General features: G+C 38.0%; 1 protein-coding gene across 4 annotated transcripts; it reads left to right on the top strand.

Moving 5' to 3' along the window:
• Positions 1-3,239: 3,239 nt before the first annotated feature.
• rab11fip4a (RAB11 family interacting protein 4 (class II) a) lies at positions 3,240-40,983 on the top strand. Of its 4 annotated transcripts, none has more exons than XM_027171647.2 (15): positions 3,240-3,553; positions 7,190-7,277; positions 12,529-12,611; positions 28,571-28,716; positions 28,808-28,975; positions 31,443-31,577; positions 31,712-31,747; positions 32,125-32,224; positions 32,667-32,770; positions 33,253-33,393; positions 34,461-34,542; positions 34,691-34,828; positions 37,115-37,264; positions 37,374-37,517; positions 37,894-40,983. In XM_027171647.2, exons 1-15 carry the CDS (start codon positions 3,398-3,400, stop codon positions 38,008-38,010), a joined length of 1,788 nt encoding a protein of 595 aa, XP_027027448.1. In that variant the 5' UTR covers positions 3,240-3,397; the 3' UTR covers positions 38,011-40,983. The 4 variants fall into 4 exon arrangements, with proteins under 4 accessions (XP_027027448.1, XP_047657192.1, XP_027027452.1 ...); XM_047801236.1 differs by lacking the exons at positions 3,240-3,553; positions 7,190-7,277; positions 12,529-12,611 and adding exons at positions 17,217-17,546; positions 19,292-19,403; positions 19,825-19,921; XM_027171651.2 differs by lacking the exons at positions 3,240-3,553; positions 7,190-7,277; positions 12,529-12,611 and adding exons at positions 17,217-17,546; positions 19,292-19,403.
• The last annotated feature ends 22,975 nt before the right edge of the window (positions 40,984-63,958 follow it).

Below are 63,958 nucleotides of genomic sequence, written 5' to 3'. Positions count from 1 at the left end.
GTTTGAATATTATGCAAAGATCAATATTATACAAAAGTTCAAGATTAACATTAGACATGTTAAATGTGTTTGTATTTATCCCTAATGATTGAGACTGAGGAAAGGAAAAACAGAATGGAAGAGGAAGAAACGTTGACTCAGACTCCAAAGGGAACCTCATCCTTATATGGGTGACACTGGAGGGTGTGATTATAAACATTCAGTACGACGATTGTGTATTGATTAGGAGGTTGTTGTCCTCAAAGACCACATGTAGTTGGCGTCTTCTCTTTGACTGTCAGATATCCTCATGAAGCAGAATCCAACTGGAGCTGGTATATCTCTAGATGCCTCAAGATCCTCACGGAGTTGGTCTGTTGTTGATTCCAGATGGGCTGACTTACTGGAGATATTGATCTCTTGAGATTTTCTTACAGTGGCTAGTATTTATACAACAAAACACATGCAGTGAGGAGCTGATGTTCGGCTGGAAACGTTGAGAGATCAGACAAGAACTCAACTTCAGCAGTCATCAACCATAGTGAGCAGAAAAGCATCTCAGAATAAATAAAACAGGGATCTGAGACTACGTTGGTCAAAACACACCAACAAAATATACAGTTTTGGAAGTTATAGAAATAGACCAGGTAACATTTTTCTACCAGGGAACTTTAACAAATTGCTTATAGATAGAAATGTCCTTTCTATTTAGTACAGCCAGGTTCATAATAATATTAAAATCAATAAATAAACTCTGCTACTTGTATAAAATGCTTTAATGTGTAAATATAACTATATAATCAGTTTTTATTTATTTATTTATTTAAAGGAAGGTAATTGCCTGTAATTCTGACCAGAGATAAGATAATAAAGATATTTCTAAATCCAAAATAACAAATGGAGATTGTTATTGTTTTTTTAACATTTATTTTATTACTTTTTCTATTTGACTTAATGCTACTTTTGGTTGAGATGCTAAAGGAAACACCATATCAGTCAGGAAATATGGAAAAGTGAAGATTAATACAATCATTAATAAAACATTTAATTAATAGCTGTTTAGCCATTTAGCTTCTCCTCCTCAGTAAGAAGGTGATCAAGGTGTTACATTGAACATTATAAAATGTGAAATCCTTGCTTTACACAATCATCCAACTCATTTAATTGAGAATATACAGGTTAAAACAGAAGTCAGATATTTGAGCATCATGGTCACCAGACATAAATAAATAAGGGAAAAAGAAAACCTTCTTAGAAATATTGATAAATGTAAAGCAATATTGAATTCCTGGCTACAAAGGGATATAACAAATTTCGGTAGGGTTTTATTATCCAAGATGGAGAGTATATCCAGAGCTATTTACCCCACCTTCTCTTTAGAAATATCAGATAATATGATCAATTTATTCAACAAGATAAATTCCCAATTTCTTTGGAAGGGTTAAATGCCATTATATTAGAAAAGCTGACATGATTAAAAGTATTGAAGTGGGTGGCATGAATGTCATAGATTTTTCTGTGATGAATGGTGTACTAAAATTGAAATGGTTGAAGTCCTTTGTTTGTCACAAAGATGCTTTTTGGTTTACTATCACAAATGCTATTTTTCAAAAAATGGGTGGAATTGATTTTCTATTGACTATGATGTATACAAATTACCTGTAAAATTATCTGATTTTCACCAACAAGTTCTTCTGTACTGGAAACTAATGTTTAAACACAACTTTACATCACACAATACACCTTTGTGGAACAACAGATACATTCTGAGTAATAGGAAATCATTGTTTTTCGGTAAGAGGGGGCATGGTGGCTTAGTGGCTTAGTGGTTGGCACGTTCGCCTCACACCTCCAAGGTCGGGGTTCGATTCCCACCTCTGCCTTGTGTGTGTGGAGTTTGCATGTTCTCCCCGTGCCTCGGGGGTTTCCTCAGGGTACTCCGATTTCCTCCCCTGGTCCAAAGACAGTAGGTTGATTGGCATCTCTGGAAAATTGTCCGTAGTGTGTGAGTGAATGAGAGTGTGTGTGTGCCCTGTGATGGGTTGGCACTCCGTCCAGGGTGTATCCTGCTTAGATGCCCGATGAAGCCTGAGATATGCACAGGCTCCCCGTGACCCGAGAAGTTCGGATAAAGCGGTAGAAAACAAGTGAGTGAGAGTGTTTTTCGGTACTTGGATGGAAAATGGTATATGGGCAGTAAGTCATTTGATGGATAATTCTGGTAATTTGCTATATTACAGTGACTTTTGTGATCAATTTAGTTTCCAATTAGTGCCCAATTAGAGAATACAATAAGGTGATAAAGACCATCCCAGCACCCCTGAAAACAATGATTCAGCAGTTTGTAATATATTCTAACTTTCAATCAGAAATGAGATCACTTTGCATTGAGGGTATTAATTTAAATAGCAGACAGTTTACAAATAAGTTTATTATAAATATCTTATCTAAACAGTATTATCCTAATCAACTGAAAAGAAAATGTTCTGCAAGACTTTAGTGTGGAAAAGGCGAAAAAAAAAAAGAGAAAACGATATTTATCATACCCAATTCTTCCCAAGGCTAAAGAAGTGACATTCAAAATCTTAAATGACATTTATCCAATCCAACTCCTTTTTACATGAGAGATTTAACTGGGAAAACAATTCATGTGGATTTTGTGAGAAAGACACTGAAACGGTAGAGCATATTTCCTTTCAGTGTGAATCGGTAAATGAATTTTGGCTTTCATTTCAAAACTGGATACAAGCTAAAGATTTATTGATACATCCTTTGAATATAACCTCAATTAAAGTTGGAGTGTTTATAAATGATAAAAATATAGAATTTTTGATAAATAACCTGATTGTCTTAGGAAAACACTTTATCCACAGATGCAAGTATTTAAGGGTTAAACCCCATTTCACGGGATGGAAAAATTATTTGAAGTTATTTGCAAAATCCCTTCAATGGATGATGGACAGAAATGCCCTGAAACTTCTTTCGGCTTTGGACTCCTACATGTTATTAGATTAAGACCCCCCTTTTTTCTTTTTGTCATTTTTTTCCTTCTTTTTCTCTGTTTGTTCTGTCTTTCTTTGGATGCTGTATCAACACCAAACACTGATTTATTATTGTTAAATATGCCTTAAATGTTTGTAGTTGAATAAAGTCTATTAAAAAAAAGAAAAAAAGGAGGAGGCGACCAGGAAGTGGGCGGAGTCTCTGTTTGACGTCACCACCATCACCCTCCCTCTGATCATATGGTACTGATGATGCTGATGTTGATGACGAGGACGCTGCTGCTGTTGCTGCTGCTGATGATGACGACGATGATGAAGCCAACAGTAAAGCAGAGAGAGCTTTGATGATGGCAGTGACACTCCAGCTCTCCGTGCTGTTCATGTAATCGTGTTGTGAACGACATTAATGATAAACGATGGAGGGCATTTCTTCTTCCCAGCCAGAGCATCTCGTGCTGTTAGTGAATAAGCTGAAAGAAGTGTTCGACATGTGTGATGAAGATGAAGATGGATTTATTCGAGTTGAACACTTCGTGCATCTCGGGAGGCAGTTCGGCCAAACGGATGAAGAGGTAAAAAATGCCTTCATATTATATTTAATATGTTTTACTATAATAGTTATAGTCTTCATATTATATTCAAGCTTTTAAAGGCTCTGTTAATCTTTTGTGATCTGTGTTAGTATTTGTTAAGTGACACTTAACAGTTTAGCATTATTTGCTATCATCATTACAGTTCTGTGTAGTCTGCTGTCTCTGTCAATCTCTGGCTGTGTGTGTGTGTGTGTGTGTGTGTGTGTGTGTGTGTGTGTGTGTGTGTGTGTGTGTGTGTGGGGTCTTCGTCAAACAGGTTGGCATTACTAATTTTTGACATGCATTTTTCCCCCCACCTAGACAGTTGAATTTGACATGAGGCTGGATGTGTGTGACACAAATCGGCTTGTCCTGAATATATTTATTTTCATACTGAATGATTGCTTCCTGTTGTTCTGACTGTTGTTGCACTTGTTATGGCACACAGCTTTCTGCTATGCTGATTATTCATGAGTCTGATCAGTGATGACACTGGGGTGATTAATAGTATGTGTAGGTGTTATAATAGATTCTCACTAATAAATGATTATTATTATTATTATTATTATTATTATTATTATTATTATTATTATTATTATTATGGTTGTTATTATTAATAAATAACAACAACAACAACAACAATAATAATAATAATAACAATAATAATAATAATACTTTATTATTATTGTTATTGTTGTTATTGTTCTTCTTCTTATTATTATTATTATTATTGCATTTGTAAATTTATATATAAACATATATAACATGTATAAATATAAATAATTACATATACATCAGCATTATCTGATAGTGACAGTGCATTCAATATCAATGAGCCATGATTATTAGAACACAAACAGACCTGTAGTTAAACATTCAAGATGTAAGCAGTTTTGCCCTGCAGAGTTTGGATCAACACAATTTTTTTCCTCCAATTAGTGCCCGATTGTCATACGGTATAATGAATTACTCGCTTTCTGAACTAAAACAGTGCATCATTATATCCACCGTGAATGAGGGAATCTTTAATGATGCCTGTGACATGAAAGCATGGTTTGTTTTTTTCTTGTTTGTGTGAAGAGAATAGTTCATGAACATGGCTGGTTATGTAGGTTACTTAACTAAAGCCCTGTTGCCATGGACTGACATATTACAAGAGTTTCATTTCATTTTGTTATTTAATGCAGTTTGACAAACAGTCTAAAAGAAAGGTATACAGGCAGACAGTTAGAGAGCCTGAATGACAGACAGACAAGTCTAAAAGACAGATAGGGATACATGTAGACAAACAGGGAGACATGCTGACAGACAGACTGAAAGACAGACTGAAAGACAGACAGACAAATAGACAGACTGACCAGGAGATATGCTGACAGACAGACTAAAAGACAGACAGACAGGTAGGGAGATATGCTGACTGAAAGACAGCCAGACAGACAGGCTGGCAGACAAACAGTCTGACAGACAGACAGACAAACAGACAGACAGACTGACAGACAGACAGACAGATAGACAGACAGACAGACAGACAGACAGACAGACAGACAGACAGACAGACTGACAGACAGACAGATAGACTGACTGACTGACTGACTAACAGACAGACAGAAAGGCAAAGAGACATACTGTCAGACAGACAGACAGACACAATGACAGAAATGCTGACAGACTGACTGAATGACAGACAGGCTGACAGACAGACAGACAGACAGACAAATATGCTGATAGACATGCTGACACACAGACATGCTGACAGACAGTCGCACTGAGAGACAGACAAACAGACAGACATAGAGGCAGACAGGCTATCAGCACTTTATTGGTGTTGAAGGAGAAATTGCAATGTTCCAGAACAAGGCCTAATGACACAGTTGGGAAATAAGTGATAAGACAATCGATATACCCTGCAGGTAAATAAAAAAAGCACAGGGCTGTTCCTCAGGATCCTGATATCCATTGTACTCATGGTATAATTTGTGTAGAAGTTTAACACCACCATCATAGAGCACTAACTGTCCTGTAGATCATCTTGTGATTAAGATGCAGATTGTTTGACCAGTAAAGCAAATAGTGTGATTTCTTTACACATTTAGTGACATGATGAATGGCAGAGCCTGCAGGCTCTCAGAATCACTGTGCTGAAGAGAAAAGAAGTCGAATTTCCCAAAGTTACACCTTCACAACTACTGCACAGCAAACATTGAGAGACGTTATACAAATTTTGTGCAGGTTGAAGATGATTTACAAATTCACCTCCTAGTAGGCACAGGGACCATTAATTGGCCTCATTTAACATTCACCTAACATTCATAATTCATTCACAGGAACATTTACACAATTCATTTTTATGCTATTTATAAAAATCTTGTTATTTCAGAAATAAAACATTGGTATTCCTACTCTTGCTCCTGAGTGTGTAGAAATTCTGCATGCAAGACAAACTAATGAATACCTTGATCGATTTACTTTATATAATTCACACAGATTTCATCCCTTTTATATATGGATTATTTTGTCAACTGCTTATTTAACATTCAGCAGATGCCCTTATCTAGACTTTAAAGTCTTGATCAAAAATACCTCCTCATGCTCGCTCTATGAATAACATATATTTTATGAAACCAAGTCCTTTTATGTTGCTGGCATTAAAGCCAACACAAACCCATAAAATGAAGACAAATAAAACTAGTCATTTAATTATGAATAAACAAATGCTGTTCAAGGCTTGTTTGTCTACGTACAGCCATAAACCCTAAACAGTTGTCTCAGCTGATTGCGGATTTAACCCTCAGGATGAAAGCTGGCTTATAAATCGGCACTCTTTGCCCTTAGCATCTTTTTCTCATGCTGTGCAACACTTTATTAGAGCCAGCACTATACGTGATAAGTGCTAACATCCTACGAAACCTATATACTTTAATGACACAATGCTTTTCCAGATGGTGCATTAGTGTGAAAGAGACGTTTGGTAGGAACACTAAAATGTAACGTTTTTTTTCTCTCAGTTTTCTTCGTCTCACTTTTATTTTTTTTTCTCTAAATGTCTCATCGTTTACGGTTGATTTTAGTTCTGCTGGCTTACCAAAAACATTTACTCTCGACTTTAATAAAAGGTTCATAAATTAGATCCACTGTTGTCACTTTATTGTCACCAAGTGAATATTTTCAAAAGAGAAAAACGTGGTCTTGGCGGCTCGGAAGTGAAAGTAATACAGTAACATTTATTCATTCATCAGACACTATTATTTATTAACATTTAAAACCATAGCTTATTTTCTGGTGTCTTAGTCTTGAATGGGGTGTATTTAATTATTTTATCCCTGTATCTTAATGAAAATCTATATTTTTGATTAATATTTAATAACATTTAAGCAAGTATAAATACATGATTATTCAGCTATAACCTCGTAAAAAATGTTGTTATTCTCAAGAACAAAAAAAATTGTTGGTGTGAGTCAAATAAAAAACTGCTGTAAAAAAGAATCCATTTCCTCATTGTCTTTGATTCATTTCCTACAACAGCGAACCATTCACTGCTTCATTGCTTATGTAAGTTATATATTATTTATTATGTGCTCTTAGGATTATTTATTTACTGTACTCATTTGTTTATTCATCCTCGTCGTCGTTTTCCAGATGAAGAAGTTTGCCGAGTGTCTGGACCCAAATGCTAACGGCAAGATCAACTTTAAAGACTTCTGCCATGGGGTGTTCGCCATTAAAGGTAATAGTGTGAGATTTCCCCTAGTTTACATCCATACACATTGCAATTTTTGTGTGTGTGTTTGTGTGTGTGTGTGTGTGTGTGTGTGTGTGTGTGTGTGTGTGTGTGTGTGTGTGTGTGTGTGTGTGTGATCTTATTATCATGGTATTTGTCCTAAGAGGCCATACATTATTGTTTTTTTCTTTTTGGTTAATAGTTTAAACGACTTAATTTCTCGTGATCTCTGCATATCTTTATCTTTGAAGACAATATAGCGACCCTACTGTGGTTAATCCAGCCGCTGTTTCTGAAAGCATGGTTAAACTAACTGCAGGTATATTATAGGGGTGAAAAAAGAGAAGGGAAAAAATAAAATAAAACAAACAAACAAACAAATAAATTTTAAATTTATGATACTATATATCTATCCCTATCCCTAATGAGCAACCCGGAGGCGGCAGCGGGAAGGAAAAACTCCCTGAAAGGATATGAGGAAGAAACCTTGAGAGGAACCAGACTCAGAAGGGAACCCATCCTCATTTGTGTGACACTGGACAGTAAATAATGTAAATGTAAATAATGTCCTTTCTACAACAGTTTATAATAGTGCAACCAAGAGCTCCTGAGGAAATGGGTTAGCAAAGACCTAACACTAATTTCTTCCTGTCAAAGTCTTCAAATGATTGCTGATAAAGACCAGACCATACAGCTGACTGAAACAACATTGTTTCAAAGAAGGCATGACAGTCTCCGTTTGGCTCTGTAAACGCAGCAATCCCATGAGACACTGGCTGACCATGCAGGTCAATCCCTGGCAGAGTGCACACCGGGCGACGAGACTCCAACCAGGGGTAGAACATCAGGATTGAGGAAGTAGATCCATAAGAAGAGATCTAGGAACTCGGTACACTGAGAGAGTGAGAGAGTGTGTTTGTGTGTGTGTGAGAGAGAGAGAAAGAGAGAGAGAGAGAGAGAGAGAGAGAGGGAGGGGAGAAAATTGTTAGGTATGATTATAATCAGGTGATGGACAATGTAAATTACTGTATGTGCAAAGTGCAGACAGGGAATCTGGCATGACAGCATAACTAAAAGGCTAAGGCCAGAAGGTGACATGGACATGAGGGCTTCCTGGGATGCAAAGCGTAACACCTCTCCACAGTCTGCAAACCTAAGCTTCTTTACCTAATAAAAGCCATTCATAAAAAGCTAAACTAAACTAATGTGTTTTTAGCCTGGACTTAAACACTGAGACTTTGTCTGAGTCCCGAACACTAATTGGAAGGCTTTAAGTGTGGGGTTCTTAGAAAAATCTCTGCCCTCTGCTGTAGCTTTTCTTACTTGAGGTACTAACAAATATCCTGCGTCGGCATGACGGATCATAAAAAACAAAAAGATCTCTAAAGTGCTTTAAAGGTTAATAATAGTATTTTATAATCAATTCGAAACTTGACTGGGAGCCAGTGCAATGAGGATATGGTAGGGGTGATATGTTAGCATCTCTGCCTGAGTCACCTCAGACTTGCTCATAGGGGGATAAATACATACAGATTGTGAAATATATAATCTTGAATTTTTTATTCTGTTAATTCTTTTTCTTTTATATTTCGTAATTTCTTTTCTTATTCGTAATTTCTTTTATTACTCCTTATGTTTACCTTCTGCTCTATGTTTATGTTCTGTAAAGCTGCTTTGAGACAATGTCTATTGTAAAAAGCGCTATACAAAATAAACTTGAATTGAATATGTTCATATCTTCTGGTTCTAGTTAGGACACTTGCTGCTGCATTCTGGACTAACTGGAGCTTGTTTATGCTCCTACTGGAACATCCAGACAGTAAAGCATTACAGTAATCCAACCTAGTGGTAACAAATGCATGAGGTAATGTTTCTGCATCATGTAGTGACATCATATTTTTTATCTTAGCAATGTTTCTGAGAGTAAAGAAGGCTACCCTTATGATATTATTTATGTGAGCTTCAAATGAGAGACCGGTATCAATGATCACACCAAGGTCTTTTACTGCTGCACATGATGTAATAAAAAGACCATCCAGAGTTACTCTGTAATCAGAAAGCTTATGTCTAGCTGCCTGTGGACCTAATAAAAGCACTTCTGTCTTATCAGAATTAAGCAGGAGGAATTTAGTAAGCATCCTCTATCTTCAATCTTTTTAAGCTGGTGATTCACGTCTGACTTAGCTGAAACATATAGCTAGGTGTCATCAGCATAATAGTGCAAGACGATACCATGTACTGTATACGTATAATTGCACCAAGGGGTAGCATATAGAGAGATAAAGCAATGGGCCTAAAACAGAACCTCAGACCATTACCTTAGGTTGTTTAGAGTAGACACTATTTAGATCTATGAACTGATAGTGATCCGTCAAATAAGACCTGAGCCAGGAGAGGGCTGTCCCTTTAACACCAACAACATGTTCTAGCCTCTCAAGTAGTATAGCATGGTCAATGGTATCAAAAGCTGCACTAAGATAAAGCAACACCATCAACAGGTCATTTATAACTTTAACCAGCGCTGTCTCTGTGCTATGATGAGGCCTAAATCCTGACTGATACATTTCCTGAGTATTATTCCTATGTAGGTATGAGCATAACTGCTGAGCTACAACCTTTTCTAGGATCTTGGTGATAAAGGAGGTGTTTGATATTGGCCTATAATTGGACAGCTGGCTTGGGTCGAGGTCAGGTTCTTTAATAAAAGGTAAAAAGATTTCGGCACATAGCCAGTGTAAAGGGAAGAATTTATTATCTTTAGAATGGGTTGGATAGCTACTGGTGGTATCTGTTTAAAGAAACACGTGGGTAGGGGATCCATTAATAAGGTTGATAATTTTGAAGAAGAAATCAGTGAAATTAAATCAGTCGGTGAAATTAATGCTTGCACTTCACCCTTGATGCTGGTGATTGAGTTCCTACCTCATGCTCTCCCTGTGCCTCACGATTTCCTCAGGATACTCCAGTTTTCTCAGTCATTGCAAAAACATGTATTGTAGGCTGATTAGCATCTCTACATTGCCTACGTTGTGTGAATGGTGCGTGAACTTTCAAGGAAATTGCACCTTATCCACCCTGCATCCCAAGTCCTCTGGGATAGAAGCCAGGTGCCCTGCGACACAGAGTAGGATCATTGCTACAGAATCATTGCTGGATTTTATTACAAAACATTTATATATTTCTATGAGTATCTATAGAAGCAGTATGTGTTATTTTACCATGTATACATGCAAACATACAAATCCAGCATTTTTAAGTCGATCATTTCAGTCTACAGTGTTCAGTGGTGTTTACTAGTTTCTTAAGGATTATAACGTGATGCTTTGATGTACACACTGGTGTATACACCAGAGTAACTGGCTCAGAGGAGTCACACTGTATGTTTGGTTGTGTGTTTTTGGAGCTTGTCTCCTGGTGTCCTGAGCTGCTAATGAGGCCCCAGGACACACACACACACACACACACACACACACACACACACACACACACACACACACACACACACACACACACACACACACATTAGTGCTCTTACTAATTCATGGTGTACTTAGGCTTGATGCTGTATCTTCATAAATGGGTCTGAGTGGCTTTTTTTGTATTAGGCATCGTTCCATATCACAATATGTGTCATATATTGAACAGATTTATGGGAGTAAATTTATTGAAAAGGACACATGCACGGCTTATTTAGTTGAACAGACGTTTATCTCTACATCCAGAAATGCTGGTTATCTTCTAAGCTCTTTTAACCCTGAAAGCTTTAAAGCAGCTATTAGGAAAATGTTCCTGTAAATGAATAGTGTTTATTCCCAGGCTGATTTGATTTAGCAGTATGTTCAGTACTAACAGCGATGTGTCCTGTTGCCCCTGGTGTCTTTTTCATGCTTTTGCTTTTATGTGTTTTCTGCACGTCTTTGCGTCCACCCGAGCCAATTTATCAAATATGACTTGTTGAATCTTTGTAGGATTTCAATGCCAAATCTTTGGAGTATTTCAGTTTATGACACATATTGTGATATGGAATGTTGCCTAATACAAAGAAAGTCTACATGACGGTGTGTCACCTCATGAAATAAATTCAGAGGAGATGAGTGGAATCAAAGATATCAAATTCATGTCTTACATGACATGACCACATTGTTAAAGCTGCATTTAGAATTTAGTATCGTAATAGAGAAAGCTTCAGCACGCTATCAGGAAAAAAGCATTTTTATACCATGTTGCATTTTATTCTGTTGCATTGGAATAAGCTCACATTAACTGAGAACTCATGATGTTCTGACATACTATTTAGTACTATAGTGTGCACTGTTGGATTTGGCCGAATTATTCACAATACTAATGATATAAACAATTATGCTATCATTATTGCCATTATTATTAGAAGAGAATAAAAATGTATTAGGTAAAGGAGCACAAACTCTAGCTTTTAACCAGGGCTTGTTTTTTTATGTGCTGTCAGTAATCATCAGTGAGTTTCTCCACTCGCAAGCTAAAATTATGTCTTTAGCCAAAACAAATGTAAATATCCAGAACAATTACACAATGGATTAATTATATGACTTCTCCCTCTGTCTTTCTCCCTCTGTCTTTCTCCCTCTGTCTTTCTCCCTCTCTCTCTCTCTCTCTCTCTCTCTCTCTCTCTCTCTCTCTCTCTCTCTCTCTCTCTCTCTCTCTCTCTCAGACACACACACACTCTGTTTCTCCCTCTGATTGTCTTCTGGCTCTTGTCTCCTGTACTACGTCTCCTGTAGTCAGTCACCTTCTGTTCCTGAGGTTGGGATGTGATGACATTTGACATATCCGGTCTGGTGTACTGTACGCTGTACAAGTGGAAATTTACTTCCACTTGTTTTGACCTGACAGCCTTGACACTATTTACAAAACTAAAATACTTTTATAAAATTACTTTACTTTCATGTTTTTCCATCAGGGTTGGGAGCATGGTGGTTTTCTCCTCATGCTTCAGATGTTTATTTTGGGGGTACTTCAGTTTCCTTCATCTGTCCAAAAAAATGATTCTAAATATTGGTATTTCTAAACTGTTCGTAGTGTGTGAGTGTTTGTGAGAGTGTCTCCGGTGATGGTCCCCTGCTTAGTGTCCGGGGTCCTCTGGGACTCCAGACTCCGTTTGTCCCCTTGTAGGATACGCAGCACAGAAAATGGATGGAGGTTTCCATCTTCTGTACTATACATTTAAAAATAGTTAGCCAATATACTCATGATAATTATTGCCTCATTTGTCTTCTTTCAGGTTGTGATGAGATCCTGAAGAACATTCTGGATTCAACCACCATGGACACAAACTCATATCAGACAGACAACTTCTATTATCAGGTAGGAGGATGATTCTGAGCATGTATTTTTTTTAAATTTAAAATTAGATAAATGTTGCATTGCTTGGTCACATTTAAGTGACTTTGAATAGTTACTTCTTCTTGTTTGTCTTGTTTTGATTCAATGGGTGGTGTTTTGGAGTGTAACCAGTGTAGGAGAGAGTGAATTGGAGGGTGCTAGTGATGAATTTTAAGTCATTAAAAAAGTGAGAACTTATATAGATAGAGAGAAAAATATGCTACATCACAGTGAATTTCTTGGAAAGAAGGGTTAAAGGCCATGCTCAAAGGCCCCAGTATTTCTAAGAAGTAGATATTAAGACCTGCCTGAAAAAGATGTGATTGTACACACACACACACACACACACACACACACACACACACACACACACACACACACACAGTGTAATTGTGTGTTCCGACACACTCAGTGTAATTGTGTGTCCCAACACACACAGTGTAATTGTGTGTCCCAACACACACAGTGTAATTGTGTGTCCCAACACACACAGTGTAATTGTGTGTCCCAACACACACAGTGTAATTGTGTGTCCCAACACACACAGTGTAATTGTGTGTCCCAACACACACAGTGTAATTGTGTGTCCCAACACACACAGTGTAATTGTGTGTCCCAACACACACAGTGTAATTGTGTGTCCCAACACTAGATGTCAGTGTTCAAATAATAAGTTGAAGTTTTTTTTACTAAACACTGCCATCTTTTGGTAATAGAGAGAAATGACAGCGAGAGCTAAATTTAGGTTGGAAAAAAGATAATAATTCAATAATTAATACATGATTTCGGTATTTTCCAAAGATTGAAAGTTTACAACGCAAAGAAGGGAAGAATTGTCTGGGAGAGAATGAATCGAAGAAAGAAATATTGTGTGATATAATTCATTCACACTTTGTCTCTTTACAAACTTGTCTAGCTGCAATACCACATGACTTCAAGCTCAGAGCTAACAGATAAACAGGTGCTATAAACCTACAAAATAGACTGATAAATAATATAAGTCTTATCAAGTTGTCACAATGAGAAGGCTGTTTAAAAGCAACATCAATGCTGAACTGTCTCTAATTTGAAACTCTGCTTTTCCTGAGCAACAAATTTATTAGTGTATAAATAAGGAACACTTCTTATTAGCAGTTCAGTGCACTGAAAAAAATTCTTATACATTGTTCTTAGTTTATTCATTCAAATAACAAATTAAAAGCATGATAAAATAATATATTTCTATTATATATATATATATATATATATAGTGGTAGAACATGGTTAAAAAAAATATGTGTAAAATAAATAAAAAGTGCTATTTTGTACTTCTTATTTGTTTATCATTGTTTTAGGCTTTTTTTAGTTTTAATTTTTAAATGATCTTGTCCCTTTGTGTTACTTTTTTCATATTACATTTGATAAAACAGAAAAAACGAGTTATTTCCTTCTTTGGTTTGTGTTTCTCTGATCTCTGATCTTTCTGAAGGTCTTTAAAGGTACATGCTCATGTTTGAAGGCTAGTGTTGTAGAGAGGCTACTGCAAATCCCTGTTTTAGATGCTTTTATTCAAGAAAATCTGGCAACCTTACGGGCGTCAACTGCATGCAGGCCATTTGCATCTAAATGTGGAGCATAGGAAATTGATTTAATCGGCTGTGTAATGCAACACTGAATACAGATAACTTTCATTGAATAAATACCGGCCTCCAGTCCCCATTTATTTTAGTCTGTCATTTATTAGACTACACACTGTATATGTAAGATTTTAAATGTTAAAAATATCTTGGAACTGTAATAGTGTTCAAAAGATTGTTCAGCTTTTAGTGCAGGTTTGTTTTATCTTTAGTGTGTATAACTTAGCTGTAGAGACTCAGATGAAGCTGTGAAGATACAGATGAATGGATCCTGACCTTGAGAGCGACATTGAGAATACAAAGAGAGCCAACTGCACAGTTCTGTGTGTGTGTGTGTGTGTGTGTGTGTGTGTGTGTGTGTGTGTGTGTGTGTGTGTGTGTGTGTGTGTGTGTCTTTTTATGGCAAGATTAAAGCCCTGAGGATCAGTCACTCTTGAACCATCATACACTTATAGTCGCACACTTATATTGAGTCAAAGTGACAACAATTATACACTGAGAGTAAAGCTAATATTGCACTTTATGTGTGTGTGTCATATCTCATGTGCGTGTCGGTGTGTGTGTGTGTATGTGTGTGTGGCTGTGGTACATGAGGTTTATTTTTGATGTGTGAACAGGAAGTGGTATTGATGTGCCATGCCTGCACTGAAATAACACCCACCCTTGTGTTTGTTCCATCCAACACTCCCAGTTTTACCTCTATCTATCTATCTATCTATCTATCTATCTATCTATCTATCTATCTATCTATCTATCTATCTATCTGTCTGTCTGTCTGTCTGTCTGTCTGTCTGTCTGTCTGTCTGTCTGTCTGTCTGTCTGTCTGTCTGTCTGTCTAACTTCATTCTCTGTGTTCTTCCTCTTCTTCGTTCTTGCTGTCTGTGTTCCTCCTACCTCTCTGTGCTTCACCTTCTCTTTCCTACTATATACAATCATAAGAACCATCTACTGTATGTACAGTGTGTGTGTGTGTGTGTGTGTGTGTGTGTGTGTGTGTGTGTGTGTGTGTGTGTGTGTGTGTGTGTATGGGTGAGTGCGTTTGTATTGAGCTCCTGGGAATTATGGAAAATTGGAAACTGGGGCAGAACTGATGCAGTGTGGGAAGCAGAATGAAAAATGGCTCCTCTTTCACTCACTACTGTTCCAACTGATAACAAGCTTAAAGCATGTGCTTCCTGGATATAAAACTCCAGGGAGTAAGGTGCACCACTGAATTCTTTGCAGTATTTTTTACAGAAAGAATGCATTCGTGTCTCTTATCAATTCTACATCAGTAGCTACCTAATGCTATGTTCACACGTACAGCGAGTCACAGAGACATTAGTGACTGGAAAGCATTTATTTTCAATGAAACACTAACCACTAGATGAAAGTGGGAGTGTCCAGCCATGCGGAAAAGTTGAGAAATGTGAACTTTATGCAAATATTGAGTGACTTGGTGGAAGCGACTACCAATAGGAGTGAAGACAATAGAGCGCACGTGATCATTAGCAAAGTGCACACACCGCCTCTTCTTTATCACATATGATATGATGCCTGAAAAAACACTGCTGTATTTTATACACAAACCAAATCTCCCTCCAGAAGGTTTCATATTAGCGGAAAAAGAAACTGATTGGTTGTTAAGAGGAATGATGTTTGCTCCCCCCACTGATAAACGGGATTATTATAGCAACCCGTAGTTGCTAATATGAGGAAAGGTGACTGGAGACATGCAGTGAAAAACACTGGAGTGTAAAGATGTATAATGTATAAAGTAGCAGTGGTGTATGATGTATATGAATGTATGATGTAAATGTGACCCAACTGCTTTGACTGTGAAGACTACTTCAGGCTTGCCAGAGTCACCCACATCAGTTCAGGAGCACCATCTTTTAGAAAACATTTCCCTTTCCTGACTCAGCAAGAATATACTTTTTTAAATTTTTACCATAATAGTTACACACTGCACCTTTGATTGGTGTATAACTATCAGTGGTTTTGAGTAACTAGTGACTAGTGATTTGAGTAGACATGAGGCAAAATATAAATTCTAGATATCACGATTATCCACAATGCTGTTTGACTACCTGCTCATAGTGGAGCCAGTTAGATAGAAAGATTTAACCAGCGCTTCATTTTTGCCTGAAGAGAGTGATGCGGCAGAGCTTTAGTCCTTTAAAGCTAGTCACCTCTGTATGAATAGATCAGCTTTCCTAATTTCACTCTAACATCATCCTCTGCGCCGTCCTGCTCTCCTGCTTTCATAACTCAGCACGATGGCATTGTATAGCTGCATCGGATTCTGGAATCTCGAGTGTGTGCTGTCTCCAGTAGCTTGAGAACTGGATAAATTAATAATAGTTTGCATGTTCTCCCCATGCTTTAGTGAGTTTCTTCAGGGATCTCTGACAAAAAAAAAATTCTCCCTCAGACAAAAAAAATAAAAATGTGTTGTAGGCATCTCTAAAGCCCACTGAGATAGACTCCAGGTTCTCTGTGACTCTGTGTAGGATAAGAATTAAAGAAATTGGATGAAAAAATTGAGTGAGTAAAGGAATTCTTTCTGTTTTCAGCTCCAAACCAAATCCTTAGCTTTCAGGCCTTTGATACTTTATTCCTTTTGCAGCTGCAGTGTGAAAGGCAATGTACCTTTGTGTCATCAGAGCAGCAAACAAGCACAAACACAAACACAAGATCACTACTATATATACAGAGTTTTCCTTAAAAATGTTCTCATAGAAGCCTGTGTATATGAACTAAATGGAACAAATTCGAAAAAATACAGGTATTAACAATTTACAGGTTTTTTTTTACAAGGTTTACTGGAGAACCGTGTGTGTACGTGTGTGCAGTGGTACTCTCACACGCTCTAGTTGATGTCAGGGGATGGCCCAGCTGAATAGTTGCCTGGCAACAGCAGAGAGGGGGAGAGAGAGAGAGAGAGAGAGAGAGAGAGAGAGAGAGAGAGAGAGAGAGAGAGAGAGAGAGAGGAAGGAGTGGCCAGAGCTCAACAACTGTTGGCAGTGAGCGTGTGAGTGTGTGTGTTCTCGTGTTTGAACGTGCCTGGTAACGGAGTATGAGCTTAGGGGCAGCGTGGATGCATGTGATTTCGTGCATGTGTGGGTGTGTAAGCTGTGAGACGCTCTGAGGTCTGAGGAGGTGAGCTGCAGAGTGTGCATGTGTGTGCGGGTGTGTGTTTGGCGGATTTTGATCTTTTTGGTCTCACCTGTTGGAGCGAGAGACAGAAGAGCACTGGATGTCCACGGACGATGGAAGGATGAGAGAGGGAGGGAGAGAACACTCCATCCTGACACCTAGGGTAAGAGAGAGAGAGAGTAGGGAAGAGAATGGGAGAGATAACGGGTGCGGCATACAAGCAGGCTCAGTTTTTTTAGTCCTCTATGTGTGTGTGTAGGTGTGTGTATAGTGCTGTCTCTTTTATTTGAAAAGTAATGTCTGTGTCCATCTAAATATTAAAGGGTATTTGTCTATAGCTAACACTAGGGTTTTAACAGGGTCTTGGTAGCAGGCCACTCCCACAAAGCAGTCTTGGTGTGAAGTGCATGTGAGTGTTTTATTGATGCTCGTGTCGCATGGCACTGAACACAGTCAGTAACTTTTCACGTCACTTGTCACCAATTCTGCTTACAAACGTTCATGGTGAGAGAGTGAGAAATCTCATAAATATAACTGAGACAATATGAGCTGTCACACATCAGACCCATGTAGACCCAACCACACCCTACCTGCAACATTCTCTCAGCATCCGATGCAGGACAAGAAGTTGTCCAGCCAATACAACCCTCAGCCTATAGACCTCCACATATTGCAATCCATAATGTAGTACAACCACATCAGGGGAGGGTTTGGTGAAGACTAGAGGAGATGAAATGGTATCGTCTGCTTTGAGGAGTTAACACATCCAAAAATTCAGTCCCATCTTTCTTGTCTCCATAGCAACATTTACATTTCTGGCATATTGCAGACACCCTAATTCAGAGCAAATTACATTTTTATCTCATTTTATACAAAGGAGAGTTAAGGACCTTGTTCAAGGGCAGAGCAGTGTCAGCTTGGTGGACTTCGGATTTAAAACTCAGGGTCTTCTGAGCAGTAGTCCAACACCAAACTACACAGAGGTGTTAAAGACAGGAATCAAACCCGTAACTCTAAAGGTGTGAGGTGAACTTGTGAAACAAGCCTCAGCCATGCTCCCTGTGGCAAAAAGTGTAAAGAGATACCCCATCACATCACATTACATCATATCACATCTTACACACAAGAATCACTAGAAAACATGTATCATACCTTGTAGAGACCAACTTGCTAGCTTCTAGTCAAATTACGCAAGATTATGAGATTAGCCAGGTCTAAGCTGAAGCCACAGGACACGAGGAGATAAAGTAGTATGACCTTATGCATAATGTCGCGTGTAATATAGCTTATGTCTCATTTTGTCAGTGTTAAATATGCTGTATGCTTACAAGCACTACTTTGTTGGCAACATTGGCTGAACACAGGAACATAAACTAGCTATAATTAGCTATAAAAGTTGTCTTAAATACCCAGTTGGCTTGGTGGTGCTAAATGAATAGGACTGAACTGGGTGGTAATCTGTGACAGGGGAATGAGGTCAAGCTATTGGCATGCTAATTAGCTTTGTATGTATGTGTGTGTGTGTGTGTGTGTGTGTGTGTGTGTGTGTGTGTGTGTGTGTGAGAGAGAGAGAGAGAGAGAGAGAGAGAGAGAGAGAGATTATTGTCTACTCTCTATTCTTGAACTGCCGTTGGTGACCCCATTGTTTCTTGTTGTGTCTCATTACAAAGTTGAACCCTGAAAGATATTTTTTTCGCCAAGAAATCTCTGTCAGTTCCCCTTTAACCTCGTAGCAGCTTGCTTGCTTATTTATTTATTTATTTATTTATTTATTTATTTATTTATTTATTTATTGGTTTTAGCCACTCAGTTAAATTGGTCATTTGCCAAATCCTACTGTATCACACAGGATGCAGAAATGCAGGAAAACACTCTGCCCTCTTCCACATTCTGTATATGATCTCACAGAAGCTGAGGATTGCCTAGTGTTGCTCTGATTGACAGCTGAACGTGTAATGACCTCCTGATGGCTGTGAAGTCTCGTCCTCCGGATTGGAGCTTGTGATCTCTTGAGCACAGGGTGAATATGTTTCTGTTGTTGTACCAAATTTAATAAACCTTAAGCTACATCATTATGGTTCCAAAGTGCTGAGTGAAAACTCCTTAAATAACACGGAACGACTCATGAACAGTTATGAATATAGAAACAGTTTCTTAGACCAGCAGAGAAGGTTACACTATAACCAATGTAATGTAAATGTAATATTTCAGGTATCTATGTGAGAGTCACGTTTCATTTATTTCATGTTCACTGTTGATGCTAGTTTCGTTTTGTATTGTTAATGCAGTGCCTGGTTTGTATGTGCGGCTCCTGACCATTAAAGAGCTCCCGTTATAGAGAATTATACTACAGAGTATTGTATACTACAATTTTCAAATCAGAAGCGGATTGAATAATTGATTCTGCATAATTTTAACCGACACTGCTGATTGGGCAACAGCTTTAAGGCCCACTATATGATGTCATCAAAAAGACACTGCAGCAAGCACCTGGAATCCGTCTGTATTGCGTCTGTGGGAGTCAGCATTTGAAATAAGGTATGAATAAGTAATAATAACTGAGTGTGTGCATAAGTCATGATCCACCATGACCCAGATCCAGATAAAGTGAATAATGTACATCAATAAAATAAAAATGATTATATCTCTACTGAAGATTACACACAAGTCTGAACTCAATCAGCATATGCACTTACATGCATGCAAACACATAGACATCTCACACACACACACACACACACACACACACACACACACACACGCACACACACAGAACGCAGAACTCACATAGCATATGTGTTCATCTGAATTCTGCAAGCTGAAAAGGTTTGAATTAGGTTTGTGTTTTTAATGTAGATTATTGAAACAACTGATTAATAATTAATAAGAGCGAGTGTCTATGTTTATATATGTGAATGTCTCTGCTGATTGAGTCGAGGCTTGTGTTTGTGTGTCTATTTGTTTATGTATGTGAGTATTTATTTATTTATGTGTGTGTGTGTGTGTGTGTGTGTGTGTGTGTATCAGAGTGTGTGAGTGAGTGTCTGTATTTGTCTATACGTGATATACGGACTGAGTGTCTATGCGGACTGAGTGGAGACACGTGTGTGTGTGTGTGTGTGTGTGTGTGTGTGTGTGTGTGTGTGTGTGTGTAAAGGTCAGGGAACAATAGCATGACTTCCACTGAAATTCCTCCTTGTTACTCCTGCTGGGATTTTTCTCTCATCTGACAGCAGCAGCTATTAGTCGCGCTTTAACCCTGAGAGAACAAAACATTACAACATTGCAGCATGATTACATGCTGATACTAGAATAGAAAAAAATGAAGAATAAGAAGAAAATGAAAAAAAAAATAGAGAAAGAATAAAGAAAGAAAAGGATGCTAAACACACACACACACACACACCTTCCTTGCAGTAATAAACTGCTGAAAGTTTTATTCTAATTGCCTTCTCAATTCAATAAAGCAGCGAGTAACACAAGAGAATAATCCACAGCGGGGTGTGGGGATGCATCTCAGATAGAAAACAGGTTCTGTTATAATACTGCGTCTTTTCTCATCTTCTTTGTGTCACAGTATTTCTCCTCTTATAGTTAGATTTCTTGTTGTGGGAACTCTGCAAAGTATCTTCTCTCACCAACAATGTTGTGAAACTTGAACATTACGACAGTCCCAGAACAGTGATGACAAAAATTCCTTAAAAAAATGTTCTCCTTACATCAATAATCATTCATTGATATAGGTGTGTGTTTGTTCTATGTAGCTGAAATGGACAGCTTCTATCTATGAATGATAGAAGGGTAGTTTCATCTCAAATGGAATGTGTAAGGATCCCAAAAAAGAAAAGAAAAAAAAGGCGTAATTTCCTCCGTAATGCATTAGGAAATTCCTGTTAGCTTTTTGTAGAGGGAATCAGAGTGATGCTAACTTCTGGGTTAGATCATCATCCCCGCAGAAGTGGGTGGTGTTATTAGACAGTGCACATTGTCATCTCCATTACATTCAGTCAGCACAGTAATGCAGCTGCAGCAGAACCTGCAATTTACTATTAGACTCTCGACATGAAGGTTGTTGCTGATTGAATATTGCACTGTCTAAAAAAGCAGGAAGAATCATCAGCTCTTTCCTTTGCACTCTTTAAACCACAGAAATGACAACGTTTGCCTCCTTTCGCTTGATCTGTTTAACAGAACATCTGTTTAATACGTTAATCAGCTTGTCTGGATTTGGTGAACTGAGCACTGCATGATGGATCTTTAGTCAGTAGGCATTCTGGCAGTTTTAATGCAGCTTTCTGTTCAAAATGGAGGATGAAGCTGGTTTGAAATTTGTAACAAGATCACAATATTAAAAATCTCTTGTGACAAAAAACATTTGTGTGTGTGTGTGTGTGTGTGTGTGTGTGTGTGTGTGTGCGGCAGAGTGGTGGTTAGATCATGGAGCTGTGTTAGCTAGCATTCTATTAGCTTGATAGCTAGCAAGCGTGCTGCCGTGACTGTACTTTGTGACCAGTTTTAGGAAGACGGTGTTGTGCAGTGTCCAATAAATATGGTCTTCAAACCTGGTCATCTGATAGAAGCACGATACTTTAGCTAATGTTGGAGAAACAAGATAGCTATAAAATTCAAACACTCAAAACTGTTCTGCCTGTAGGACAACACTCCCAGAAATGTAGAAATACAGACACACATACACACACACACACACACACAGAGAGAGAGAGAGAGAGAGAGAGAGAGAGAGAGAGAGAGAGAGAGAGAGAGGGGGGATTTAATGTTGTTTTGTATTGTGACTTATATCTCCAGTCTCTAGTCTGCCCACACAATGTGTGTGTCTGTGTGTCTCTGTGTGTGTGTGTGTGTGTATTATATTTGCGATAAGTAACTGTAAAATTCAGCAATGATTGAAGTGGGTGTAAGAAAGTATGTCTCTCGGTGTGTTTATATGTGGTGTAGCTGCAGTAATCGGCAGTAATTGGAGTTGTGTGTGTGTTTACATGTAGGCGCTACTACATAGCTGCAATGGTCGACAGTGATTGTAATGTGTGTGTTTGGGGGTGAGTGTGTGTGAGTGTGTGTGTGTGAGAGAGAGAGAGAGAGAGAGAGAGAGAGAGAGAGAGAGAGAGAGAGAGAGAGAGAGATATGTAGCAGCCTGCCATGATTGATGTGTGTGTGTTTAGATGTGCTACAGTGGTAGGCAGTGATTGAAGTGTGTGTGTTTTCATGTGCTTTGCAGCTTAATGGTCGACAGTGATTGAAGTGTGTGTGTTTACATGTGCTATGCAGCTCAATGGTCGACAGTGATTGAAGTGTATATGTGTGTGTTGGGGAGGTGTTAATGCACTGTATTTATGTGCCATGTGTTTAGGGGCATTTACAAGAATGCTATAATGCTTAATGTATTTTTTGCAATTTTATGCAATATTTTTTAAAAAACACGCACGTTTGTGCATCTCTTCCAGACCTTAACGTTAAACTCTCATTAGAACGCTTGTTAGGATTTAGTATCCACACAGTTTCCACAGAAGAGAACAGTGTAACTTTGTGCTAGCATAGAACGATAAGTAGCTAGTTATTCAGCAAATTAGCAGCTAGCATATTAATTAGTACACACATTTGTAAACTTACTGGAGGACCAAAATCCTGAGGTAACAAAGAACAATCACGTTTCCCCCAACTTTCTATTAACTTAATTTATACACTTAATTTCTCTGTAATCCTACTGAATATTTGGAAAGCAATGAGGTTAATTTTTAGATAATCAAAACACATGTAAACTATTAGCCATCAGTGTAATTTACCTGTTACAGCACTTTGTGTTTATCAAGGCAGTTTGTTTTATGGCTGCTAGCTATTAGCCTAGAGCTATCGGTTTACCATTGTTAGCAAATGCTAGCTAAAATTTGAGGAATTAGAAATGGAGCTTAATTAGCCTTAGCTAATGTCAGGTTTCCTTGATGATATGCAAGTAAAATCCTGTGTGATTTGAGGTAGCAGTCTTCTCTTTTCTATTTTAGTGTGACTGAAGAATTTAATGCAGTGCATTATGGGTTATATGGGATTTAGACAGAAGACCATATCAACACTGAATAACAATAACAATCTCTCTCTCTCTCTCTCTCTCTCTCTCTCTCTCTCTCTCTCACACACACACACACACACACACACACACACACACACACACACACACACAGAGAGAGAGAGAGAGAGAGAGAGAGAGAGAGAGAGAGAGAGAGAGAGAGAGAGGCGTGTCCTAGAATTATTTGAGTAAGTACACAAAGTTAATTTTGGGAATGAAAAGTTTCCTCTGCTCTGTCACCTCCAAATTCATTGTGTAGATAAAAGATTAAAAAATGAATTATAGTTCTTTCTTCACACACACACACACACACACACACACACACACACACACACACACACACACACACACACACACATTCTCTATTGCCTTTCATTAGACTCCACAGATAAAAATGTCAGTTATTGAATTCTCTCTCTCTCTCTCTCTCTCTCTCTCTCTCTCTCTCTCTCTTTGCTTAATGGTCCATAATCTCTCCTTTCCCCGCCTTTTCTTTCTGTTTTCTGCTGTCCATTCTGTTTATAGCTCCTTCTATCTTTCTTTCAATCCGAGTGCCTGCTCAGTGTTAAAGCCCTCAATGAAGTGTGTGTTCAGATTGAAGAGATTTATCATTGTGTGTTCAGTGGCTTTTATTAGATTTTAGATTGCCTTTATTTAAGGAGCCAACTGTGTGTGTGTGTGTGTGTGTGTGTGTGTGTGTGTGTGTGTGTGTGTGTGTGTGTGTGTGTGTGTGTGGCTGGCCTGGTGTAACACTGTACAAAAGATTCAGAAACACTGATACAGACACCAACATTCACTGGATCTCAATTCATTGGAAAGTCTATAGGAGATTTTGGAGTGAAGTGTTAAATGTTGCTCTGCTCCAACATCATCAAAACTCCAGCTGAGGTAATATCTTTTGGAAGAAAAGTTTGTGTTGCTTCAGTCCAGTTCCAGAGATGTGCGAAATCAATGGCAGTAGAGGCCCAATGGCCCGATACTTTAGCAGTACTGTGTTAAAATCCTACTCAGTTTAACAAAAAGGGGGCACGGTGGCTTAGTGGTTAGCACGTTTGCCTCACACCTCCAGGGTCAGGGTTTGATTCCCACCTCCGCCTTGTGTGTGTGGAGTTTGCATGTCCTCCCCGTGCCTCGGGGGCTTCCTCCGGGTACTCCGGTTTCCTCCCCCGGTCCAAAGACATGCATTGGCATCTCTGGTAAATTGTCTGTAGTGTGTGATTGCGTGAGTGAATGAGAGAGTGTGTGTGTGTGTGCCCTGCGATGGGTTGGCACTCCGTTCAGGGTGTATCCTGCCTTGATGCCCAAAGACGCCTGAGATAGGCACAGGCTCCTTGTGACCCGAGGTAGTTCGGATAAGCGGTAGAAAATGAGTAAGAGTGAGTGAGTGAGTTTAACAAAAAAAAGAGAAACTCCGCAACCTTGATGAAATGAATATCATGGAGTTAGTCCTAGTATTCTTGTTTAGTTATTCTTGTTAATTAGTCATTAATTTACTTTAGTATTTAGATAGATAGATAGATAGACAGACAGACAGACAGACATTTGTAGTCTTGCATACTGTGCTGTGTTGCATCATGGTCCGAAACAAACAGTATTTCATTTCAATGTATACAAGCTAAAGTGTATAGAGGGATGACAATAAAAAACCCACTTGACTTGACTGATACTCTGAGAACATCTTATACAGCCATTATCAAGAATTAGTGATTGAAATCTATGTTTCTATCACACAATATGGCTGACATTTTGACATACACACACTTCTAATATACTGTACATCAACTTGTTTACATGCTGCTTACATTCATCAAACTGTTTACATGCTGTTTTGCACACTTTTTTATTTTTTGCTCTTTGCACACACTAACATTTCAGTCATCTTGCTCATACTGTACAATATTTCAGTTGTTGCTGTTTTTGCATAATCTTATACACTATCTCCGGGACCTGCTGCTAAGAAACTGTGTTCATTCGAGTATTACTGTACGCAATATTGTCTGAACTTACAGTATTTACATACAGTATTGACACAGGTCGGTCGGTGCTGTTTTTCGTTTACTGTTTATTTTTTTGTATTTTGTGTATTGTCTTGTAACCTTTTGTCTGCACTGTCTTTTGTCCTGCACTGTCTTGTCTGTCTTGTCCTGCATTGTCTTGTCTGTCTTGTCTTGCACTGTTTGCACCAGGTTGCACAGTTGCACTTTATGTGGCTAAGACTACTTACTAAGTCCAAGCCCTGTCTTTGTTTTATGTAGCACCTTGATCCTGGAGAAACGTTGTCTCGTTTCACTGTGTACTGCAACAGCTATATATGGTTGAAATGACAATAAAAGTGGGGCACGGTGGCTTAGTGGTTAGCACGTTCGCCTCACACCTCCAGGGTTGGGAGTTCGATTCCCGCCTCCGCCTTGAGTGTGTGGAGTTTGCATGTTCTCCCCGTGCCTCAGGGGTTTCCTCCGGGTACTCCGGTTTCCTCCCCCGGTCCAAAGACATGCATGGTAGGTTGATTGGCATCTCTGGAAAATTGTCCATAGTGTGTGATTGCATGAATGAATGAGAGAGTGTGTGTGCCCTGCGATGGGTTGGCACTCTGTCCAGGGTGTATCCTGCCTTTATGCCCGATGACGCCTGAGATTGGCACAGGCTCCCCGTGACCCGAGAAGTTCGGATAAGCGGTAGAAAATGAATGAATGACAACAAAAGCTTCTTGACTTGACTTGATTTTAGTTTGAAACACTTCTTTGACATCAAAGCTAGCTTTAATACAAATAGCAATCTGAAAATGAATGCATACAAAAAAAGAAGCTTTCTGTTTGAATTATTAAGTTCCTGTGAAAGCACTGTTTTTTTTGGCTCCATCTAAAATCACACAGTGCACTAACCCTTGTGTGGAAGAAGGTTGTTTGCTGAAGCTAGTAAGAGCTGCCTGCTGTTTGATCATACACATATATAGCTACATATATAAAGTTGTTAGGTATTAAAAATACTTTGCTGTGAGGTTACACTGAGGAGCTGTGATTAGAAGAGCTAAATAGAATTAGCTTTGTTAGCTTGTTCGTTAGCTTGGTTGTTAATTAATATCAGTTCTATAGCACATGGTGTCAACTTGCAGACTGCAGTCAAAATGCAGGTATAATACTTGTATTTGATTACTTGGATGGAATAAATATAGTGTTACAGCTTATCCGTTCATGTGTATTCATATCAAGTACTTAGCCGAAAGCAGCTCATTAGACCAGACACTAGATACACGGCTAGAGAAATTAGGGAAGGGATGAGTGTCTTTTATAGGTTTTAACAACGAGGCAGAAAAAAATTTCTTAATTGTAAAATTATTTTGGTGCCTGGGATGTTTGCTACCTAAAAAAAATCCCTCAATGCACAGCAAAAACCAGGCAGCATAGTAGACAACTCAGTTTAAGGAAGGCATTTCTGGCAGCTCGATTATACAGTATTAAGTAGCACAATGTAATCCATATAGAATGTACAATGTACACTGGTGAGGTTGATGCTGACCCAAAAACGTTTTTCAAAGCCAAGCGCTGGCTTTGTTCTCTGTCTAGTGAAAGTCTGCATGATTTAAGAGTGAGTGGGTGTGAGTGTGCAGTAGTGGCCTAGATGGGTGTGAACAGCAACAGCCAGCCATAACTCACAGATCTAATGAAGCCTGCTATAAATATCTTGGTTAAAAAGAAAGAGAGAGAGAGAGAGAGAGAGAGAGAGAGAGAGAGAGAGAGAGAGAGAGAGAGAGATAGTGAGAGAGAATAATGGTGTATCTAGGCAGAAGTGAGAGATGCAGTACCTATGCTGATAATGTAAATAATCTACAACCCAAAGCACACACACCACACACACAGACTAACTGCTTTATGCACCTGTTTTTTTATGCCATTAATTAAATTCCAAATTAAATTCCAAACACACACACATACACAAAGAGAGAGAGATATAGCATCAGTTATCATTAGTATTAATACAGAATTAATTTTAGCCACATTTGTGATTTTCTGTGTTTTCTCTGGCCACACTATTGATTTCAACAGCATCCAGTTTGTTTGTGCAATTTTCCATGTAAGATATTTGCAACAAGGAGATTTTAAAACTGAATTAATTTAAAAATTAATTCAGATTTGTTAAATATATGAAAGGAAACATGGTGGTTTAGAGGTTACCGTGTTTGCCTCGAACCCTGCCAGGGTTTGATTCCTGTCTCGTCCCTGTGTGTGGAGTTCTCATTTTCTCCCTTTTCTTTGGGATTTTTCTCAGGGATCTCAGTTTCCTCCTTCCAACGACTTCATTAAGAGAGTACAATTAAACTTTGGCATTAGTTCCGACTGTTTAATATTTGAAGATTTTTAATGTGGGACCCAAAATGTGTTCACTTTAGTCAGCTAAAGTCTACAATTCTTTAGTCTTCAGAATCCGGGCCCGTATTCATAAAGACTATGAAAATGATCTCAGAAAGCTCCTAGTTTACTAGGAATTTTATCTTAAGAGTGATTCAGGACCAATCTCATAGCAACACTCTGCAAGGAAAATACAAACACTTCGAGAGGAGGCTGTTACTAGGTATGACACATTTTTTGACTGTGATTGGTTGTCCAATAAAAAATAAATAGGAATGCTATGTTAAGATATTTGAGGCTATATATATAGTGTAGGGATTACATTCATGACCGATTAAATTAGAGATCCCTACACTATATAGGATACAGGAGTTGAGATTTGCATGATTGAAATCTCTGGCGATAATAAACAGTCCGTCGGATGAGCATTCCGCAGCCCCATCGAGTTCACATAGTGCCTCCTTAGCATTAGCACTAGGTGGAATGTACACTACATGTTCATTGGGAATGTACACTATTTCATGAACACAGGACATTCTGTTTAAAGCTCTGACTAGTTAAAAATGAAAGAAATATGAAGACTAAATCGATCAACTGACCGCCAACATATCAGATATTAAAAACATATTTCAGTTTGATTTCGTTCAAATGATTGTTTAAATCTCTGCAGCTGGCAATGATTATGTGGCTTAGTCAGCAGCGAACAGCCACAAAACCTACATAATAAGTGATGTGTATGTTGTGTGTATTGTGTATATGCAGAGCGGTGATGAGAGTGTCACTGCACAGCCCTGCCTGTTGTACCCCATTGACTCTGAAATGGACAGCAGCGCGGGGTCCGAGTCGTATGACGTTCGCCATGACAATAAAGAAGAAGGCCTCTGCAGACTCTTTTTACCTGGAAACAGGTGACTACAGTATATCAGGAGTCAAGATGGTGATGGTAGGAGTTAAATAATATCTGAGTCCTGCAGTAAAATACAATCACTTTCTCTGCAGTTCGTGTCAGCTCGTCTCGTCGGCGGCGGCATCCGTCATTTCAGCCGAAGAGCAGTTTGAAGACTACGGAGAAGGAGAAGATGTGGAGTTTATTCCTAGTAGCCCTTGTGCTGATGATGATACACGGACTAACAGATTTTCAGACCTGGGCTCCTCACTTCCTTCCAGGTTAGTGAAATTTCACACACCTTTTTAGCACTGCATATATTCAGGGTAAGTGTCGTAATTCATGTAAAGCTGAGAGGACAATGTGAGTAATTACATAACAATAAAGAACAGTATTTTGCAAGGCAGCTTGTTAAACTGTCCTCATGCCTCCATCCTGTACACTTGCTGGTGTTGCTATTATTTCAATCTTAACCACTCTGCTGTCATGAATATTTCAAACTGCAAGTCAATTTCCAGCTTGTGTGTTTTTTTAATAATTTCATATTACACTGTATAAGAATTTAGTCTGAATGTCAGAGCACGTAGAACAGGATACACAGCAGCATCTCTCAGGTTTTTCTGGCATGTTGGATTCCGGTCACAAAGACGGCATTCAAGAGTAAGGTCTCGAGAGAGTGTTTTTATTTACACAAGTAAGTTGTTAAGGGTTACAAGCCTTGTTCAAGGGTACAGCAATGTCAGGTTGGTGATGCTGGGAAAGTGGAGAAAAACTACAAGGAACAGAAATTGGCAAAAAGCAAACAAATAATACACTAAAACAACTGGATCTGGTCAGAAATACATACACAACTGGAGCAATGCTAGGCGTGACAAGAACTCATGTATCAAACACATATTGGTCTAACACAATACAGGTAAACAAAAACTGAACTGGGGAAATGGAACACACCATAGTAAAGTTCTTAAATGTGCAGGGTTGCCCTCTGGTGGTCTAGCAGGCAAATGTCCATGGTATCTGTTACAGTAGGTAGCTAACAGTTCTTAGGCATGCGTTAGTGTCCTAAAGTGCACTAGGTAGGGTCTGGGACACCTACATAACTAAACATGAACATAAGACACTTTATTGTACAATGTGGAAAGTGGTGGAAATGGATGGTCAAAACGTTTGTTGCTCATGTTCAAGCAGAACTTAAAAATGACACTCCTACGCTTCACAGTGACAGCTGCAGGATCCATACCACCAAATCTGTGCATGACTCATTGAACAAGTCACCCAGATTGGCCACATGCACATTGCATTTGTCATCCTGGAACGTGGGAGTGTATTTCGTTGTTATTACAGTACTGTATCTCCTCTAACAGGATTCAGTGATATTTTTAGACTTTGACCTATTTGTACTTGAAGATAGGTTTTTGATGGAGACTATAAAGGATGTTGGGATTAAAGCACCTGCTGTGAGTGGAAATGGAGGGTCAATGTTGTGTTCTCCTTGAAGCACATATGAAGCATGAAAAGAAACCTTTCAATGTGACCAGAAACTTTCCTTTATCATTAATTATGTTTACCTTCTGCTCTATGTTTATGTTCTGTAAAGCTGCTTTGAGACAATGTCTATTGTAAAAAGCGCTATACAAAAAAACTTGAATTGAATTGAATTGAATCATTGGACCTACACAATCCATCCTGATGCCTTTTTATTTGGATTTTTTTGCCACTGGAAAAAAAATACTGAGAAGTTCTTGCTCATTAGGAATAAATATAGATCCAGAAATGAAGATTTGAGACAATTTGCATAGTTAAAATTGCTCTACAAATAAAACGTGAATGTAACACCCTGTTTTTTATCCTAATTTACCTTTGTCCTTGTCAGGGTGGCCGATTCATTCCACTGGTTTCCTTGTGGTTTGCAGTGGAACTCATGCCAAGACTAAACACTAAAATGTTGAAATTTTAATTCAGTTTAACAGAAATTATGCTTCATTTCTGTTCAGAAACGTTTGGTACTGTTGACATTTTTACACATAAAACCTTAGTTCCTACATTGTTGTACTGTTACTACTAATAGCATTTCAGAAGCTGATGTAAGAGTCAGTACAATTCAATTGCGTGGGAAAATAATGTTTGAGGATCCCTGAGGTAACTACAGCTGGCAGATATTGTTTTTTTATAGCCACAATCCATCCTCACTGTGACACGGGGTCGGTAGAGGAGGTAGAATCCATGAGTGATGTTTACAGGCACAGATCAATAAACACAATGCAACCAGTCTGCAAGGCAAACAAATCCAGTAAGGGCAAAAACAAAGAGCAGCAGTCAAAACATGGAGCAAGGGCACACACTAGAGCAACGGTAAAAGAACAACCACCTTGGTATACAACAGAGTAACAATAGTCTGTGTGTGTCTATAACAGCTCCCTCTGGTGGCTCGGGGGGAACTGAGGTTGTGACTGTTACACCTCTTTCACCAATCCAAGGTGTTAATAAATAAGGTTATATTATATGGTATTTCATGCCGTCCTATGAGTGAAGATGAACTGGTTAGACATTGTATTGATCAAGATCTGAGTGCTCAGGTCCATCATGATGGTCAGTTACAGATTTTTTTTTTTTACACACCCTTGAATCACTTCTCTTGACATCCCTTTGGTCTTTCTATAACTTTATTATGAGAGTGTAACAGTCTTTAACAGTTAAATATTTCAGAATTACAAAACACTCTGTTATTTTTCCCCACTTACTCTGCAGTGCCGGTCATACCCCTCAGAAAATCCGACACTTTTACAACAGTGAGCTGCTGGATGTTTACTGCTCACAATGCTGTAAGAAAGTGAACTTGCTCAATGACCTTGAGGCTCGACTCAAAAACCTGAAAGCCAATAGGTGAGTATTTATTTATGTATTATTGATCACTGATCAAAGATCAATCCAGTGTTTCTGTATTATTCTGATGACATATGGTTCATCTGAGTGGTAGCACGTGTAGGCTACAGTCACTAACTGCTTTTGTTTTTCAGTCCAAACAGGAAGATTTCCAGCACAGCTTTTGGAAGGTAAGAAACATTTGCACCAGTTGAACTGATGAAAAAGGCCACTTTTATATCTATCCATCTCTTTACCTCATCCAAGTCAGATCAAAAATGGACATGTTTAGTTTGTTTGTGTTTCATTTAGTTTGGTTTCACTCTTTTTTATGATTCAGATGCTTGTGTAATGTGAGCATTAACTTTTAATTTAAGAGAACTGCATCAATGTACATGTGTTCCTAATAAAGTGGACAGCGAGTGTACCTATAATTATGCCAGATCTCGCACTCTTACGCTGTACTTTAAACTGCACACTACTAAAGCAGGCAGCTGAACTAATTATTAATTATCATTAAATTTAATAAAAGCCCTTATGTCTCTCTCTCTGTCTCTCTCTCACACAGGCAGCTTTTCCATCACAGTAATTTCAGCAGCAGTCATGGCAGCACCGAGGATTTATTCCACGATAGTATCGACTCCTGTGACATTGACATTACTGAGAAGGTACAGAGAACTTCATCTCTGTACACACAAACACTAGACCTCCGAGGCTGAACCATTTTGATAGATGCAACCAATGTGTCCTTTCCAGTCTTCAGTATCACCCAATTTTCTACACTCACGCAATAAAAATTTAAATATTAATGAACACTTTCAGATTTTAAGCACGTATGTGGGAGGGCAGGCTTTTGAATTTAGGCACATGTTCCCACAAGGCCAGGAATATCCGATAGCTTTGTCCTTGTGTGGCATTTAGTTGCTCCTTGAAAAAAATCCTTTTTTTGAAGGTTCTAAACAACAAAATGCAGATTTATTTCCAAATAAACACCTTAAGGTTAATATTGAGTTGTATATTTGTGTCATAGCATTAACTACCTGCATTGATTTGAATGCAAGCAACAATAAAACAAATGTGTGTGTGTGTGTGTGTGTGTGTGTAACTTAGGTGAGTTACCTGGAGAAGAAGGTGTCAGAGCTGGAGAATGACAGCCTGGCAAACGGAGACCTGAAATCCAAACTGAAACAGGACAACACACAGCTGGTTCACAGGTAAATAGCATTACATATTAGAAGCATGGAATTTTTCATCAGTATACTCCTAAATCTACAGTAACAGAAGACACGGTTGTGTGTTCATTTGTCTACTAGGACACCTCAGAGTTCCTGAATTGAACACTGATGCTAACTGTACTTACAGAGTAATTGTAGTTATTGACAATATTTGCTTACTATTTTAATGACAGATCTGAGGGAATTAGTTCTGTCTCAGTTTACACTTTCATTCGGCCATAATATTTTATACATTGTCTGGTTAAATGAGTTGTGAGCCAACATTGTTTACTACCATAAATATATTGGCTAGTACATTATTAGTAGCTAGATTTCCTTGTAGATTGCAACAGTGGTCTCTGAAGTAGTCATAAAAACTAGCACAAAAATAACACAAACCTGATCCAAGAAATCACTGTAAGTCCATAGACACAAGTATCACACACACGTATGTGTGTATGTGTCTGTGCTTGTGCTTGCAGAGTACATGAGCTGGAGGAGCAGATTAAGGACCAAGAGACTCGGGCAGAGCAAAGTTTGGAGGAGGAGCTGAAGAGACACCGAGAGGTTTACAGCAAGATGGAGAAAGACAAGAGCAACCAAATAGAGCTGCTTTCTAACAGGTACAGGTACACACACACAGGGCTCATGCAACATCCTTAAACAAAATCCAGCTGCGAATAACAAGTGTTTGTTATATTATTTTGAACATTAGAGGATGAAGTATTGTGAAACATAATGCTATATACACACCACTCAGCCATAACATCACTGGCAGGTGAAGTGAATGACATTAATGATCTCATCACAGTGCCACAGTGATCAGTCAGGTCTCAATGTTTATATGTTGGATGAAGAAAATAGTGCCTGCCAAAATGTGATGGTTAGATGACTGGATCAGTACATCACCAAAACAGCAGATGGAGAGTTCCCTGTATGCCAGTGGTGTCCAAACTTATCCGGCTGGGCACGGTGTGGGTGAACACTTTTATTCCAACTCAATTCAATTGAGTCAATTGAAAGCCAAGATCAACTGATAAAACAGGTGAAATTCAGTTCAATTGTATTTGTATAGCCCGTTTAACAATAAACATTGTCTCAATGCAGCTTTAAAGAAGTATAGAAACAGAATGAATATCTTAAAGTTACTATTTATCCCTACAGTACAAGGAAAATAAGCGCTAGTTTAAGGAGGTCTTCAACTATCATTTGAAGATAGTCAGTGACTCTGGTGTTCTGACATCTATGGGAAGTTCATTCCACCACCTCGGTGCCAGAATAGAAAAGACTTTAAGAGATGGTGGGACCAGTCAAGCAGTGCTAGTAGATTGGAGGGAGCGTGGTGCAATCTCATAGTCACGGACTGTCCATGCAGATCTATCCCCAGCAGAGTACACCACCAGGCGACGAATCTCCAACCAGGAGTAAGGCATCCGGTGTGGCTTCTGCTTGATTGGTATGAAACCCTGCACCCACACTGGACCTTTGTGGATAAGATTGGACACCCCTTTTTTATACAGTGGTCAGTACATGCTGAGTGAAGGCTGGGGTGTTGGAGGCGGGAGCTTTGCATAATGGAACCAGAGAACAGATAAAATTTAATTAATCATGTGGTTTATTGGAATATAATCAGTTATATTAGATTGATGCAAACTAAGCTTTATGTAATTTGAAAAAAAAAAATTCCCAGAGTACAGCAGCTAGAGGAGGAGAACTCTGAGATGAAGGTGAACGTTTGCAGATTAAAGTCTCAGACTGAGAAACTGGACCAGGTAATCAATATCACAGTTAACATAAGTACCAGTTTCTTCACTACCATCACCACAATTCTAATAGAAAACATTTTAAAATTATCAGAATTTTCAGTATAAATCACTGTGATCATTAGTTGCCTCTTCATCATGTCTGCCCATGTTGCAGGAGAAACAGCGCATGACTGATAAACTGGAAGACACGAGCCTGCGTCTAAAGGACGAGATGGATCTGTATAAGAAGATGATGGACAAACTGTGGCAGAACAGACACGAATTTCAGAAAGAAAGAGAGGCCATGCAGGAAGTGAGACGATGACATTTAATGATCAAATTCTTATCCTCATATGAATCTCCATTGTCCAGCAGTCTATTCATTTCTAGAACGAAAGACGGGGAGGGTAAGATGCAAGTACAGGACGTGTAAATATATGTAAAAAACAAAAAACAAACAAAAAAACCTATTATAACAGGGAAAAACAAGAACAATCCAAAATCAGCAGGCAGTACTTAGGTCAGAACAGACACAGAGCAACAGGACTGAACAGATTTACAATAGCTTAGCATAGTCAAAGTTAAGAAACAACAGACCAAAAATGTAAAATCAACATCACTTAGAAACAGGCTTAGTAACATCATGGGAAAAAGGAAAAGAGTGTATACCTCACAACAAGGAACTTGGGTTCACTTGGTGGGGTGTACGTTGTTTGAAAGCCAACGTTAACATTTGAAATCACCAAAACAAACACGCCCCTAACCCAAATGGGTCCCATTCCTGTATTGATAGGTCCGCCCATACATACATACGTAACCCAGGCAACTAATGGAAAGAAATGTGTCTATCATAGCTGAAGGGAAGAACAATTCGATTTTAGATAAACAAACAAGCAAAAATAACACTCAAGCATAATCATGCAAAGGATGACATATATTAGTTCTGTGAAACAAAGCAAAACCAACGTTACTCACCTATTGAGAAGGAAAAAATGACCTCAGTGTCCCATCGCAGGCCTTCCTACTCCTTCAGTTCTCTCCAGTGCTGGAAAGCTGATCCTATATTAATACAGGTCCTGCGTCTTCCCTTTTCTCCGCCTTGTCAATGTTTCAATCACTTTCTGCTAATGTTTGACATGCGCACTGAACACTCTCTCCGCCGCATATTGACAAGACACTCCCATTTCTGCTCATTAGCTACACGTTTGTTTTGGTTGTCGGCCCGACTCAGTTTTCTGAAGCATTTCTCGAACATTGTACACCCCACCTTTAATGCAGTGTGCAAACTAAACATAATTCAAATATATAGGTGATTAGATAGATGATTATAATCAAAAGGCTGGCAACTGGGAGTGCTGATGGTTACTGTTTGTTCACCGTGGTGAAAAAGTCTGTAATGTAAAAAGGCGTGACAGAAACATGTAAAGCTTCTATTACACTGTAATAATATAATAAGTAATAGTAGATAAATTTGATTAGATTCATGACATTTTAACCTGAGATGTGGGACGCCAAACTCTAGTGTCCTAATTTTGATTTAGGCTTTTAGCTTGTGTTTAGAACAGCAAAGCTGTGACATAACAGAATGACTGGAGTTTTATTTTCACTGAGAGCTGCGATACTTCAGCACCTTTTTCTTTTGAGACTGTGTGTCAATATTAATAATTATACCACAACATGACGGATGAATATTTATGACTGAAATGTAAATGATAGTTTTATATTAATCCACTCGTACTAATGCTTTATGATTATCATTACAGCTAATTTATAGGGACTTCGTGTTTATTCTGAAAACCTCACAATCAAAAACGAATGAAAATCACAGTGTTGTGTGACAAACTAAAGAATTTATAAATAATCGTTTATATCACTCACATTATACTGTAGTTGCTTTACACAGTTGAACCCTAATACAAATTCCTCTGCCCTGTCTTGCAGATGTTACCTCGACATTTTATTCCAGATTATATTTGTCACATATACAGTTATTGTACACAGCATGCAGTAAAATTAAAACCTGGGAATGTAAATGACATATATATATATATAAAACTAGCTAATCTTAAATCAGGTAGCACTGGGGAAATAAAACACAACCAATAAAAGTGCCGGGCTGCACTTTGGTGGTAGGAAACTGTCCCAGATGTCGATGGCACTTCATTAGTAACTTTAAAGTCACAGTTTAAAAGGAATGCTGTATATATAATCTTTCCTTTCATGTACCGCTTTTCACTCGGCTCCCATCTCTCACACTTTTATCCCTGCCGCAGCTCACTGCAACAGAGAACAGTCATTAGTGACATTCAGTATAGGTGTGTGATCCTTATGATTTGTCGATTCTCAATTAGGTAGCAACAGCATTTATTCTTCTTATTAGACATTCTTACTAGACAGAGAATAAAAAGTGTAAGGCACTAAAAACACAGGCCACATCAGATCTAGCAACTTCCATGCCTCAGTAAACAACATGCATGAGCTGTCACGTGAAAAATCTCTGCAGATTACTTTACATTTACTTTCCTAACAGCTCTTTATGACAGATATTTTCTCCTCAAGTTTTGCGCATGGCTCATTTTTCGTTTGTCTATGTGTGTAGCTGATAGAGGACCTCCGTCGGGAGCTGGAGCATCTGCAGATGTTTAAGTTAGAAACGGAGAAACCCGGCCGTGGTAGAAACTCCCTGTCTGAATTCAGTTCTCGAACACGCGAGATCGAGCTTGAGCATGAAGTCAAACGCCTGCGACAGGTAAAAAAAACATTGTTGTGTCATTTCAGCATTGTAGCAATCGGCGGAAGAACCTGATCAACTCGATCTTGTAGGATGATATTTTACCGTCTGACATTTTTTCTGACAGGAAAACCATAAACTGCGGGACCAGAACGATGACCTGAATGGACAGATTCTCAGCCTGAGTCTGTATGAGGCAAAAAACCTCTTTGCTTGCCACACTAAAGCGCAGAGTCTCGCCACTGAGATTGACAATGCGTCCAGAGATGAGGTAATCAGCCACATGTCAGGTGAAGAATATGGATGTACTCAGAGCAGGTTGACAGCTTGAACATGGTGATGGAAATCTGCTTTTGGTGTTCAGTGGCAACCTGCGATGGGTAAAACTTCACGACCAATTAACTGCCACATCTCAAACGTAGGCCTTGATGAAAAGTTTGTATTAAATTTTCACTTGTGGGATCTTGTATGTTTTAATGGATCTAAATAACACTAATGAGCCATTTTAGCGTTTGGGATGAAGCAGAGCATAAAACAATAGCAAATTCATCTTACCATTGCTTGACTTTCTACAAATGACTGTCTTTATAGTGTTCTTGGTTGTATTTCAGTAAAATACTTTTCAACTTGTGCTTTTGGTCCTGCAGTTGGTCGAGGCTCTGAAAGAGCAAGAGGAAATCAACTTCCGTCTTCGGCAGTACATGGATAAGATCATCCTTGCTATACTGGACCACAATCCCTCCATCCTGGAAATCAAGCATTAGACGCATCCTGATGAAGTGGCGGTTGGAGCCACTTTGTGGCTGGGGGAAGACACTTGACTATTCCACTCCACATCTGGATCAGGAGCTAAAAAAAAAACCTGATACATCTAGAATATAATGTAAAATATATTCTTCAATATACATTCAGTTTTGTGTACACACACTTAACTCTTTCGATTACAGTGTACACACGCTTCACTGTTTTGATTGCAGTGTACAACCACTTCACTGTTTTGATTGTGTCTCTTATCTCACGCAATGTAGTTTTTCACTAAAGTCAGTCCAGGATGGTTTCTTTTTATTGGCTAAAAGCAGCAAGGACTAAAAAACATTAGACTAAAAGCACTTTGGCTAATTTACCTTCCACTTTGCATGAAACTAAACATCTGGTTAGTTCATGTCTCTGATCAGACAGAACGCAACGAACCAATATTACACACCGTTCTCTTAATCGTCCGTCAATCTGCAACGAGTAGCACCTTCTTCTTACTGAAATATGAGTTTTATTACCTCAGCATGCAAAAGTCTCAATAAATAAACTTAATGCACCTCAAGACCACCACTCTGAAATATGTCACGTTAAAAAAGAAATATGATTGAGAATTAAGATCAGTTGTAACATGTATAGAATGAATCTCGCTCCTAATAATAAAAAATATATTAAAATGGTTCAATGAAGCAGCACATCAGTGTGCTAGAGGACCGTCCTGAGCCATAATCAGTTATTAGACCTTACTATTATTACATTAGACAGGGTTCTTTGGCGCCTTAGGTTTTTTACCGCTGATATAACTGCCCATGCCACTGGGTGTGTGTGTGTGTGTAGAATGGACGCTTTGGGGAAATACGATTTCCTTTCTGTGGCAATAAGCAAATGCTTCACCGTTGCCCTTCAGCTGGAATCCCTGAACACATCATGTATACTAGCAAGAATATAAAATAACCACAATACAATACGTTAAAGTGAAATTAAAATAAACTTGAATGAAATGACATTTTGTCTCCAACACAGCAATCTTGGACATTATTATTATTATTGCTTTATATTATTGTTGTTGTTTTAATAATAATGTTAATAACAACAACAATAATTTGCATTGCACATTTCCAATGTGACTAAAAAACAAATTCCTAAAATAAAATATATCATGGAATAAAAGTGATCGAAGCAAACCGAAGCACATGCTAAGCGGCTAGGTGGAAAGAGCCGATTGACAGAGCAATAGCCGTGTATGGATAGTATGTTAAACATGTTATCGCCTCGTTTTTAAACATTGTTGGCAGTATTGTCGGAACGTTAGCTCACTTGGCTGCTGTAGTAGACCCTCACGTCTCACATACGCTACTTGTCTAGTCTTGTTAGTGTTAGCTGAGTGTATGATTTCTGTGACTAACTATGAGTTCACTAACATCCGATTCATCACTTCATGTTGCCTTGGTGTTCAATGCCGTGTTTATCGGAGACTTTTTACCTCTCCTTTCACTTTTTTTGGGCTGTTTTATGTGTGTCATGTTTCTGAAGCATCATAAAATTAGCAACAGGGCACATGCTCCTTTAAGATTCCTTCGATATTGATTAAAAATTATGCGACAGTGGCCTGTCAGGGGAGGTTATAGGAATTTTCTGAATTGTAAAAGTTTTGTCGAGTTATGCATTTGCACAAAGCAGGATTGTTTACAGCATGTTGTGTCTCCAAGCAGAACCTGGATACATTCGTAATTATTTTGAGAGAAAAATATAGAAATAATACGACAAATTATTTTCGTACAGATGTGTAAAAGATGTTCAACCCCTAAAACAGCAACCTTTCGTATTTTTCTAATCTCCTAATCCATTTTTCGAAATAGGTCACGACTAAATAGTCGCTATTTCATTAAGAATAATACTTAGAAATGAAATGTAGCCTTTAAGACAGAGACACTGATGTAAAAGTACATTAGGCTGTTTAATCAGCAGTAATTACACTTCAATTACACTTCATCAATCAGAGGAAGCTGTGTGTCGAAGAGTAAAATAAAGAGTAATCGACCTTCCAGCAATAAAATGCTTCATATTTCATTACATGTGACTAGAAGAGCTGATGGATGGTTACGTCACTCTGCTTGTTTGTGCTTGCTACTTAGTGACTCGCTAGCTGTGTAATTTAAATTTGACTTCCCTTCACATTTCCTGCTCTTTTTCTGTACATTATGATGTGAAAGGTCCACAAGGACGTGTTCTAAAAAGTAGCTTCAAGTGGACTTAATAGGCATAAATAGATGTACTATGAAGTTGCCATGGTATTTGAGGTAAAAATGTGTGGCGTTTCCCACTTGACAACTAATCAGTTTTCTTGTCGCTAAAATGAAACATTCTGTTAAGATAATCGGTTTGTGTATAAACTTAAGCAGTGTATAAACATCTGCATCATATCTACTCTTTTCACTACCATTGGTAGTCAATGCACATTCCAATTCGATCCATATTTGTATAAAGTACAACTTTGATCATCTTGGTCGCATCGCTGGACACGTCCATTTTTTTTAATTTTTTTATCACTACTTGAGAAATTCTCTCAATACAAAAAAACAAGTCAGTTGAATCAACCGGCTGTGTATAGCATTGCTAGAAGAAGTTAGCATTTTAATGTATAAGATATTAACATGTAAGACAATGTTATAGTCAACATTCTAAAACACAAGCGTATTCCTAGTTAAACACACAACTAAAGACACACAACTCACATAAAGAAGTGTTCAGTTCTCACTTGTTTTAGTCAGTTTAGTGAGACCAATGGGATTAAAGATAAGATAAAACAGTGCAGTCGTGTACACCTTACAAATAAAGGGTGTGTCCCTTTGGGTAAGATGAATATACTATACAATCAAAAAGTGTTCTCACTGTAAATGTCATGAATGTATCACCTCTGTTTTTTAAACCACCTTTTGTTTATTTTTTTATTTATATATTAAAAAGTCACGTGAATGACAGCATTGCAGATGACTGTGTAGTTCAGATTACTGCAACCACAGAAACGCACACTATTGCACAAATCGCATGTAATTAGCCTGTTTTATGTTTGTGTTCTATTTCTGTCTTTTAATAACATTTTAATAGGAACTTTTTTTTGGATATATACAAATATCAGTCCCTCCAGGGTTGCGCAGTTGATGCTTGAATTTGCTGCTTTTGTTTTTTCCAAAACATTTCTTTTTATGTGGAAAACGAATGGGTGAACGTGCAAAAGCACAGGATTCTTCTCCTTCCTGTACATTACATATGTAATGACTTCCTGTGACAGCAGTAACTCATTTCGACGCATGTACAGCAGATGAATGTGTCGTGATGACGTCACACGACATGTCTTGGCCCGAATCTGCAGAAAATCTGAGGTCAATTTTTTTAAAAATTAATTTTGCGTGCATTTCTGTACTCAGAATAACTGAAATCCTGGAGGAACTAATATACTCTGTTCATCCATAGATAATTTGCATTGTAGCATTGTTGGAAAACTGTACAGTTTGTATTTATACACACACACACACACACACACACACACACACACACACACACACACACACACACACACAAGCAAATGATTTTTTGTTGTTGTTTTTTTTACAGTTTTAACATAAAATAGACATTTTTATTATTTGTGTGTGTGTTTAGGTTTATTCTTTGTTCTATACAGCAAAGAGAATTTTGTAATTCTAGCTGAATCCTCATATGTTAAGATGAAATTAAAGTGCTGTCATTTAACTTATTTTAAGCACTTAGTAATAACGTCTCATCAGAACGTCATGTTCGATGTTTTGTGCAAATTTTGTGCAAAGGTCCAGTGTTTGCACTAATAACTCAGCGTATAGATTAATACAGGTAATTATGTTATTTTGTTTGTTTATTTTTGGAAATGGCAAAAAACAAAACAAAAAAAAAACACTTTCACTAACTGATCATTTTAGCAGCATTCGTTTTTTTTGTACTGATTTGATAGATGCTTCTTCACCGCCCACAGTCAAGTTTTTTGCTATATAAAAAAGAAAATAAATCCATGTTCATGATCTAGTGACAAACTGCAAATGGAAAACTATAATAAAAGCGTTTGCATTAGCATGATTTGGCGTTATAATTTGGTTGATGCTTTGTTGTTGTTGTTTTTTTTAACAAATGGGCATTGTTGCAACGCAGCTGTACAGGAGTATAGAAATCTAGAATATCCATTTTAAATATGAATTCATCCCTAATGTGGAAGCCAATGGCAAGGGAGGCAATAAAGAAAAAGTCCCTGAGATGAGACGAGGATTAAACCTTCAGAGGAACCAGACTCAAAAAGGAACCCATCGTCATCTGGGAGATAACAGAGAGTGTGATTAGAATTCATCATTCATTATTATTGATAACTGTTTATGACATTGTGCAACTGTAATTTGAATTGATGAATTGATGCTTTATATGAGAATAAACATTTAAGGTTCACCAGAAATGCATCACAGGTTTAAAATGAATTGATTTTTATATCTGTAAGTAAAGATTTTTTTTTTGCATCAGCATCTTCAGCATCATATTTCAGTTAAATAAATCTGAGAAAATTAAAGCCCCTATCCAGTTAGACATCAAGTGACCATTAGTGCTGTAATACTTAAAGCCTACCCTAGGTGGCGCTGCTGGAGTATTATTCGATATCTCTCTCTCTCTCTCTCTCTCTCTCTCTCTCTCTCTCTCTCTCTCTCTCTCTCTCTCTCTCTCACTAACCAGTAGGAACAACACATCTAACAGAAATAATCAGTGTTTTAACTAATAATATACAGATGATAATAATCCTTAATAAACTACAGCGTGCATTCCGAATGGTCAGGAAGTGTCGTCTATAACAGCAGCTCTGACAGTAGTTCAGGCTGCAAGCTTTATATTGAAATGCTCATAAAATACTTAAAAGAAACATTTAAAATAAGAAATATTTAAAAATATATAAAAGAAACTAATATAAATCTTTTTTCTTTGAGCATTCATCAAAATTCAAGTGAGAAACATTTTAGGGGGAAAAAAGGGCTGCATAAATGTGCACAACCTTTAAACAATATTTTGTGAAACCACGTTTTCTTGTAACACAGCATTCAAACTCACAATCAAGTCTTTCCACAGTGTTTTGAGATATAAGATCAGATCTGAGCTCTTTCCAAAAATGCTGATCTCCTCCTTTTGAATTCATTCCTTTGTTGACTTGTGTTTGTGCTTTGAGTCATTATCGTGCTGGAAACTAAACTTCTTCTTTATAGTTAATTGTCTAACAGAGTCATGCAGTTTTTTAAAATTACAATTTTAAAAAACAAACCAGACCTTGAAATTGACAAGGCAGACCCCACAGTATAATGATGCAAAATGCTGCCACCACCGTGCTTCATTCTTAGAACTGTTTAGAATTCTGCCTGAAAAGTTAAACTTTTCTCTCTCAGAATTTGAAATAAAACTATTACAATGAAGTCCTAGAGAAACAGCTGTTTCTTATTGTTAAACGGAATCACTTTACTTCACATACAAGAGGGCATTTATTTTTAATTACTTTTTTGTCTCCAGACAATTTGATTTTCACTTGAATTGTGTTGCTTGCTATCACATAAGATAAAATGTAGAAAAAAATGATCACGCTTATCACAAATTGCATTATTAAAAGGGGTGTGTAAACTTTTTATTCCCATTGTAATGGTTTATTCACAAAAGCTTCCATAGTGGACACTCAACATACTGTAATGACTCCACCTGCGACTCGCCCACCCAGAGGGAGCTGTCTCCAGAATTCTGAGCACTTCCGGTTTACCCAGTTATTTCCTGTTATTGGACATTTAATCGACACTTACTCTACCACACAAAGTATCGCCAGTCCACTGTGTTTCCAAGCCATTTGTTCTACCATTGTCATTGTCTTATTGTGTATGGGCTTTGTATTCTCTTTTGCTTTGTGTTTTTGGATTATCTGCCACTCTGACTGCTTGCTTTCTCGTTCCAATTTTTCCTGTCGCTTTTAATTTTTATCTGTGTGTATTTAATAAACGCCATGAATTGGTTCTACACCTTCCACGCTCACTGGATCATTATACATACACGGCCAAAATAAAGTAATAAAACAATGTTATTGACACAGATTTCAAGTGCACTCTGAGATCTTAAGCTTGTCCAACTGGGGGAACCCTGAATAACTGGACCTTCACACTGCTGCTGCTGCTGCTGCTGCTGGGATAGGAACTAGGATAGTGTTTCTATCTGCCTATAATGTGAACATGTTGTATGTAACATTTGCATGTAACAGAAAAGTTATTAGAAATCCAACAAGCTCTTGTAGAAAAATTCCAGCACCCATTCACACCACCCACTCCATTCCCCACAAAACACCCCCCTTTCCTCATACACCCCCCTCCCCCTCCAAATTTGTGTGTTTTTGTCAAGGATTTAAAGAAAAAAAATTTCTTTTGCTGTTAGCAAGAAAGCAAATGCCAGGATCTGTTTCTGTTTTCAGGTTTGGACTGCAAAACAGATCACGGCCAAATGTCATTCCTTTCCATCCAACCGGAGAAGCAAAACACTCCAAACCCTCCTGTAGTGTGCTCTTGCTCTACAGTACTTTTAGCCAAAAGAAACCCAGACCAAACCTTTTCATTCTTCAAATCATCTTAAATTGACTTGAAGGTGAATAAAAGGAAAGATGTGATGACAGGTATGTGTGTATGTCTGTGTGTGAACAGGTGCACAGATGTAAGCGGAAATGATACTTACCTGGTAATTAACAAAAATATTGACATAAATGCAAACTGTGTGGTGGTGTAAACATGTGCATTCCTCCTAGGATCGAAAGAACATTATTTCTCTCATGTTAATTAAAGTACAGCCTGAGCTAATCAGGTTGGAAAGATTTAACTATTGTAACACTGACAGTAAAAAAAAAAATAGAGGGGAAAATAAATCAGCCTTGCTTAATGTTTTCACATGGGCTAAAATTCCCCAAAACGTTTCTATGAGTCATCATATGGGAAAAGAGAGAGTGCTGGAGCCATGCCTGGTTAGAATGGAGTTCCCCTTCACACACACACACACACACACACACACACACACACACACACACACACACACACACACACACACACACAAACACACACACACAAAGACAAAGGAACTACAGACTGCGCAGAAGGAAATCAACAGAGCAGAGAGAATGTTATTAACTGCAGTCCAGAATCAGATGACGTTTGTCTTTGCCGAGTAAACCCGGAGGCACAGTAACAAAACCGAGCTGACATTTGAGGTGTCACCACTTCGCTGCAGGCTTAAACAAGCGGTGCACTACTTTCACAGTGACTACCGTGCATACAGTATGTGTAAAGCGGTGAAGTCATGCCTCATTGAGGGCTGCCGTTCAAGCCCAAGACTACCTCAAGACAAATAAAGTAGCGTGTTATAGTAGTGAGCTGAATGGCATTGTCTATTTTAAACGTACCAGCATTGATTCTCCTGTCGACTCAAACTCCCGAAGTGTCTCTTGGCCCGGATTGTTTAACAAATTGCCTTCATTTTATCTGTCATACTTGTGCCAGGGTGAAATTAACTTGGAAGAAAACCATTTTAAATCATTAAATTGAGCGGTTTATTTAAAAAACTGCTCACTCAGTGTAACTAGCGTCTGCTATCTAGCTATACAACACAAAAATTAGGCTGGCTAGTGTTACACTGACTGGTCCTCATTAACAGCTTACTAGCTAGCTAGCTTAATAACTAAGCCGTGAGACATTAACAATGTAGCAACAATAGCGTAAAATTAACTCATTAAAATGTCATAGCAAAATTTATATATTGCTTGGTTTGTCATAGCAGGGAATTGTTATTGACATAAAAAAAAGCTAGATTCACGCTAGGTCTGTATGCTGTAAAGTTATAAAGCATTGTGTGTCTAGTTCATAATCAACGCCTGGCATTCATATGTAATCAAAGTCTGATATTCCTGTGCCCCAGCCATAGTTAACATAATGGCCTGTCTGTAAAGTAATCAACTGATCAATACACAGGATGGTCCTTCTGTCCTGTCCATTGTAAGTTCTCCAGTAGGAGGTCCTAACTGTATCTGTCTATTGATTGAAGGCCATTTTGTTTCTTGAAGGTCAGGTATAAAGTCTGGTCACACAGTCAGTACCCTTGGGTTAAGTTCCAGAAGACTGCTATGCTACATGAACTTCTTCAATAAACACCTTTCTCCGGAACTTGGTCCAGCTTACATTTCTTTTATGTATTGGAAGCATTCTAGTACGCTGACGAGCCACCCGATGACCGTGCAGCCAAATTCAAGGAAAAATCTAACAGTTACTGTCAATCTGTAAATAATGAAGTAAAATAAAGTATTAATTTAAGTATTTAAAAAAGTATTTAATTTAATTCACACATCCTGCACAGGGATGCTGGTGACTCTCAGGGCACAAGGCAGGATGAGATACCCTGGGCTGCCTAATCATCACAGCACACAGTATAACACGCTGACAATTTAGACAGAAATAATTTTAAATAGCCAGAAGATATATACGAGAACATACAAATGCTTCACACAGAGGGCTGTCAATGTCTCACTACAAAAAAAAAAATACCTACAGTATATTAAAACTTCAACCACAAAAGCAGAAAACTATTTGAATTGCTGAAACTGACAAGGATTCTTTTTTTAAATCCTTTTTAATAAAGACACATACAGTATGTATTTGCTTTCTCTGATAGCTCGATTTATGTTTGACTCGTGAATGGAAGAGGGCTTTGGCTGAATGTGTGTTGTGATGATGTTACACAACACGTCTTGGGCCAAATATCCTGAAAATATCGCAGTTTTTGCACATAAAAACACAAAATCCCAGAGGGAGCGGTAAAGGCTTGTTTTTAAAGTTAGTATTATTCATTGTAGTTACAATGATTCCATTAGAAATTTTTAACCTGGTTGTTATAAGACGTCAGTCTAATTAACTAAATGGTTGCTCATGAAAAAACATGTAGAAACTGGATCCTGCCTGCAAAAAAAGTGCTGAACTGACAGGCTTTACAAAGGATTGTGTCTTTCGCCTGAGTTTAATATTGCCAATTTGGGGTTTTTTCTCCTGAAGGTCTGGAATACAGGATGTCAGTATGTTTAAATGCACCCGAATAATTTGTTAGTAATCAGATTGATAGTTGAATCAGATTAAAAAGACTTCATGTACACACGTGCAGTGCAGTGGTGTGTATGTTTATTGACATGTTATGTTTGGAACAGTGCACGTTGCAGTGTTTAGTTTACGTATTATCAGTGATTGAAATCGGATTGAACTAATTCAGATCAAAGAAATTAGGTGCAAACTAATTATAAACACACTAAGTGTCAATGCAATCTGATTCACTTTGCATCCACAGTCACTTTGGGAACAGCCTTTTCAAAATAGTTTTCATGTTCAGTTTCTACTGCAGTTTCTACAGCCACTATTAAGGCATTTTCAAATACAGTCACATTAAGATTCAGTTCTCAAATGAAACCGCTAACAAGTTTAGTTCTTTTGTGAAGTGTCTGGTGAAACCATCAAGACAATTAAGACATTAAAACAATAAGATTAATTTTCTCATGCTTGCAAATTGATCTGTCCTTTAAAAGAGTTACACGAAAAAGAATAAATTGTTTTCAAATCCTCAGTCACTGTTGTGTTTCCTGCACAACCACATGAGCTCCCTAGACCACAGACTAAAATGGCAGGCATAAATCAGCAGCCCCAAGGATCCATTTTCGCTTTGGGCACTTATGAGGGAAACCCAACGCTGCTCTCCTAAGAATGGTTTCCTCGTGCTGAAAATATTTATGCGTACTTAAGAACGTGTTGGAAAAATAGTCAAATCAGCATGGGTCTGTTTACGTCCTGATCACATGTAGAGGAAGGAAATAAACATAGAAGCACTGAGACAATGTCATCTAGGCATGCAATGACAGCCTACATCTTAAACCACATACTACTGTTAGGGCAGGAAAAGCTTTCCAAATAAAGCAGTGTTCTGCAAAAATGGCTGACTCATAGATGTCCTGTAATGGTTTTAATTTTATTAAAAGCTCTCAGAAAGAGAAGCGGACAATGGTGGTTGATTTCCCACTTGTTGTACAACTGAATGCCTTAAAGTTTTCCCAATCATTGACTCCCACCTGGTGTAGAGGATGGCCTTGAGTTCACCAGCAAACCATCAACTATTGTCTTACTTAACGAGAGGCACTGATTTCCTTGCACACTCAGAAGGAAATCTACAACAGATGGCATTCTTTCACATGGCCTTGTCTTAATAAAGTCACCTACAGGTACATTTCAGAGTCTTAACCTAGCATGTGCCCAAATTTATCGGCACAAAGCCACTTAAAGAAGGGGGCGGATAAATAAGCGAAAAGCAAAAATGTAAAATTCCCCCCTCTCTCTCTCTCTCTCTCTCTCTCTCTCTCTCTCTCTCTCTCTCTCTCTCTCTCTCTCTCTCTCTCTCTCTCTCTCTCTCTCTCTCTGTTTTAGATTGCATATTGTATATTGCTGGAAGATGACAGAATCATGTTGGAGTTTTGGATCATCTTTAAAAAAAATGACTGAATGACTTCCTCTTGGGATCCTGAGATCAACACAATCAAACCACAAACCACACAATCATTAGTTTTTATCCTTGTTCATATTCCAAGATTTCCTCATGTCTGGAAACATTCTGCTTTCTGGCACTTGGTCTATTCACTCACTCACTCACTCCCTCACTCACCTCACTCACTCACACAAGAAGAGTAGAAGAGACAACAACCAGACACATAAGATACAGTAGGTTTTCATCCAAATGTGTCTTAAATGTTAAGTATGTTGATGTTGAAACGTCTATAAATATGACTGATTTGTATTTCCTCCTCCTGTTCTACTGAAGATTCTGAAGAGGAATACAAAGACAACTCACTGAACTGAACTCACACAAGCTGGGTCTCAAAACTCACACACAGCTGAATTAGTTAACTTTGGTTTCTTTCATTGTAATCTCTGGAAATCCTGGGTTATCTTGTTTGACGTTTCATACTACTCATACTTTACCTGGGGTTAACAATTAATAAAGAGTATTCATAATCTGCTTCACACTGTACATTCTTAAACTCTGAGTTAACTTTCTTATTTGTATAATTGCACCAACCAGGACTGGATCAAAACAGCGTGTGGTCGCATTAAATAGCAAGTCTCACTTCTGACACTTTACTGTAAGAATTGGGTTTAAAATAAAAAAAAGAAAGCACCCTTTAAGCCTTTTTAATTTATCACTTAGTTAAGCAGATGGTCCTCTAACTTTTTTTCACATATACATTACAGTTCATTTCTTTCCTTTGCACATCACAGCTTGTTATGAAGTTAGGGTCAGTACACAGGGCTTGCACAAAGTCCCAACAGTGGCAGCATGGCAGTGCCGGGGCTTGATCTTCGGACCAGTAACCTAGAACCTTAACCATTGCTACATCACTACCCAAATCCAATCCAGCTGCCACAAATTAGTTCCTCAAATACTTGGTTATTCTTGACTAACAGTCATACATGGACAATCCATGGACAATCAACTGTCCTTTTCCTCTCATGTTGCAAATGTGACTCGCTCATGTCGGTTTCTTCTCTACAACATTAGAAGGATTCGGCCATTTTTGTCCACACAGACTGCCCAGGTACTTGTTCAGTCTCTTGTCATTTCTAGACTGGATTACTGCAATGCACTGCTGGCAGGTCTACCTATGAACGCAATCCGTCCTCTGCAAATGATCCAAAATGCAGCTGCCCGGCTTGTTTTCAACCTGCCAAAGTTCTCGCATACCACCCCGCTACTGCGATCCCTCCACTGGCTTCCGGTAGCTGCACGCATCCGGTTCAAAACACTGATGCTGGCCTACAAAGCCAAAAATGGACCAGCCCCCTCTTACCTCAAAGCCCTCATCATTCCTCGCACTGCACCCCGCAACCTCCGATCTACCAGCACTGCTCGACTGGTTCCACCATCTCTCAGGCTAAGAGGCAAGTATACTACAAGACTCTTCTCTGTACTGGCACCAAGGTGGTGGAATGAACTTCCCCTAGAGGTCCGGACAGCCGAGTCACTGGCTATTTTCAAGCGGCGGTTGAAGACCTACTTATTCAGGAAGCACTTCAACTAGCACTTCTTTCCTTATCTTTTGCATTTAAAAAAAAAAAACAAAAAAAAAAAACACCTTTGACACTTTTTCATTGTAACTTTGAACAAATGTTTTAAACTCATGGTATCTTAAGTATGTAACCTAGTGAACCAGCATTAATGTATTCAGTGTTAGAGATTTAAGCACTTATGTACGTCGCTCTGGATAAGGGCGTCTGCCAAATGCTGTAAATGTAAATGTAAATGTATACAGACTGCTTTCTTTTATCATTTGAAATGATTTGAAACACAATACGCAAGCATCCATTAACTTAACATTAGTTATTAAGTTAATAACTATTATAAAGACTGATATGAAATGAGCATATGCTGTTCAGTTTTAGTGTCTGTTGCTAAGCATAACTCGGGGCTAAGCACAGAATGAAATAATGAAATGCTTAAAATGTAAAAGATTAGCACTTCAATAAAAACTTCAAAATCAAGGTTTCTTCAAATAAGGTTTGAATGAGTGAGTTATGACAGAATGATTCAACATCAACGTGCACAATAGTGCTACAGGCTGCAAGGGTTTTGGGCCAATTTTCAAAAAATATTATCAAATCATCAAGTTTTGTAATTCAGAACTCCTAAATACAAATGAATCATTGACTGAAGCTGTAGCTAATATTGAACATCTAGGGGTTAGTCTGTATAATAACTAATTAATATCTGTCAATACCTGTAGCTGAGTGTGTGGCATTTCCCTCATTACTTACTGCCACGCCCTTAAGCACGTGTCCTGCTAAACCTATTTTCCGACAGCGTACACAGCAGACGTTTTTGCCAGCATCTTAAAATAGCATCTTCAGCGCACAGGGGGTCAGGTGGTTTTGAAATCCATGACAAATGTCTCAGGTGTTTACAGTTAAAGCAGCATGGGGGTGTGGGTGGGGGTCGGCTAGGGAGAAATTACAATAGCGATTTGCTGAAGTGCTGGAAAACACCTGCGCACTTCTGATTAGGAGACACCCTAAGTGCTCTTGTGGTCTTTGAGCTCTTAGTGAGGGAGAGTAGTGAAGGGGAGTGGATGGATGCTCCAGGCATGACAAATCATACACACTGTATCAATTATTTTTCTTTTAAAATTAGGATTTACAGCTTTATTGACATATTCCCATCCATGTTTACCTTTAGCTCTGTGCTTCTATACCTGTTGAGTTATGCAGTTATCATACAGAGATCACACTTTTTCTTCATTCTGATGCTTGATATGAACATTAAATGAAGCTCTTGATCTGTTTCTGCATGACTGTATTGTGAATTGCACTGCTGCGACATAATTGGCTGATAGGTTAATTGCATGGATGTACATATACAGGTATTCCTAATAAAGTGCACGGTTAGAGATCACTGTATTAGATGTCATTTTTAACATAAAAAAACATGGCTGCATTTATGTTCAACACAGCATTTTCTTCTTCAGGTCACATAAACAGCCAGTTTAACAGCTAAACAGTTATAGTGAAGCATTAGCTGACTAAATTAGCTAGTAATACAATGACTACAAGAGAGCTTATGCCTGTTTGATTTACTTTTATACTTTTTCAGCTGCTATAAAAAGTTAGGTATTGATGTACACATGCTGCCTGTGTTGTAGCATATTGTTAGCTAGCAAAAAAAGGCTGAATAGCTAAGCTGACTGAAACCTACAGTAGCTTGCCTGGGCTGATCCTATGGCTTTTAAGTCGATCCTGCAAGAATTGCGCTTCAATGATACACAATTTGTTTTCCTCTGTATAATTCTTCTAAATGAAGCTAATCTAGTACGATGAATTTGATTATTGCCGAAGCTGTAGCAGAACATTCAATGCACTGAACTGCTGTAGTGATCTTAAACGACTGATCACTTCTGAGTTGTGTTAGAAATTTTCTAAACTGACTTAAAATAATTGTTCTTTTTATTGGACTCAGACTTTTGGAGAGTCTATGAAGTATGAGGTTTGTATGTAACCCGTACTGAACTGGCTTTTGGTAGAATTTTACAGAATCACAGTGTGTCAGCATTTTTCTCATCCATGGCTCCGTACGGGTTTGTCTCTCCTACTGGTATAGAACTACGTTAAATTGCCCTTCCTCCATCTCTGAGTTACATACCGGATTATCATGTCTGCCGAGGATGTAAATAATATGAGTTAAAATGAATTCTAGAACACACACACACAAAATATGTGTCCTCTGTGGTTTCTGGGACTGTATGACACACTAACCTACAAAAGATGTGGAAAGGACATATGCCATACATGAGTAATCAAAAATAGTGGCATTTCATAAACTCCACATCCCATAACAATACATGACCTACTGACATCTACATGTCTTCTTCTTCTTCTTCTTCTTCTTCTTCTTCTTCTTCTTCTTCTTCTTCTTCTTCTTCTTCTTCTTCTTCTTCTTTTCAGGGAATTGGTGGTTGGCCAAGTTGACCAGCTTTTTGTGTATTATCGCCACCAACTAAATTGTAGTGTGGCACATTGATGGGAAATGAGAAATATTACTCTGCATTACCTATGATTCCTTTTGGTTTAAAAAAAAAAAACAACCTACATACGTACATCTTTCAACAACCTTCGATTGTATGAATGCTTTTTTGCCACAAGATATTCTAATGACATCATAGAAATGATCCAAATGTCCAAAACCTTATCCAAATTTCCACTGTCTCCTTCCAATACCATCACCCATGTTCAAGCAGGTTTACCTGATTACTAAGCACAGTCTCCTGGACTCAACACCACACCCCAAAATATAAAGTCTTTCAAAGTGTAAACGCATTTATTATGGCAGCAGATAAAAATGCAAGTTCATAGTTAAGAAGGCTTTATTAAAAAAAACTGAACAACAAATCTATATCTTGACACATATCACGCTACAATCAGGCCATCAGCAAACAACAGGAATTAGGTAAAGTCTAAAAATTGTGGAAGCGAGAACAGAAAACAAGATCAAGACTTGGCAATGAAAGGTATGAAACACTGAGCATGTATAGTACTTTACATTCTGTAAATGGGTGTGAGAGTCTATACATTGTGTGGGTATAGAATTGAGTCCAGATGACTGTGTCATCGGGTCCTTGGTGGCCATGTTAGTAGGCCAAATAAGCTTTAATGCCGGATCCAGCGTCGACATAACATGAAATGAAAACATCCCCGATGCTGTTGAGGTGTCAAAGTACAAGCAAAGAAAACTAATATTGGTTAAAACATGACTTTCTGCAGGCTTGTTGTGTAAATTTACCCACAAAGACATCCAACGGGTTTAACCAGTCCTCCAGATATATACACCTCGAAAAGTTGGCCTCGCATGAATAGTCTCTCTATTACACACACACACACACACACACACACACACACACACACACACACACACACACACACACATAGAAAGAGATTCTCTAATTATATCTTATTTAGTGGAAGTAGAGTCCAAGTCCTAGCAGTAGTAGTAATACTGTACAAGTAATACTGTTTATTATTATTATTATTATTATTATTATTATTATTATTATTATTATTATTATTATTATTATTATTATGGACATTAACAGTTTGGATAAAGTCTTTAAGTTAAACTTACTTTCTTATATACAAAATAATTTCAGTCTTCAAGTCGTAATCACTTGCTTACAAATCCTTTCTTTTCCACTCAGTATATCTATATTTATCTCCAACATCCCTTTCTACACCACTGTGAAACTGTCGCTCTGGTATTGTATTCCTTTCACACACGAGTGCGCTTACAATCAATCACAGTATAGCAGTCGTCTTTAGGTGGACTAGAAATACAACTCTCAGTGCAAACAGGCTCAGACTAAAAGTATAGTGCGGGTGTGAAAATAATTATAATCTGCAGACAAATATTAACACATGAACACATCATATCTATTAATGTTTAGAGTTAAATATATCTGGAACATTAAAAGTTGGAATTATTAAATTGCCTGGGTTTGGAATGGATAAAAACTTTTTTGTTTTTAGACCCAGTCTACGATTGAGCCACATTACCACCCACATTACAGCTTTTATAACCTTTCCATTTATGTTGACACAATGCCCATCTTTGAAAATGATTTTATATGCATTCCTTTAACCTTTAACCTCCTAACTAAATTGATAGTACAAACTTAAATGACACCAAGTGCAGACTGAACAGTATGTGAGCACTTAGCTGTGTTGTTATTATTATTATTATTATTATTATTATTATTATTATTATTATTATTATTATTATTATTATTATTATATCTTTAAAGAAAACCAGATTTTTTTTTGTTCAGTTTTGTGTCTCTTCCTATAGAAATCTTGACATGTCATAAGCTGCTTGCAAATGTTCAGTCTTTGAGCATGTAAAGAAAAACAATAGGTGATAAAAAAAAATGCCTTAAAAGCACAGCCACATTTTTTTTACATTCACTAATCCAAGTGTGTATTCTCAGAAGTGTGTGTGTGTGTGGAATACAAGTGCAGGAAGGCCTAATGTTCCTGTGTGGGTGTTGTGGAGCTCGAACACATGCCAGCAATTGTTCTCACAACTGCACCTTTATTGTTAATGTCAATGTAAAAACAATAAAACAGATGTATCTCTGAACAAGCCTCAGCTGCACCCCACACCTGTTAGGGCTTTTAAGGCAAGAAGTAAAAAATTCTACAACATCCTTTTGAGGCTAGGATATTTAGGATTCATATCTGCACTGACAATAACAAGATCTCAGGATTGAACCATTGAATAAAATTTATTCAATCACCAATTTGAATCATCACCAATTTGAATTTAACACCCTAATATACCATAGATAGATAGGCAAGATAGATAGATAGATAGATAGATAGATAGATAGATAGATAGATAGATAGATAGATAGATAGATAGATAGATAGATAGATAGATAGATAGATAGATAGAAAACAGAATATAGCATAGATAGCTAGATAACTTAATGGTCAGCTAAAAAAATGAGATAAACTCATAATAGTTAGAAAAAAAACCCTCATAATGCTAATACAAGAAAGGGAGCAAAAAAAACTGTACAGAAAAGACCACTGATTTTTTTTTAAACATTTTTCTTTTCAACAATACTAGCATCATGTGGTCTAAAATTATAATAAATAGAGGTTTTCATCTTAGCACAAACCAAAAATAGGTTTGCATAACATCCAGCCTGGAATTTGACTCCTCCTTGGTGCATGAAACGTAACCTTGTAAGATGCTTTTCCAGTCTCTGAGAAAACTGATATTTGTGTGTTCGTAAATGGTAGCAGCTGTTGAAATAGAGCATTTCAAATATACAATATAAACCACATACCTTAAAAAAAGTGTATTAAAATTTAGAAAGTACAGAATATTTCATGAGATATGAGATAAACTTTTAGCCTCAGGGTATAATGTTTGAGGGAAAGACGTTGATGGGGTGTGACTAGCAATAAGCAGTAGCTTGTTTGTTTATATGTTTTTTTCTGAATGTCCAATACCATTTAAATGTTGTAAACCACGATAAAAGTTGCTAAATTACAATTATATTGAACTTTCTTTTAAGCACATGCTTCTTTGTAGTTAAACTTTGCACCGTATCTGACTCCAGACACATCTGCATCTCAAGTTTCCAACTGACTGCTGGCTCAAAGGTGTTTAGGACTTTAGATTTATTAAGGCATCACATTTAGAAATTGTTTTTCACCATCTCACCATCACATCTTAAAATGCACTATGAGATCTGTAACAGATATTTGTTTTTTTTTGTTTTTTTTTTAATGCAAGCGGTTGTAATTCTGAAGTTTTCAATTCAATTTCAATTCCCTTCCATTTAAATGTATATGTATAGCACTTTTAACAATTGGCATGATCTCAAAACAGCTTTATAAAAGTATAGAAACAGAATAAATGTAAAAGTTTAAAATTAAGTTAGTATTTATCTATAACATTTATCCAGGGGCAAGGAAAACCTCCCTGAGATGTGCAATGTAAAGTATATAAGATTTTCAGACAAAGTTGGCAACTTTGGTCCAGCATGAATACCCCTGTGCACAAAGCAACATCCATTAAGGCATGATTTGCCAAGGTTGGTGTAGAAGAATTTGCAGGATCTGCATAGTGTCCTGACTTCAACCCCACTTAACACTACATACTAGGCCTTCATCTCTGACCCCTGCCCTAATATTAGTGCCCAACCTCAATAAAGCTCTTGTGGCTGAATAGACACAAATTCCAACAGCCACTGGCCAAAATCATTTGGAAAGTCATTTATAAAATACAATACAACAGTATTACTCTTATCTGCCTGACATTTTTTTCATGGTCTACAGTACTAATGTAGACCATGCTCAAAGTTAAGACAATTTAAATCTTTAATATCAGCTTCTGCTTGTGGCTGTAAACTTGTGCTAACTTTTCTGACTGCAGTTAGCTGATCTGCTTCTCAGTGTGGATTTCAGCTTACAGTGAGGTTTTGTAAGGCTTGTACAGTTACGGGTGCAGAAAATAGCATGGAAATATAACCACTACACTTACCTTAGCAATGTGGAAAAGTGCGTGTGTGTGTGTGTGTGTGTGTGTGTGTGTGTGTGTGTGTGTGTGTGTGTGTGTGTGTGTGTGTGTGTGTGAGAGAGAGAGAGAGAGAGAGAGAGAGAGAGAGAGAGAGAGAGAGAGAGAGAGAGAGAGAGAGAGAGAGAGAGAGAGAGAGAGAGAGAGAGTTTAGTCCACTTGTTCACTCCAACCTTACTAGCTGCCATTGGTATATTAGGCGTGTTATGCAAGGTTACCAATGCACATGTGTACACAAGCTTACACTTGCCCTTTGGTCACATATGGTGTATTTACAATTCATACCGTGGGCATATACCCCCTTTTTTCCCATGGAACATTTTTGCCAACCTCGGTCTGGGTTCCAATTGAGTGTGGAACCACAGTTACATACATAAATAATGTTTTATTTCACCCATCCTAACAAGCAGAAGTGGTGAAAACCAATTTGCCATAGGACTGCTAATATGCTGGGAGATAATCCACTCTTCCACTAATGGGAGAGGAAAATGTTCTCCTACATTAAACTTTAGTGTAATTGGTCACAGTGGGTACAAGCCCATGTAATGGGCTCTTGCAGTGATTCCTGGACTTGTTTGTAATCCTGCACTGAGGTGCTAAATCTTTCTGGGGTTTATTTTATTTAATTTTTTTTGCAAATCCTCTTTGGGAGGAGGTTATCAGGGTGTTCCAAAGGCTGTCAAATGTATCTGTGGGAACCAAGGTCATGCTTTAAAGCTACTACTAGGAGACTGCCAAGATGATTAATATATACATTTTGTGCTTCTGCTAAAGAGATCCATGATCAATGAGTTGACTTGAAATCTGTAAAAACGTCCACCTGCACCTAGCCAAAATTATCAAGATGTGGGGCACCACTTGTTCAGACTAGCCAGCAAGCTAGAGCCTGTGCCCTGCTCACATAGATGAAGACATGTCTCTGCCTGTAGTATTTGGGATCCAGCTGCAACCTGATAACCCAATGCTGAACTTCCAGCGAGCCAAATCAAAGTGCTTCTATGACTGCCATTTTTGCACTCTCATCAGGAGCTTGTGCCACATATTGTGATCTAGTGGAGTTAAATAACTGAGTACTATAATGTCTCCCATCCATTGGGTCAGAGAGTGAGTAACTTTCTCAGTGAATCTAACTTCATCGCTACAGTGGAACTCTGGATGATTTTATCCCTGTGACAGAAATATCATCAGGTCCAGTCATCAGGACCCACTAAAATGTAATATTTCTCCAGACTTTTTGCATGGAGATTTTCTCAAAGCAAGCCACAACCCTTCATAGACATAGTCTGCAAAACCCCTTTAGAGGTGGGTAGTTGCACCTTTGAGCTTGATCCATGGGGAGAATACAGGAAAAGAGCCTGAGGGCACAAATAATGCTGTATTGGGTTCAAACAAGGCCAATAAGACCTTTGTGGAACTTAGGACCAGGTTATAATTTAGATTTTGTGGAATGGTTTTCACATGTCTTGAAAGGCAGAATGTGCTGCACACTTGTCACTTGAAAACCACGTTGGTTCAGATCCTTTCCATGTCCAGAGATAAGTGTCCCACTCAAAGGAGCAAGATTTGTTCCTGCACTAGCAGGAGAATGACTAACATTGCCTTTGTGTCATATAAGCTAAAATATTGTTAGTTCTTAATAGCAGTAATCAGTGCACATTGAGCTGAGACTTGGCAATGAGCTTCATCTGGTGCAGCTATCGGCAGTACAAATCAGGAATCAGTGTTGGATTAGACCTTTAAATGCTAAAACTGAACTCTTATGCCCTAAAACACATCTAAGGTTTTCATTATACTCACCCATAATGTTTCTTCCAGCTGTACTTTATATTTGACCCTGCTGTTATTAGCAGCGGTTTGTCCTTTAAAACAATCTTGTAGATGTCAGCACATAACAATCCAAAATTAAACACACAGTGACAAGTTTTTATGCCATTTTATGCCAACATTAAAGAATTGCTTTATATATGCATTGTTTACAGGAATTGCAAGCACATGTTCAATGAGATTTAGTGAATCCCATTGAACTAAAACCCTTTTTTTTTTTTTTGTCAATGTTTAGAGATACCTGTTTCAATTTGCTGTACTCAATGAAAAGCTGTTTCCCGTCAACACAGAGCACTTTGAGTCCATATTGAATGTCTGATAAAATGATAGAATAACTGGAATAAAAACTCTATGTCTGGGCTCAGGCCATCTTTTCACTATTTTAATAAATCCCATATTATTCATGGACATTTGTCCTCTTCTTTTTAAATGAAACACATATTCACTGCTGCAAACATGGAAAGCCACCTGGTGGGCACATGGCACAGTACCTTACATTCCATTTCTGGAACTCAAAACAGTCTTCAGCTTCATGCTTTAAACTACAACAAAAATTCACTTTATATGTTATCTAAGAATTTAACACCTTAAGAGATTTCCTTGAATGCTTTTAGAAAATAGCCAAATTAAATAAGTGAATACAGACTGTTGCCTCCTATAATTCAAAGTAGAACTATATGCAGCGTTATCAAAGCCAGGTCCACAATTGTTGAGTCAAACTATGACTTCATGCAGCTTGCTTGGTGTACAGGAGCATTCTCTTGCTGGAACATGGTTGGGCCTATTAATTCCAAACACATTCTATATAACTTTGTGCATCCAACTTTGTGGCAAGTGGGGAAGAAACCACACTATTAATAGCAATAACTTCACTTTTGGTTCCTCTACAATGTCGGATTGCTGCAATATTGGATTCTTTTAGTTAGTAAGTATGTCAATAATAAACTTATAATTCAAATAGTTCATATAGCAGTAGCACATTTTTTGCTCAAATAAATATTCATTTGAAAATATGAATTTTGATAGGTAATGTCATATGAAGCCATGCCCATGAAGCCTGATGTAATGATACAGTAGATCGGTTTCATGTAGTCTTCTTCAGTAGTGTTTTTCTTGTAGAAATTTCAATAAAAATTAAGTGTTCTATTCAAAACACATGTTTATGATGAACCGAAGTCTAATGAACAGATTTAAGTCCAGGGGTAAGTTTGCATGATTTTTTAAATTTTTGTAGTAAAGACTTTATTTGTAAATTCATATTCAATAAAAGATTTGGCATATGTGTGGCTGATGTCAAGCCAGCCAAGGACACTGAACACTCTGTCTGAAGCCTACCAACCTGCCAAAAACCACATGTACACATTTGCAGAACCAGAGATTCTACACACCAGCTTCTTCACCACCATCTCTGAAACTACAGCATACATGAAGCATGTCATCATGAGGGGCATTGTTCCACAAGCACTGGTAGAAAATGTGACCCCTCAGAGCTAAATTGAACCATGGTCACATATTTGCTAAAACTAAATGCTTGTGCTTTTCTTTTTTCCCATCGTCCCCGATGGCCACAACCAATTGTCACTGAGGTAGAACTGAGTCTGGGCAGGGCTCGTCAGGCTCAACTAGCTCCAAATAAAGTTTGCATGGTGCTGCGGCTCTCTAGTTCGGAGGTGACATACAGAGTGGACCCTTATCCATCAAGGACTGATTCAAGATCAGGCAACTTTTCAATTATACATTACAGTATTTCAAATTTTTAGTATGTTAGGACCCTTAAACTGTAGAAGCTATGATTCTGTTGTTAGTCAGCACAGGGAAATGTTTTTCCTTGTGGCACATTATAACTCAATCAACTCTGATGGTTGATAAAACTCAAAAATTGTTAATGGCTTATGTCTTTTTTAATGTACCCCTGTGGTGACAAGCAGTAATGCACAATAGTGGTGCATGTTGGTTCCTGCAAACTTCAACTGGTAAATCTGCTGACTTGGATGTGAATCCTTTGCAGTTAATGCAGGAAAAGTCTGGAAACATCCGGAATTTGTTGAGTCATAGACCTCATCAGATGCTGAGTTTACTGAATCCACCTTCAGTTACTGTTTGAATGTGGGGTTTTCTGCCTTCAGTTTTGTCTTTAATATATGAAAAACAATTTACATGCTTAATTGACCTGATGTCAGATTTTTGAACCTTCAACTTCTTTGCCCTGAGAAGCTCTTGGATTGATTTTGCTGTATAATTTTTGGTCATTTTCCATCTGGACTGTGAAGCACCAACAGTTATGCACCATTGAAGCACCGTCAGTTATGCATTATCTTACTGAGTCTGAGCTGGAAGTGTAACTCTAGACAAAATTCATCTTACTACTCCTATAATCAATCACATCATCAATAAACATCAGTTTCCCTGTTCCATTGGCAGCCATAATCCCCATGGCATAACTCTACCTCCACCAGATGATGTGGTATGCATTTGATCATGAGCCCATCGTTTCCTTCTCATACATTTACATTTACCAGACACCCTTATCCAGAGTGACTTACAATTTATTTCAATTTATACAACTGAGCAATTGAGTGTTAAGGGCCTTGCTCAGGGGCCCAGCAGTGGCAGCTTGGTGGACCTGGGATTCAAACTCTTGACCTTCAGTAGTCCAAAACCTTAATCAGTAAGATTGAAGATTTTGTGAAAGATATTACACAGTGGATGATTAACTTCCTCCTGCTTAACTCTGACAAGACAGAAGTGCTTTTATTAGGACCACAGGCAGCCAGACTTTCTAATTACAGAGTAACTCTGGATGGACTTTATATTACATCATGTGCAGCAGTTAAAGACTTTAGTGTGATCATTGATACTGGTCTCTCATTTGAAGCCCACATAAATAATATCATAAGGGTAGCCTTTTTTTATCTCAGAAATATTATTAATAATAGACATATGATGTCACTACATGATGCAGAAACACTAGTTCATGCATTTGTTACCTCTAGGTTGGATTATTGTAATGCTTTACTGTCGGGATGTTTCCAGTAGGAGCATAAACAAGCTCCAGTTAGTCCAGAATGCAGCAGCTAGATTCCTAACTAGAACCAGAAGATAAGAACATATCACCCTTATCTTATCCTCGTTGCTCCCAGTCAAGTTTTGCATTAATTATAAAATATTATTACTAACCTATAAAGCACTTAATAGTCATGCGCCACAGTACCTGATCTTTTTCTTTTTTATGATCCGTCATGCCTACTTCAATCAAAAGGTGTTGGGCTACCAATCGGTCCACCAAATTGCCACTGTTGGGCCCCTGAGCAAGGCCCTTAATACTCAGTTGTTGCATTAAATGAGACAATGTAAGTTGCTCTGGATAAGGGCTATCTGTCAAATGCTGGGAATGTAAATGTAGTACCTTGAGAACAAAAGGCTACAGCAGAGGGCAGAACCTATTCTTAGAGCCCCACAGTTATGGAACATCCTTCCAATTAGTGTTTGAGACTCAGACACAGTCTCAGTGTTTAAGTCCAGGCTAAAAACACATTAGTTTAGTTTAGCTTTTTATGAATAGCTTTTCTTAGGTAAAGAAGCAGATCTGGAGGGTTCATAGCATAGAATGTTTGGTGAACTGGGATGTCTGGATGCTGTCGGCTTACCACCCCCGCAAGTCGCTCAGGTTTGCAGACTGTGGAGAGGTGGGACGCTTTACATCCTTGGAAGCCCTCATCTATGTGTCACCTTCTGGCCCTAGCCTTTTAGTTATGCTGTCATAGCTAGTCTTGCCAGATTCCCTGTCTGCACTCTGCACATAATGGAAGGATGGGTTCCCTTCTGAGTCTGATTCCTCTCAAAGTTTCTTCCTCATATCATCTCAGGGAGTTTTTCCTTGCTGCCATTGCTTCCGGCTTGCTTATTAGGGATAGATATATAGTATTTTAAATTTTAAACTCATATTTTAAACTTATGTATTCATTTATTTATTTTGATTCTTATTCTTATATTTATTTGTATTTTAGTTTCTGTTTCTATACTTCTGTAAAGCTGCTTTGAGACAATGTGAATTGCTAAAAGTGCTATACAATTGAAATGAATTTAATTGAAATAGGTTCCAGATTCATCCATTCAGATGCGTTGTCTGAAAAAACACTCTTTTAGCTAGGCACACACAAACTTTTGAATTATAGTGTAGATTAGTTTAAAAGATATGAAGCAGAAAGTCGGTGGTTAAAGAGTTGGGGCTGGGGCTTACATTATACAGCTATTACAGACATGCATTGCTAATCAGCTAAATGCAGTTTCTCTTCACCTATTTTTTTTGTTTATCTGTATCTTGCTTCTCCTCTTTACCGTCTGCAGGTTATGGATCATGGACTCTCAGGTCATCTTAATTTTCTTAATAATCCAACATCTTTTCACTGTTACTGTAACAGAATATATTAAGCACATATCATCAGCAGAATGAGCATAAAAAAGGAGCAAAACACATAGCTAGTGAAAGAATACAATAGGAAAAGAATAATATATAAAAGTGGGAGAGAAGAGAGAGGAGAAGTAAAAGGGGAAAAAGATCTGTACAGAAGACAATGTATTTCACTTGCCAGTGCAGCTAACGTGTGTGTGTGTGTGTGTGTGTGTGTGTGTGTGTGTGTGTGTGTGTGTGTGTGTGTGTGTGTGTGTGTTGTTTTCTAAGTTGAACAACTCCAGATATATGAGTGGCTATTCAGAAAGCCTCTAGCTTTAGCTATGTTTGGCTAGGCTAATGACTACTGTTTACTCTCATAGTAAGGTTAGTGAGTCAGAAGTAACACACTGATGAGAACTGGATCACTTTACTTTTACGTGTGTGTGTGTGTGTGTGTGTGTGTGTGTGTGTGTGTGTGTGTGTGGTGTGTGTGTGTGTTACTCCCATGGTACACATTACTGAGGCTTTAGGGACTGTGACAGTTACTGAACATGTTTGTCTATATTAAGCAACCTGATTCATCACTGCATCCTTCTTTCTTTCTCCTTCTCACTATAACATTCTTTTTCTCTCACACTTTTTTCCATCAATGTTAACTGGGCTCTTTCTGCTCCCATTTCTTTCTTTCTTTCTTTCTTTCTTTCTTTCTTTCTTTCTTTCTTTCTTTCTTTCTTTCTTTCTACATTTGTCTTGTGTTTTTTATTTTTTATTTTTGCCATGGCTGTCATCATAGGATGCCACATATTTGTAATAAACATGTCCATACTTTATAAAACAGTCAAATTTTACTTTTATAAAACAGTCAAATTTTATCTATCTATCTATCTATCTATCTATCTATCTATCTATCTATCTATCTATCTATCTATCTATCTATCTATCTATCTATCTATCTATCTATCTATCTATCTATCTATCTATCATCTGTCTGTTTGTCTATCTGTCTATCTATTTTTATT

Source organism: Tachysurus fulvidraco, chromosome 15 (genome assembly GCF_022655615.1).
Source record: "Tachysurus fulvidraco isolate hzauxx_2018 chromosome 15, HZAU_PFXX_2.0, whole genome shotgun sequence".
Taxonomy (NCBI): domain Eukaryota; kingdom Metazoa; phylum Chordata; class Actinopteri; order Siluriformes; family Bagridae; genus Tachysurus; species Tachysurus fulvidraco.
The sequence above is the reverse complement of the archived record's forward strand: the minus strand, read 5'-3'. Positions and strand labels throughout refer to the sequence as shown.

Coding starts and splice junctions, on each gene's coding strand:
- rab11fip4a (XM_027171647.2), top strand. CDS start 3,398: ATGGAGGGCATTTCTTCTTCCCAGCCAGAGCATCTCGTGCTGTTAGTG. Junction 7,278..12,528: donor TGGGGTGTTCGCCATTAAAG/GTAATAGTGTGA, acceptor GTCTTCTTTCAG/GTTGTGATGAGATCCTGAAG. Junction 37,265..37,373: donor AAGTCAAACGCCTGCGACAG/GTAAAAAAAACA, acceptor TTTTTCTGACAG/GAAAACCATAAACTGCGGGA.